The 72,089-nt window shown below is 40.0% G+C and overlaps 1 protein-coding gene across 1 annotated transcript; it reads right to left on the bottom strand.

Annotated features, from left to right (window-relative positions):
* Nucleotides 1-27,229: 27,229 nt before the first annotated feature.
* LOC131428912 (uncharacterized) lies at nucleotides 27,230-28,162 on the bottom strand. The gene has a single exon (XM_058592971.1). The coding sequence runs from the start codon at nucleotides 28,160-28,162 to the stop codon at nucleotides 27,230-27,232; it is 933 nt and encodes a 310-aa protein (XP_058448954.1).
* Between the last annotated feature and the right edge of the window lie 43,927 nt (nucleotides 28,163-72,089).

The following is a 72,089-nucleotide window of genomic DNA, read 5'->3' as shown; positions in this document are numbered from 1 at the left end:
GAGTCTCAAGGCAACATCGGGAAGATTATTAATAAGAATATTAAAAATTCCATCATTACCAGGAGCCTTCATGTTTTTAAGTTTCCTAATAATTGATTTAATTTCATCAAAATTCGTCTCAATAATGTCATCTTGTGATAACACTTGGGTTGAAATATGATCATATTTCAGTGAGAATTCATTTTCAATAGTACTCACAACGTTCAAATTGAAATTGTGGACAGTCTCTCGAACTGCCGAGCAAGTTTTTGAGCTTTTTTGCCATTTGTAAGAAGTATTTGATTTCCTTCCTTGAGAGCAGGAATTGGTTTCTGATGTTTCTTAAGAACCTTAGAAAATTTCCTGAAAGGTTTAGAATATGGTTTAATTTGTTCAACTTCTTTAGCGAAATTTTCATTTCGCAAAAGAGTAAATCTATGTTTAATTTCTTTTTGTAAATCCTTAACTATGTTTTTCATAGCAGGATCACGAGAACGTTGATATTGTCGTCGACGAACATTCTTCAACCGAATGAGCAGTTGAAGATTATCATCGATGATAGGAGAATTTAATTTAGTTTGAGCTTTGGGAACTGAAAGATTTCTAGCTTCGATAATGTAATGATTCAAATTATCAATTGCTGTGTCGATGTCCGCAGAATTTTCTAAAATAGTTTCATGATCCACATGATTTTCAATGTGAGATCCAACCAATTAGCTTTATGAGAGTTGAATATAGAACTAGTTTGATTAATTATAGCTTCGTTGGAAAATCTGAATGTTACTGGAAGATGATCTGAGTCAAAGTCAGCATGTGTAATCGGTTCACTACAAATGTGACTTTGATCTGTTTGAACCAGATCAATTGTAGACGAGCTTTTCACGGAAGAGAAACAAGTCGGATTACTGGGATGAAGAACTGTGAAGTAACCAGCTGAGAGTTGATTATGAAGTATTTTACCATTACTGTTATTTTGCCTACAATTCCACTGGACATGCTTAGCATTTAAGTCCCCTATTACGAAAAATTTCGATCGATATCTTGTTAGTTTTTGCAAATCGCCTTTAAAGAAATTTAATTGTTCGCCGGTGCATTGGAATGGCAAATATGCTCCAGCGATGAAATAAATTCCATGAATGGTTTCAACTTCGATTCCCAAGCTTTCAATAACTTTAGTATTGAAAGAAGGTAAAATTCGATGTTTAATTTGCCGTTGGACAAGAATGGCAACTCCACCACACATTCCAGTAAACCTGTCCAATCGATGAACCACATAATGTGAATTACTTTTCAATTTGACATTCGGTTTAAGAAAAGTGTCTGTCACAATGGCAATATGAATTTTGTGAACTTTGAGAAAATTATAAAATTCATCTTCACTCGATTTCAAAGATCGAGCATTCCAATTTAAAATATTCAAATAATTATTTAACATCACTGTTAAATTTTAAATTCATTATAATATTATTTGCGAATTGCCATCCGATTTGAAAAGCTTCAAAAAGCGATGAAGTCGAATTCATTCGGATGATCATTTGAAAAAGTTGGTCTTGTAGGTAGATCATTTTATTTTCAGTTTTATCGCCTAAATCAACTTCATTTAAAGAAGCGAATGGCATTGAAGGAATATTTGTAGGTAGACTGCCATTAGAAGAAGATGATATGGCCGATCTACCTATTAATACATTGTTTTCGTTAGAAGATGAACTGCAAGGCGGTCCTGTGTTTTGATCAGGCGCGTATACAGGGGGGGGTTTTAGGGGTTCAAACCCCCCCCGAAACAAAAAATTACAACCGATGGGAAACATTGTGATATAAATTGTACATGTGTTGATTTATCACCATGTTCTAAAACCCCCCCCCGAAAATTTTCTCTGGCTACGCGCCTGGTTTTGATTATTTACATTAGAAGAATTAAGTGGTAGATTTCTACCTGCATAACTGACATTAGAAGAACATGATGACGAGGTCGATCTACCTGTCAATAAAGAATCGATTTGTTTTGTTGCCTACTGTTAATGACTATCGATTTGTGTAATTTTGAGACCAGTTTAGACCCATGAAATTCAGGAATTACGTATGGGAACATAGGGCATAGTATTGGTATACAATTTTTGATACCCATGAAATTCAGGAATTACGTATGGGACCATAGGACCTTTCATTTGAACCTAAGTTTGTGAAAATCGGTCGCGCTATCTATGAGAAAAGTTAGAACACATATTTTCATTTTTTGCACATTTTACCACATTTTTATAGTTGCCTACTGATAATGACTATCGATATGTGTAGTTTTGAGAGCAGTTTAGAAATTTTTTTACGTGTTTTGTTTCACCGGTTTAAGTGACGGTGTACCATATTGAACGAACTTTACCATATAACTCTGGAACTGGAAGTCGGATCCGGATGAAATTCATTAATTCTGTATTGGACCGGAAGACCTTTCATTTGGAACTAAGTTTGTGGAAATCTGTCAAACCATCGCTGAGAAAAGTGAGTGAGATCTATTTTGGTACATATGATCACTATTTCCGGTACTTCCGGAACCGAATACCGGGAACCAGGATAGCCCGAAATCGATTTGTTTAGTTGCCTACTGTTAATGACTATCGATTCGTGTAGTTTTGGAACCAGTTCAGAAATATTTTTACGTGTTTCGATGTACAATATTGAACACACTTTACCCTATAATTCCGCAACCGGAAGTCGGATCTGGATGAAATTCAGGAATTTCATATGTGACCGGAAGACCTTTCATTTGAATCTAAGTATATGGAAATCGGTCAAACCATCGCTGAGAAAAGTGAGTGAGGTCTATTTTGGTATATATGACCACTATTTCCGGTACTTCCTGAACCGAATACCGGGAACCAGGATAGCCGGAATCGGTTTGTTTAGTTGCCTACTGTTAATGACTATCGATTTGTGTAGTTTTGAGACCAGTTTAGAATTTTTTTCACGTTATTTGTTTCGCCGGTTTAAGTGACGGTGCACAATATGAACACACTTTACAATTTTCATCACATTTTTTTACGGAATTATTATTACTACTGGCAGTAATCCCAATATCAGTCAAAGATCAATTCTTAACAATGCCCAAAGAATCGAGTACCTAAACAAAGAGAAGCCCTAATACGAATCACCAACACAGAAGAACGAGCCATTAGGAATGAGAACGACACGGTACCCAGAGTCCGAGACTAGCAACCGTTCGATCACTCCACAGATAAAGTAACAATAGAAGCATACCATGGAACAGGATGGCGTCAGAGGAGCACACACACACGAGGACCACCGTAAGGTTAGGAAATTTAATTTTCGTATAGCCAAAATGAAAACAAAACAAAAACCTGTTTTAATTCACCTAGTGGTGTAATGATGCCTTTCTCATGTACATATAATATTGTGGTATTCTATTTTTTTTTTTGTAAAATATCGTTTATTTCGCTTAGGATAACTATTTACAACTCATCTTTAATCAATCTCATAATTTTCATTCTTCTAGATTCAAAACGAACTCTAGCTCTGTTAGGTCGATATCATTCATTTGATTTAGAATGAAGTTGACGTATTTTGTAACTAATTTAAATATTTCGTATTTCATTGTGGTTTGCGTGTTATTTAGTGTAGGCCGCAGCAGATCAGTGAAAGTTAACCTTCGCCAGCCTTCCAGGATTGTAGTTATTCTTCGCTGCAGATATGACCAAGCTGCAGTCACACGCGGACACTCACAGAATTTGTGAGTAAGCGTTTCGATGCTTCCTGTACAGTGTAGACAGTTTGAGTTATCCGCTCTTCCGATCATATGCAAGAGTTTGCGATGCGCTGTTTTCTCATTAACCAAGAGATACAGATCGCTGCGTTGGTTCGACGATAGTTGTCTCGTAGAAATGTTTTTCCAAATATTCCTCCAGTTCAATTCTGGATGGTTACGTTCTACTCTTGGAAGTTTCGTTTATTCCAAGTAAAAACGATGAATTTCACCACGGGGAAGCACAGGAATTTTCTGATGCAAGATTTTGAGACAAGGAAAGTCGGCGGATATCGGGATGTTTTGGTTTAAAAGAAAGCGATAAAAAGGAAGAAAATCCATTTCCTTCAGATGGCGATTTATAAGAAGCACGTTGCTTTCGAAGGACGGCAGCTGTAGCTTTAGTCCACCTTGGGTTTTGTCTCAGACTAACTGATGCATTGGAATACGTCCTGGTGTTCCGCGAAATAGAAACGACCCCATTGCCGATGTTATTCGTGCGGAGTGCATGTTTTGTTAGGAGATAATTGACGATAGATACCATACCCTCGCCGTGATGAACGAATTCAATAGTATCACTTTCTGTTGAAGATTGAGAGTGCGCGTGTTGTGTATCCACATCATTTGTATCACTTTGTATCACATCTCCCGCACCGAGTTAGCGAAAATAACACCGAGTACCTTTATCGTCTCGGCGGTTTGCAGTCCCGGCACCGACATCGCATTTCCAATCATGAAACCGACTTCCATACCAACTGTTTTTTGACGATTCAATTTTGCTCCAGATACTGTTTCGAAGCAGTTGAACAGTTGAAAACATCGTTCGATCGTTTCTGTTGTTGTGACCAACACGGTGATATCGTCTGCATATCCCACGCATATATCTTCTCCACAGACGCGTTCCAGTCGTTCTACGAGGGGGTTGAGGTAGATAACGAAGAGAAGCATCGACGTCGGGTCTCCTTGTCGCAAAGATCGTTCGATTTGGAATGGTTGTGATAGACGTCCATTCACGAGAAGTCGGGACGTAGACGTGGTTTGCACTCGAGAGAGCCAACTAGCGAATCTCGGATTGATTCCCATAGAGAGTAGGGTGCGACACAGAAACGAATGAGAGACACGATCGAAAGCATGATCGAGATCAAACGAAATCAGTTTTCCTAACTGCTTTCTCGTGATCAGCTGCGCTAACTGATCTTTTGCGAAAGAGTTGCCTGGAAGATGGTTCTGCTACCGTTTGAGCATTTTTGTGCGTCACTCAAAACCCGATGATTTCGGAGAACGAGCTCTAATCGTGTTTTCATCGCACGACTCAATATTTTATAGTCAACATTTAGTAGGCTGATCGGGCGATAGCCTCTCACTGTCTCATCGCTACCTCTCTTTTTCACTAAAACTATTACCCCTTCGGTAAATGTCGGTGGTAGATCACCAGTTAATGCTTCGTTTATTACGAAGAACAGCTCTCGGTATATCACATCGAACACTCTCTGGTAAAATTCGATGGGTAGACCATCAAACCCTGAGGCCTTTCGTTTCGGGGATGTGCGGATGGCATTTTTGATTTCCTCGACTGTGATCTCGGTAGTTAGAGCAGCATTGTGTTCGTCTCCTGGAGGTATCGTTCTCTCGCATACGAATTCCTTTCCCTCAACCTGCCCCGCGGCTTCCGCTGTATAAAGGTCCTGGAAGTATTGAAGCACGTGCTGTTCGATCTCTCGGGGGTCATGCATGTTATCGCCTTGCTCACTCTGCAGCTCGGTGATGATTGTTTTCTTACGCCGTCTTTTTCCCAGCTGGAAGATAGATAGACATTCTCCGCCTACGAAAGTCTGGTTGATACTACTAAAATTTCGTGCATGTTCTCTTTGCATTGATAGCATTTGTGCTTTGAGATGGTTGATAGTAGCTAACATAGAAGAATTATGGTAGTACCCATCATACGCGGCGCGTAGTTGAGTGTAGAGTCGTTGGTAGTCGGCGTTGAAAATGCGTCAGACTTCGTTAGTTTTCCAACGAAAAAATTTAAGAATATTTTTTTTCGCGCATTTTGTCCACCATTCCATCCAACTAGGAAAATTTGGTCGTTGACGTGTCCAATACTGCCACCGACACCGAAATTCCTCTAGGTTATCGATGGTTAGCAGATGCGGCCGTAGCGACCAGTACCCTCTTCCTGGTTCGTGACCATGACGCGCAGTCAGCGCTTTCTGGTCGGTAAAAGAGCAAAAGTGCGTAGCGGCGCTTCGCACGTTTTCGCATAACCCCCTGCTTACATAGATACGATCGAGTCTAGATGCCGAATTGTGTGTAATGTATGTGGGTGCAGGTGTTGACGGATGGAGTTTTAACCACAGATCATGCAGCTGTAACTGTTGAACAGTAGTCTGGAGTGCCGGACTCGAATTGGGTGCCGTTGCGTCGCTAGGACGTATGACACAATTGAAGTCACCAGCGAGGATGACATGCTGGGTGTTGTGACGTAAGTAGTAGGAAAATGTTTCGTTGAAGAAACGTTATCTTTAGACTCGAACCGATGATCCTGAAGGCGCATAAATGTTGCAGATGGTTGTATCCTGCACCCTTACTGTAATTAGACGACCATCCATACTCTTCTCTACGTGAGAGAACTGTATGTGGTATCTGAGCGCGATTGCCGTTCCCCTTCTTGCATAATCCACGTTACAAATGATGTTGAAACCAGGAAGCGAGAGCTGCTCACTCTCTATTTCTTGAAGAAATACGATATCAAGCTGCAGCATTCGGACAAATGTCCGAAGTGACTCTAGCTTCGTGGCGTTCGTCGCGCTGCGACACTAAACAGCTCGACGATGAGCATAAGAAAAATTTAAACAGTTTACCCTGTATAGCTCGCCTCGTTTGTAACTTCCGCGTCGACATAGACGTCTGTTCAGCTCGGAGGATGAGAACTCACTGTAATTCAAATTTTTTCTCTTCGATTTTTGAAAGAAACCAAGAGATAATAACATACAGAATAAAACAGTGCTTTGATTGCGTAGGTCATCCTTAAGAAAACGAAGTGGATTCACTATTATATGCAACTCCGGCACCGGAACCCGAGAACCGGTATAATCAAAGTCGGTTCGTACGGCCACCATCTAACATGACACACAAACTCTACTAGTACCCACTCTAAATTTACATTTAAGTTTGTTGCATCCGAAAATATTTTAAGTGACGGTGTACAATGTTGAACACACTTTACCCTATAACTCCGGAACTGGAAGTCGGATCCGGATGGAATTCAGGAATTCCATATGGGACCGAAAGACCTTTCATTTGAATCTAAGTTTTTGGAAATCGGCCAAACCATCACTGAGAAAAGTGATTTTGGTATATATGACCAGGATAGCCGGAATCGGTTTGTTTAGTTGCCTACTGATAATGACTATCGATTTGTGTAGTTTTGAGACCAGTTTAAAAATTTTTTTAAGTTTTTTGTTTCACCGGTTTAAGTGATGGTGTACAATATTGAACTAACTTTACCCTATAACTCTGGAACAGGAAGTCGGATCCGGATGAAATTCATAAATTCCGTATGGGACCAGAAGACCTTTCATTTGAATCTAAGTTTGTGGAAATCGGTCAAACCATCGCTGAAAAAAGTGAGTGAGATCTTTTTTGGTATATATGACCACTATTTCCGGTACTTCCGGAACCGGATACCGGGAACCAGGATATCCGGAATCGGTTTGTTTAGTTGCCTACTGTTAATGACTATCGATTTGTGTAGTTTTAAAACCAGTTTAGAAATTCTTTTACGTTTTTTGTTTCGCCGGTTTAAGTGACGGTGTACAATATTGAACGAACTTTACCCTATAAATCTGGAAATGGAAGTCGGATCCGGATGAAATTCATTAATTCCGTATGGGACCGGAAAACCTTTCATTGGAATTTAAGTTTGTGGAAATCGGTCAAACCATCGCTGAGAAAAGTGAGTGAGATCTATTTTGGTATATATGACCACTATTTCCGGTTCTTCCGGGAACCAGGATAGCCGGAATCGGTTTGTTTAGTTGCCTACTGTTAATGACTATCGATTTGTGTAGTTTTGAAACCAGTTTATGTGACGGTGTACAATATTGAACACACTTTACCCTATAATTTTTTTTTCGAGTGTATCATACCAAGCTATTACAAGTCGTTCGATTCCGCTCTACAAATTTTCAAGTTTTTATATCGTTATCAAGCCGCGAACACCCTACTTTTCGTCGTGTGAAGTGATATTAAGAAATTCCAATATTTTAGTGTATTTATATCGGCTCTACACAACGATTTCGTAATATAAATCGCTAATCATTATTCATCGGAATTCCTGTTTCGCTTTGTTCGACCTAGTATATAGAAGCCATTAGTACTCACGACACTCTCGCGTACTCACGTATCTGTCAATAGCCTGTGTCGAATATAAACATGACAAGAAGTAAAGGCGATGCTGAGCCCTGTTTCAGTTTGTCTGGATCGAGAAACAGTAAAAAAACTTGTGAACCCTGTTCTAACAGTTTTCATCTTAAGTGATCCAATGTGAACAATTCGCTCTTCAAGTACATTCGTGACTCTCCTGGAGTATGTTGGATTTGCCCTAAATGCCGTGTGTCCTCAAATAGAAACAGTTCGACACAAGATACGATGAATTTGGTTCTTCAGCATACTACTTCTATATTGAAATTAGTCAGCGCTTTAACAGATTACGGCAGATTTTTTGCCGTATGTTTTTTCAACCTGGTGCCAATGCTTGCTGCATCAACCAATCTGGTCTTCGGGATCGATTGGATCCCTCCGTAAACAACGGTACAACATTCCACGAACGCCTCGACAACTTACAGTTGGATTTAACAAATCTCTTCTAGTCTATATTCGACGACAACAACAAACGTTCTCGTACTAGCAGCACTAGCCGGCCATCTATTACACAGCCAGATAAAGTGGCCAAAGTCGATGCTCCGATACCTGCTTCCGACACCTTTGCACCGTTAACCGTTAGTTTGCAAAACAGTTCGACACAACCTAACATCACTTCTATACAAGGGAAAGCTGTCTTAACGCCAATGATGATCACCGATAGTAGTGAAATTCCTGTCATATCAAGCGTTGTGAGTTCAGAAACTTGCCTTCCGTCATCGTCTTCCTCTACCGTCCCAACTAGCGCGATCAACTGTACTCCCGCCGCTTTCATCATGGAAGAATCAACATCACTTGCTGCATCGCACCTCACCAGTTCAATTACTACAGGAACGTCCAGCTCACAACAATCACACCTGTCTCAACATTCAGCAACTAATAACAGACAAGCTACCATCTCAGTTTTATCAAACATCCCTTATACTGGCCCCCCTCCGACAGTCTCCCCAGCTTACACTATAGTTAATTCCATAGGCAGTTCCATCCCTCAAAGACAAACCAAAATTAATCATTCAGATGATAATACAAATGCAATCACACCTCTCTTAGTAGCTCCCCCCAGCCAACAAATGCCTGATACAGGTAAATGGTTCTACTTAACACGGTTCATGCCAAATGAAACCGAAAAGAATATTATCAACTATGTGAATTCTAGAATTAAGTGCAGCAGAAGTTTAGTTAGTTGGTTAAACAGTAATACACTCTCCAAGCAAATCTTCGGTAACTCATTCTCTGTATACAGACAAGATCGTACTGAGCAGAACAGCCATAAAAATACCGGTGGTGGTGTTTTGATCGCTTGTCGCTCACACTTTAAATCCCATCAGTTATCTCTCTCGAATTGTTCCGGCGTTGAACAGCTTTGGGTTGCCCTTAGGTTTACATACTACTCGCTATATATTGGCGTTATTTATCTCCCGCCTGATCGCATCAATGATCTATCATTGTTCGAACAACAACTGAGCTCACTCTCGCAAGTTGAAAATCAAATGGCTCTTCACAACAAAATTATCGTTGTGGGTGACTATAATTTCCCCGCCATTAAATGGTCTCGCTCCTCTTCTAATTATTTATTCCCCGATATAGCCCATTCTTCTAAAATCCCTTCCTCCCTTATGCTTTTGGACAGCTATAATACTGCTGGATTAGTTCAGTTAAACCATAATCACAATAGTAACAATCGTTTGCTTGATCTCTGTTTCGTTAGTCAAGAACTCAGAAACACTTGCTCTGTTATTCTTGCTCCATCTCCGCTTGTTAAAACCTGCCATCACCATCCCCCACTCCATATTTCCATTCATGGATGTCCGCTTGTTGTATTCAACGAAGTTTCTGAAGTATCTGCTGTTTCTCTCTGGACGCAGATCATTTCCGATGCTATAGAGCAATTTGTACATAAGAAATTACAACAAAAATCTAGTTATCTACCCTGGTCAAACCAAACTCTTAAACGTTTTAAACGAGCCAAACGAACTGCTTTAAAAAAGTACAGTAAACATCCATCTGTATACCTAAGGTCTTATTACCTGTTTCATAAAAATCGTTACAAACGATTAAATAAAGCGCTCCACTACGCCTATCACCGTCGCATCCAGAACAATTTTAGAACTCACCCAAAAAAATTTTGGAACCACGTAAATGATCAGAGAAAAGAAACTGGTTTGCCTAATCATATGTCTCTTGGCAACCTACAAGCATCAACCATGTCCAAAAATGTGTGATCTGTTTTGCAAACAATTCAGCAGCGTCTTTTGCGAAGAATCATTGTCTAATCATCACATTCTTGAAACTGCGAATAATGTCCCAATACGCTCCCCTATTGGATCATGTCCTGTTGTCACAATGGATACAATGAAAACGGCATGCACCAAGCTGCAAAAATAAACAAGTGCTGGGCCTGATGGCATTTCGTCTATAGTTCTCAAAAAGTATTCGGAAAGTTTATTAGCTCCATTGGTGATATTATTTAATACATCCATACGCTCTGGAATTTTTCCCGAATCATGGAAGAAATCATTCATCTTTCCCGTATTTAAAAAAGGCGGGTGAGTAATGTCAAAGACATAACTGGATGTCGTGAATACGAAAAAACTGACACGCTTCCATTACTTTTCCGAATAGTAGTTAGTTGATTGTCTTTATGAATTGTGGAAGCTTTCCTCTTTTTCACTAATAGAATTTGAAGCGATACACCTACATTAAAGTACAGATTAGTTACATTAAACAGCTACTATTCTACAACTATATATTCCAATTTTGAAACAATTCCTTTTGAATTTGCTAATATAGGAGGCTAGGTACGACATATTTGTAGTTTATTTTTATTGGAGCTATGAAGTTCGAAGATATCTGATTCTTCTCGAAATTTCAGTACGAGACAATTGCAATGGGCTGGTCTGAAATGTATCGACGATCTTCGGTATGCAAGAGTGATTCTAATAATTATAATGATAGTAATAATAATAATAATACAGACTAACCTGTATATATGGCAACCCTGTTTCGCATGGCATATTTTCACACGACCCCATACTAATATAAAGATGTGTTCAACATTCGCTTTCGCATTGCCGCTCGTACTTGAATGTGTTAGTGACGGTACAAATCTGTCATCTTTTCGGTGCCATCGTGCTGACGGTGTCTCGTACGTTCAGAATAGCTGCTTTAACTTAAATGACACTATTTCTCACATCACATTTCATTTTATACCTGCTAGTGGTAGCGATGGACGGACGTCCCCTTTGTAAGAATTCTTTTCCTATACGCAGAACGGGAAACAGTGAAACGATATATAAGAGAGAGTTAACAGAGCGGCAGCCAGTAATACTGAATTGGCTGTCGAGCTGTTAACAGCATCTTGTGGAATTTTTACGCAGAAACACGCACACTGGAGGAACAGTTTAGGGCAAGGCAAAGTCCCGCTCAAACCGTGCTGGTCCGCAGTTCCCAGTTGGCAGAATCCATCGTCTGTTCCGGAAGGGAAACCTCGCCGAGCGTGTCGGTGCCAGTGCATCGGTCTATCTGGCGGCAGTGATGGAGTACTTGGTTGCCGAAGTGTTGGAATTGGCCGGTAACGCTGCCCGTGACAACAAGAAAACGAAAATCATCCCTCGCCATCTGCAGCTGTCCATTCGTAACGACGAGGAGTTGAAAACCCCGTCCTTTTCAGGACGACCACATCACTGTGATAAAGAAATATTTAGATTGCTTCAAGTTTAGCCAGTTCTGATACGCCTGGAAAGTAGAATGCACAAATTAAGTGGAAACCTTTGTTCTAACAATTTGTATAAAGTATACTAGTATAAAGATGTTTCTAAATCAAAAATTTCTTTTTCGTATTGCGAAACAGCGTTACTGTCGTAATTGAATGTGTTAGATATCACGACCAAAAAGCGCCCCATACTAAAGAATTCACGACAAAAAATACATATTGATCTGTACGTGGCAACTCTTTTTTTTTTTTTTTTTTTTTTTTTTTACAAGGTGAAATGCATTTACGCACGGAGTGTGGGACTCTCCACAGGACTACCCAACTGTTGATTGGAACTACCCATTAAAACACCTTGGATCTCCAACCCTACCTCCCCGGCACCACCGCTAGGTATTACTTCGGGGTGGAAGGCTATTGGTGCTCACAGCACCCTCCCCAGATTTATGCCGAATGGAGATCAGCATCCTGCTCTCAAGGGATCGACCAGTTGGATGAAGAGGTCGGTCCAGTGATGCCGGCTGGAGGGTAACTTCCGGTTCACTGGCGCCTCGACGACCCAAAACTGATGCTACGTCGCGGAACTACTCGACTAGTCTCCGCCAAAAGATCTAGTCTACACCGACGGAGGGTTCCCCGACGAGGGAAGTCCTCCCGAACCGACGCTTACGGTACGCGTCTACGACCCGACCGAAAGGATGCCTAAGTCGATCCAATGATTCCGGTTGGAGCGTGACTTCCGGTTCACTGGCGCTCAGACGATCCTATCGGTACCACGCGATGATCTACTCATCTAGTCCCCGACAAAGGATCTAGACTACTCCGACGGAGAGTTCCCCGGCGAAGGAGAATCTCCCGACACCGAGTCTCTTACACCACACGGGACACCCGATGGAGTGTCGAGGTCGGTCACGCGATTCCGGTTGGAGCATGGCTTCCGGTTCGCTGGCGCCTCGACGACTCGAATCGGTGTTGTGGCGGCTACTCGACTAGCCCCCGCCGAAGGATCTAGCCTACACCGACGGAGAGTTCCCCGACGAAGGAGGCCCTCCCGAAACCGACGCCTTCGATACCCGTCAACGCCCGACCGAGAGGATGCCTGGGTCGATCCAGTGATTCCGGTTGGAGGAAAGCTTCCGGTTCACTGGCGCCCCGACGATCCTAACAGTTTTACGTACTACTCGTCTAGTCCCCGTCGATGGATCTAGACTACTCCGACGAAGAGCTTCCCGACGAAGAAGGTTCTCCCGGACCGACGTTTATTCGCTGATCCCTCTTGAGCCTGCTACGGTACACGGCTGACCTGTTGTTGATCCGCACTCCATTTCCGCTGCAATATTCCCGCAATTTGGGATGCCGCGGTCGACACTGCGTTCCAGTTCTCTACGCAGTGGCACATTCTCTGGATCAGGTTTTCCGGTGTGGTGTCCCTGCCGCATGCCTCCAGTAGCTCACTCCTTTGAGCCGCGAAACGGGAACATGCGAACAAGACGTGTTCAGCCGTCTCGATCTCGTCTGGGCAGCCAGGACATACAGGGGATGTCGCGTGGCCGAACCTGTGGAGGTACCATCTGAAGCACCCGTGGCCTGTGAGGAATTGCGTCAGGCCGAAGTTCACTTCTCCGTGAGGTCTATCTAACCAGCTCGAGACCCTAGGTATGAGCCGATGTGTCCACCTGCCCTTGGTTGAGCTGTCCCACTCTTGTTGCCATCTGCGTAGAGAAGCGGCTTTGGAGGCCCTACGGGCGTTCCTGTCTCCTCGCATGCTGTAGCGCTCCGCGTCTTCCTTCACTATCAGACTGATAGGCATCATGCTTGCAACCACGCAGGCCGCATCCCTCGATACAGTGCGGTATGCACTGATTACGCGAAGACACATCAGTCTATGCGTACTCTCCAGCATCTGTGCGTTGCGTTCCACATTCAGTGCCGACGCCCATACCGGGCTGCCGTACCTGAGGATCGAAACTGCCACTCCTGCCAGTAACCTTCGTTTACTGGAGCGCACAGGCGAGCTGTTGGCCATCAAACGAGAGAGCGCCGCGATCGCTGTTGATGCGCGCTTGCAGGCGTATTCAACGTGCTTGCTGAAACTGAGTTTGTCGTCAAGCATCACACCCAATTGCTTCAGTGATCTCTTGGAGGGGATCACGCAATCTCCGGCATGTACCAGCGCCTCCTGTTCCGATTTGCGGTTGTTTACCACCGTCATTTCTGTTTTGTGGTGCGCGAGTTGCAGTTTCCTGCTACGCAGCCAGTCCTCCACCAAGCAGATTGAGTGTGATGCACTCAGTTCGACCTCTTCGATGGATTCGCCGTAGACTGTCAGCGTGACGTCGTCCGCGAACCCGACTATCTTGACACCCGGAGGGAGCCTCAACCTCAGTACTCCATCGTACATTATATTCCACAGGATCGGGCCCAAGATAGATCCCTGTGGTACTCCAGCCGTGATTGGAGTGCTACGTGTGCCTTCGTCGGTCTCATAGAGCAATACTCGGTTCTGGAAGTAGCTTTCCAGAATCTTGTACAGCCCTTCCGGTACTCCTAGTCGAAGTAGGGAATCAGCAATGTCTGCCCAGCAAGCACTATTGAACGCGTTCTTGACGTCTAGCGTTACTACCGCACAGTAGCGGATCCCTCGTCGTTTGCGCTGTATAGCTACCTCCGCCGTGGTTACCACCGATGTTATGGCGTCCACCGTCGACCTGCCTCTGCGGAACCCGTACTGTTGACCGGACAGTCCTCCTGCCTCTTCTATGAAGGGGGCTAGCCTGTTGAGGATGATTTTCTCAAGGAGCTTACCCACAGTGTCTATCAGACAGATTGGTCTATACGCGGCAACTCTTTCGCACGGCATATTTGTATACTAGTATAAAGATGTATTCAACATCATCACTTCCACTTTCGCATTGCCGTTCGTAATTGAATGTGTTAGTGACGGTGCAAATTAATCCAACTTCTCGTGTGTGCCTTGTTTCGGCAACAGTTGCTCGGAAAATGGTAGGAAAGCGACAAAATTCAACTAGTTCTTTATGGTTATCTTTAGCACTTAAAAGTGCTATTTGAATGGGCCTGCTTGCTGGACTTCTTGGCTGCCTTTCTACGGGTTTTCGCTGTCATCTGTACGCAGAACGGAAAGCAGTGAGACGACAGGTCCTCGATGTTGCTCTCGTGTGTCTTGTTTCGGGAACAGATGCTCAGCAAACGGTAGGCAAAATGAACCACTCAACTTTTATATGGACGCTCTTGTATAGATGCAGACATCTCGGGTTCTGATTGGCTGGTGCTGTCATGGGTTAAATCAAACAGGTTTTTCAATAGTGTACTATTGAAAACCTTTAATGTTGTTGCAATACACGTTCAAGTTGAAAATTTTCGATTTTATTGGTAGTTAGATTATATAAATCCTTCTACAGATCACTGAGCTATGAGCTTTCAAAATACGAGAAAGGCAAACGCGCCTTATGAATTATCCTCTTTGACACCCGTTTGTACCAAACATTTAAGAAAAGTATAATTTTGAACTATTTGAGATTATGTCACACAACTGAGAATTTTATCATAAAATTGTGATCATATTTCCGATGGCATGTTGCAAGAATTATGTTGATTCATTAGATACAACAGGAGATATTCACGATCAAAAACTTATCACTCTCTCAGAGGGTAAATTTTGAAAAGGCGCCCCATAGTAAAGTAAGTCGTATTCACGACAAAAGGCAATAAATGTGAAATATCGAACTACAGAGGAATTGCCGCTTTGTGTGCTGTATCTAAACTCTTTGAATTAGTCGTTTTGGAATTCATCATACACAATTGCTCCAATTATATATCTTCAACTCAGCACGGTTTCATGCCAAAACAATCTACATCTACGAATCTTGTGTGTTATACTTCCTATGTCATTCAGTCGTTACAGGCGCGACAGCAGGTTGACGCTATATATACTGACTTCTCCACTGCTTTTGATAAAATAAATCACCAAATAGCTATTGCTAAACTCGGAAGACTTGGATTCAGCGGTCCTTTTTTGAACTGGCTGCAGTCTTATTTTATTAACCGTATTATGCTAGTTAAAATCGGCAACTGCACAGCCGCACCCTTCCTAACTAACTCGGGGGTACCTCAGGGTAGTCATCTCGGACCCTTTTTATTTTTGCTGTATCTGAATGATTTGAACCTTGCACTGCAATGTAAAAAACTATCATTCGCCGACGATTTTAAATTGTGTCATCCTATTAAAGACCTGGAAGATGCCAGATTCCTGCAGAAACAGTTAGATATCTTCTCCAGTTGGTGCGACCTCAATAGAATGGTTCTGAATGCTTCAAAATGTTCCGTAATTTCTTTCTCAAGTAAACGCACATTAGTTGTATTCGACTATACCATTTCCCAGACTATTCTCAAGCGAGAATCGACTTTCAAGGACTTAGGAGTTCTGTTGGATTCAAAACTTAATTTTAAGAATCACGTAGAGTATACGATCTCTAAGGCTTCCCAAATGCTAGGATTCATATTTCGCATTACAAAGAGCTTTAGTAACATATATTGTCTTAGGGGCTGTCCATAAAAGACGTCACGCCGCAAAGGGGAGGGGGGTATTTCATATAACGTGACCTTTTGTGACAGGGGGAAGGGGGGAGGATTTTGGAATGTGACGTCCAATATTTTCAATGAGCGCATTTTTTAAATACCTAATTATATTACTGCTTTGCCCTATTTCCTGAGAAAATCTCCACAATAAACGTTTAAATTCTATAGGAAAACGTGTATTTGTTGATGTAAAAGCTTCTTCTTGTAAATTCGGAAATGAGTGATGCAGGAAATCATTTCTGTTGTGATTAGCAAAAGTGCACGGAGGAGCGAGTAAATTAGCGCAATTAATAAATTTTGCCTAATATGAGTAAAAAAGGAAAAGATGCCTTCAAACGGTTTAATATAAGCTATGCACTGACAATTTTTTCAGTAATTTGATTTTCTAGCATTGATAACAGTATATTATAAGAATTTCTCTTATCTGATTCTGATGCAGTTTATTCAATTGTACTCCATTTGAAAAAGGGCGGGAGATCAACGATTTCAGACGTAGATCATGTCATGTCTTATCTTGATCATATGTGATTTTCCTCCACCAACATCAAAGCTAATCGAATAATCCAATGATTGAATTTACATAAATCAAGAATCATTTTAGTTCAAAATCACTACTCACTGTGTAACGAAAGATCAGTACCGATATTGATCGATGTGATTTAAAATTCACTGATCAACTGATCATGAAAAGATTCTCCGGCAGTGATCTCGTTTCGATGAGGTTTTGGTCTTTATTTTCTCAGCCCTGTATGCTACACTGAGGAAATATTATTCTTTACCTAAAACAATAATATATCTGTGTACCCCTAGAAGGAATAAAACAGATGATTTAAATGTTTCATCAATTCCAACCAAATACTTTCGTTTATTTATATAATTGATATTAATAAAATAATTACGAAGATTTTTTAGTTTTGGGGATATTTTTTAATCTAATGACAGCATGTAATAAATCGATTTTTCCCTCATATTTGTATGGTTTGTCATACATATTGAGATAAATTTTATTTATTTCGAATTCGTGACATGTGACATAGGGGAGGTGGGGGGTTTTTGCTTCTGTGACAATTTGTGACAAAGGGGGGGTGGGGAGTCAAAAATCGTCAAAAAAAGCGTGACGTCTTTTATGGACAGCCCCTTAAAGCACTATATTGTGCACTGGTTCGCTCTATACTCGAATATGCTGCAGTCGTCTGGGCTCCCTATTATCAACTCGACATCCAACGCATAGAAGCTATTCAGCATAAATTTATTCGGTTTGTCCTTCGCAGTCTTCCTTGGCGGGATCCCAACAACCTTCTCAGCTATAGTGAGCGCTGTAAACTTATCGATTTAGACTTGTTATCCGTACGTCGAGACATCTGTAGAGCTATTTTCGTGGCGGATTTGTTACAATCTCAAACTGATTGCCCCGAATTGTTACATAAACTGAGCCTAGCTATTAATTTTCGCAATCTCCGATCTCATCCATTTCTCAGAATTCAATCTGCTCGCACTAATTACGGCTATAACGAACCGTTTTCTAGTATGTGTCGTCTATTTAATCGATGTTCTCACTTGTTCGATTTTCACCTCACCATCTCGCAACACCGTGAAAAAATCGTTTCTGAATTACTTCTCTACTTCTTGAGTATTGAGGTTAGTAACGGGGATAGTTTTAATTATCAGTAATAAGTATATGACATGGTATCTGCTGGATTATTGTGATCTTTAACACTCCGCCTCTTCACAACCTCCACTGGAAACTAACTAGATTCGCTCGTCTAAATTAACTCGGTGGTCATTCACCATCCATTTTTCGATCACTAACCAGATCTTCATGCCGATTCTAATCCCGTCGTTTTCTCTGTCTTTCACCATCTTATTGGTCAATAATTAGATCTACATGCCGATTTTAACACCGTCGTTAGCCCACTCTCGCTTACCACCCCACCCCCTCATCAACCCTTATATAACATTTACTTTTTTCTTCTCTCACCTTTTAAGCAAGAGCGCTAATACCGCCCTGCAATGTTTAGTGTCATCAACTAGTTATAGATAGGGTAATGGATTTAGTTTTAATTGTTAGTGTTAAGCCCAAATGTATCTGTTGGATCATTGTAATCTGTTTATACAAATGATGAGGAGGTTTTATGCCTGCTGGAGAGAGAGAGAAAGAGAGAGAGAGAGAGAGAGAGAGAGAGAGAGAGAGAGAGAGAGAGAGAGAGAGAGAGAGAGAGAGAGAGAGAGAGAGAGAGAGAGAGAGAGAGAGATTACCAAATTTCATCTCCATCGGGCTTTTCTCTGCTCCAAAAGAAATAAATAAATAAAATAAATGAATATAACTCTGGAACTGGAAGTCGGATCCGGATGAAATTCAACTTTTTTCGGTTCAGTGTAAACGAAGTCAATAGTAGTTCTAATTATCGCTCTGTGGATTATCATTTTTATATAGTGTAAAACTATCGCAAAATTTTAAAATTTTATCGCGTTTAGTGAGTTTAGGTGCACCTCACTTCTGTAATATTCAGGATTTGTTTCGACAAAACGTTTGAAGCTGAATTTATCGCATAGAATATTCGTCTGAAACTAAAGTAGCTGCCATCTGAGTTATATACATTGAAGCCGTTCAGAACTCACGAGTACCTCAAGCACTCACGGCTCTGACATCTGATCACAACTCTCATCACAATGACAAGAAACAAGTGTGACGCTGATGTTTGTTTTAGTTCTTCTAGTTCGCGAGGCACCAAAATAGCATGCCGTTCTTGCTCTAAAAATTTACAAGTGAAATGCGCAAACTTGAGTATCTCGGCAGTTAAATTTTTTCGTGATTGCCCGGGAGTATACTGGTTGTGTCCCCAGTGCCGGGAACTATCTTATCGTAACGAGACTACTGATGAAACACTGCAGCTTATTCTTCAACGCACTACCTCGGCTCTAAAGTTAATTGGCTCTTTAGTGGATACTATGCAAGTTTTTTGTCGCATGTACACCAACACTTGTGCTAGACCTAGTTGCGTCCATCGTTCCGGACTACAGGATTATGCTGATCGCTCTGCCAACGATGGTGCTCGTTGTTTTTGAGCGACTAGACGACTTACATCTCGATTTGACTAACCTCTTCGAATCGATACTCGAGGACAACAATAAAAGGCCTCGCACCAGCAGCACGGGAAGACCATCTTTACCCCAAGCTGAGAAAATTCGGAGAATTGATGTTCCAATAGCAAATCAATCTATCTCAAAACCTACAGCTTCACTTGTTTCAGACATGATTACCAACGACAAATCTGCAAGTCCATCCCGTACCGTTGATGTAAACAATGTAGACACTGCCGTCATACCAGTGTCAGTTTCTATCGCTCATACCGTTCTTTCATCACCGTCATACATTGTCACCACCAATACCTGCAACACTGTCACTGCTCCGCCACCACCGCAAACCACTACAGTTTTACCTGCACCGCCCGTTAGCAGCACAGGCTCTCTACCAGACACTCTTCTAAACATAAACAATTATGCTGCTCCGCCACTGCCACCAACCACTACAGTACCACCGCCAACACCTCTTAAATCTTGCATCGTGAACAGCAGTTCACTTGATTTCAAGAACCACGTCGATTACGTAATTTCAAAGGCTTCCAAACTCTTAGGTTTTATGTTTCGAATTGCTAAAAGTTTTTGTAACATACACTGCTTAAAAGCCCTTTATTGTGCACTGGTCCGGTCAATCCTCGAATATGCATCTATTGTTTGGTCACCTCATTACCAAACTGACATCGATTGTGTTGAAGCTATTCAACGTAAATTCATTAGATTCGCTCTTCGCAATCTACCATGGAGTGATCCATTTAACCTTCCAAGCTACGTGGATCGCTGCCGCCTTATTGACTTGGATCTGCTGTCTGTTCGAAGGAATGTTCACAAGGCCGTTTTCATAGCGGACTTAATTCAATCGCGTATCGATTGTGCTGATCTCTTACGGTTGGTCAATTTCAACATTCATCTTCGCAGTCTTCGTTCACATCCGTTTCTTAGAATTCCCGCTGCTAGAACCAACTACGGGTATAATGAGCCTTTTTCTAGTATGTGTCGTTTATTTAATAGATGCTCCGATGGTTTTGATTTTCATCTATCCCGAAATGCAATAAAGCGATTGTAATTGTAATTCAGTTTAATCGAAGTCTTATATTGTACCACATGTAAACTAACTAATTCGCTCGCCTAAATTAACCCGGTCGTTCTTTCCTCTTTTTTCTGTCTTCCACCATCTATTTTGTTTTATCATTAATTTGATCTACATGCCGATTCTAACCCGGTCGTTTTTTCTGTCATCTTACATCGTTTTGATAACTAATTAGATCTACATGCTGTTTTTATCCCCGTCGTTTTTTCTGTCATCCAACATCTTTTTGATAACTAATTAGATCTACATGCTGATTCTAACCCCGTTGTTCGTTTGCGTTCGTTTAGCATCCCCTCCGCGAACCCTTGTATACCATTTATCTCTTCCCCTCTCTCTCACCTTTTTAGCAAGAGCACTTTTACTAATCTGTTTCGCGTGGTGTCTTCAACTAGTTATAGTGTTATAAATTTTGTTTTAACTGTTAGTTTTAATTCTAGTGTTAAGCCTAATGTATCTGTTGGATCATTGTAATCTGTTGATATAAATAATGAGGAGGATTTATGCCTGCTGGAGAAAGAGATTGACAAATCTCATCTCCAACGGGCTTTTCCCTGCTCACAAATAAACAAAAAATAAACAAATTAATTCCGTATGGGACCGGAAGACCTTTCATTTGAATCTATGTTTGTGGAAATCGGTCAAGCCATCGCTGAGAAAAGTGAGTGAGATCTATTTTGGTATATATGACACTATTTCCGATACTTCCGGAACCGGATAACGGGAACCAGCATAGCCGAAATCGGTTTGATTAGTTGTCTACTGTTAATGACTATCGATTTGTGTAGTTTTGAGACCAGTTTAGATTTGTTTTTTATGTTTTATGTTTCGCCGGTTTAAGTGACGGTGTACAATATTGAACACAATTTACCCTATAACTCTTGAACTGGAAGTCGGACCCGGATGAAATTTATTAATTAGGTATGGGACCGGAAGACCTTTCATTTGAATCTAAGTTTGTGGAAATCGGTTAAACAATCGCTGAGAAAAGTAAGTGAGATCTATTTTGGTATATATGACCACTATTTCCGGTACTTCCGGAACCGGATACAGGGAACCAGGATAGCCGAAATTGGTTTGTTTAGTTGCCTACTGTTAATGACTATCGATTTGTGTAGTTTTGAGACCAGTTTAGATTTGTTTTTTATGTTTTATGTTTCGCCGGTTTAAATGACGGTGTACAATATTGAACACACTTTACCCTATAACTCCGGAACCGGAGGTCGGATCTGGATTAAATTCAAGAATTTCATACGAGACCGGAATACCTTTCATTTGAATCTCAGTTTGTGGAAATCGGTCTAACCATCACTTAGAAAAGTGAGTGAGATCTATTTTGGTATATATGACCACTATTTCCGGTACTTCCGGAACCGGATACCGGGAACCAGGATAGCCGATATCGGTTTGATTAGTTGCCAACTGTTAATGACTATCGATTTGTGTAGTTTTGAGACCAGTTTAGATTTGTTTTTTATGTTTTATGTTTCGCCGGTTTAAGTGACGGTGTACAATATTGAACACACTTTACCCTATAACTCCGGAACCGGAGGTCGGATCCGGATGAAATTCAGGAATTCCATATGAGACCGGAAGACCTTTCATTTAAATCTAAGTTTGTGGAAATCGGTCAAACAATCGCTAAGAAAAGTAAGTGAGATCTATTCTGGTATATATGAAAACTATTTCCGGTACTTCCGGAACCGGATACCGGGAACCAGGATAGCCGGAATCGGTTTGTTTAGTTGCCTACTGTTAATCACTATCGATTTGTGTAGTTTTGAAAAATGTTTAGAAATTTTTTTTACGTATTTTGTTTCGCCGGTTTAAGTGACGGTGTACAATTTTGAACGAACTTTACCCTATAACTCTGGAACTGGAAGTCGGATCCGGATGAAATTCATTAATTCCGTATGGGTCCGCAATACCTTTCATTTGAATTTAAGGATGTGGAAATCGGTCAAACCATCGCTGAGAAAAGTGAGTTAGATCTATTTTGGTATATATGACCACTATTTCCGGTACTTCCGGAACCGGATACCGGGAACCAGGATAGCCGAAATCGGTTTGTTTATTTGCCTACTGTTAATGACTATCGATTTGTGTAGTTTTGAGACCGGTTTAGAATTTTTTTACGTATTTTGTTTCGCCGGAATCGGTTTGTTTAGTTGCCTACTGTTACTGACTATCGATTTGTGTAGTTTTGAGACCAGTTTAAAAATTTTTATTTGGTTTATGTTTCGCTGGTTTAAGTGACGGTGTAAAATATTGAACACACTTTACCCTAGAACTCTGGAACTGGAAGCCGGATCCGGATGAAATTCATTAATTCCGTATGGAACTGGAAGACCTTTCATTTGAATCTAAGTTTGTGGAAATCGGTCAAACCATCGCTGAGAAAAGTGAGTGCGATCCATTTTGGTATATATGACCACTATTTCCGGTACTTCCGGAACCGGATACCGGGAACCAGGATAGCCGAAATCGGTTTGTTTATTTGCCTACTGTTAATGACTATCGATTTGTGTAGTTTTGAGACCGGTTTAGAATTTTTTTACGTATTTTGTTTCGCCGGAATCGGTTTGTTTAGTTGCCTACTGTTACTGACTATCGATTTGTGTAGTTTTGAGACCAGTTTAAAAATTTTTATTTGGTTTATGTTTCGCTGGTTTAAGTGACGGTGTAAAATATTGAACACACTTTACCCTAGAACTCTGGAACTGGAAGCCGGATCCGGATGAAATTCATTAATTCCGTATGGAACTGGAAGACCTTTCATTTGAATCTAAGTTTGTGGAAATCGGTCAAACCATCGCTGAGAAAAGTGAGTGCGATCCATTTTGGTATATATGACCACTATTTCCGGTACTTCCGGACCCGGATTTTGGGAACCAGGATAGCCGGAGTCGGTTTGTTTAGTTGCCTACTGTTAATGACTATCGATTTGTGTAGTTTTTAAAATAGTTTGTAAATTTTTTACGTTTTTTGTTTCGCCGGTTTAAGTGACGGTGTACAATATTGAACACACTGTACCCTATAATTCCGGATCCGGAAGTCGGATCCGAATGAAATTCAGGAATTAATTATGGGACCGGAAGACCTTCCAATTGAATCTAAGGTTGTGGATATCGATCAAACCATCACTGAGAAAATTGAGTGAGATCCATTTTGGTATATATAACCACTATTTCCGGTACTTCCGGAACCGGATACCGAGAACCAGGATAGCCGGAATCGGTTTGTTTAGTTGTCTACTATTAATGACTATCAATTTATGTAGTTTTGAGACCAGTTTAGAAATTTTTTTATGTCTTTTGTTTCGCCGGTTAAAGTGACGGTGTACAATATTGAACGAACTTTACCCTATAACTCAGGAAGTGGAAGTCGGATCCGGATGAAATTCATTAATTTTGTATGGGACCGGAAAACCTTTCCTTTGAATCTAAGTTTGTCAAAATCGGTCTAGCCATAACTGAGAAAAGTGAGTGAGATCTATTTTGGTATATATGACCACTATTTCCGGTACTTCCGGAACCGGATACCGGGAACAAGGATACCCGGAATCGGTTTGTTTAGTTGCCTACTGTTAATGACTATCGATTTGTGTAGTTTTGAGACCAGTTTAGAATATTTTTAAAGTGTTTTGTTTCGCCGGTTTAAGTGTCGGTGTACAATATTGAACACACTTTACCTTATAACTCCGGAACCGGAAGTCGGATCCGGATGAAATTCAGGATTTCCATATGGGACCGGAAGACCTTTCATTTGAATCTAAGTTTGTGGAAATCGGTCGAGCCATCACTGAGAAAAGTGAGTGAGATCCATTTTGGTATATATGACCACTATTTCCGGTACTTCCGGAATCGGATACCGGGAACCAGGATAGCCGGAACAACGTTTTCAGTAACGATCGGGAGCTCCATACATCTGATAAAAATTCGGGGGGAGGTGTTCTTATTGCTTCTTTAGCAGAATTTGACGCCGAAATGATAACCACTACGAAATTAAAAGAATTTGAACACGTATGGGTAAGAATTCATTTAGCAGGTGAAACACATATTTTTGTTTCAGTATATTTTGCTCCTAACAATGCCCAAAAAGCACCATATGAAAAGTTTCTGCATGTTGCTGATGAAATCATGACTAAGCTTCCATCGGAAGTTAAAGTTCATATATATGGAGACTTTAATCAGCTCAATATCGACTTTATTCCAGACGCAGAAAATGATAGCATTTTACTTCCTCTCGTTATATTATTACATATTCGACAAAATATCCGGTTTAGGTCTTAATCAAATTAATCATGTAAAAAATCAGCAAAACTGTTACTTAGATTTTTATTTACTAATATTCACGATGATTTCTGTGTAATAGAATCACCAGCTTCATTGTGGAAAAATGAAGCTTTTCATGCAGCAATCGAATTCTCAATATTTATACATCAGATTAATAGACCCGACGACTACGAGTATGAGGACTTTTTTGATTATCACTCAGCAAATTATGATAGTATTAGTCGTAAGCTACGAGAAATAGATTGGCAAGAACTCCTTAGAAACGAAGGAAATGTCGAAATTTCTGTCGATATATTCTACGCACGGCTGTACGACATAATAAATGAACATGTCCCATTAAAGAAAATTAGGCGACAAAATAATTCAAAGTATCCTGTTTGGTATAACGAGCATATTAGAAACCTAAGAAATTATACACGAAAACATTGGTAATAACTCACAAAAAATTTGTAATCTTTTCGCTAAATTTTTTCAACAAATCTACACGAAGTTTTCTGAAGATGACCGCGATCGTGAATATTTTAATTTCTTTCCAGAGTTTACTGAAGATATTAATGTAAATCAAATCGAAGTGCTAGACATAATAGATGCCCTAAACAAATTGGATGTCTCTAAAAGTACTGGACCTGATGGGATTCCACCCAAATTTATGAAAAAAATAGCATTAGATCTTGCAACCCCTTTGTGCTGGCTATTTAATAATTCGCTTCAGTCTGGAGTTTTTCCAGATACGTGGAAAAACTGTTTCCTTATACCAATTTTCAAAATTGGGAAAAAAGCAGACATATGCAACTATCGGGGGATCTCTATTCTTTCTTGCATTCCGAAGCTCTTTGAAGCGATCGTTAATGACAAACTGTTTAGTCAAATAAAAAATAGAATTACTCACATGCAACATGGATTTTTCAAAGGACATTCCACTAATACTAATTTACTTGAATTCGTTCACTATACCCTGACCGCTATGGACAAGGGAAATTACATTGAAGCTCTTTATACAGATTTCAGTAAAGCATTCGATCGTGTTGACATACCCATGCTTATGTTCAAATTACAGAAATTGGGAATCTTACCAGGTCTTCTTAAATGGTTGGAATCTTATCTAACAAATCGTCAACAAATTGTAAAATTTAAGGGTAAAAAGTCGAGCCCCACTCACGTAAGTTCAGGGGTCCCCAAGGGATCTCATTCAGGTCCTCTTTTATTTATCTTGTTTGTTAACGACATTTCCTTTCTTTAAAAACAAATAAAAATTCTAATATACGCAGACGATATAAAATTATTTTTAGAAATAGAGAAAAGTGAGGATGCCAAAGTTTATCAAGAAGAAATTCTTTCTTTTCATACATGATGTAACAAAAGTCTTCTTCAACTAAATGTGAAAAAATGCAGTAGAATAACATTCAGTAAAAAACGTGTAGCACAGGGAGAACAGCAGAAGAACTTACGGTTTTTATTACAGAGCGACGATAGTGTACCGTTTCTGCAGTTTTATGCACTTCTACGTGGGACTGACGGACTTCGGAGATTCGACGATGATCCGGTGCAGTAATTCCCGAAAAGCTTATTTTATTGACTTCACTCTCACTTTTTGCATTAAAACTACTATATTATATTTAACTTAGCTAACTTTTACATTTATAATTAATTTAACTAAATTTGATGTGACGGGTTAAATTCGCGCACTCTGCCTTACATACTGTTCTATACACTTCACTCGCTGGGTTGACGTCTTCCTTGATCAGCTGACGAATAAGAGAATTTTATGTGGTCGGCGACCCTTTTTATAATGGTGTGTCCGGAAACACAGGTTGTCCATCATGGCTGTCCTATCTTATGTTTCGGTGAGACGATCGATGAACGTGAGATGGCGAATGAGATATTGAGATCTTCTCTCTGCGACGACAATCAGATGGCGCGCGGATGTAACATTTTCGGCATGCACGAACATACTGCCCCCGTCAGAAAGTGTGGACTCGCCAATACACTTTTTGATGAAGTGAATGTAATCCTTTGTATGTTTATGGTGTTGAAACGTTTCTCGTGTGATGGTTTGTTGATGACCGTCAATCCGGAGCATGAAATGAGCCAAAATAGAAGACCCGGTAGATGGTTTTTTTTGGAAAGTAAGATGTTAGACTGGTTCTTACCTTGTCTCAACATTATGTGAGCCCTAATCATATTGAATTTCAGCAGCTGATTGTAGAAACGGCTAAGTAAATCTCCGCTGCATATGATGCGATCCGATGCAATTGTGAGGAAGATTTGAAGACGAATGGTGCATCATAAATGATGTTGTGGTTTGTTTACATCTAGGTTGATTTGGCACAGGTAAGTGATTCATTTCTTTCTAGTGGCGACGAGATAGGCAGCAGACATATTTTTGATACAGGTCGAGTGTAACGACCGGTAGGTGTTAGTAATGTCACTACGCGTGTTGTTCCGTCGTCACCAGGATGAAGTTGAATTATTCGTCCAGTTTTCCAGCTCATCGGTGGGGCATTTTCGTCCTTAATTATTACCAACTGATTTTCTTGTAGGTGCACAGGCGGATTGTACCATTTTGTACGGGTTTGTAATGTTGATGAATATTCAAGATGCCATCGTTTCCACAGTTGTTGGTATAATTTTTGCGTTTGTTGCCATTGTCGTAATCGGTTGAAGGGAATATCAATCACATTATTGTCCGGGACAGCCTTGAGCGCGGTGCCAACTAAAAAATGTCCTGGGGTAAGTACTTCATAATCGTTTGCGTCATCGGACATTGGCACAATCGGTCTGGAGTTGAGACAGCATTCGATTTGTGTCAGCAGTGTTTCCATAGAATCGTAGGCAAGTGTATGAGTGCCAAGAACTCGAACGAAATGTTTTTGCGCTGATGATATTGTGGCTTCCCATAGGCCACCGAAATGCGATGCTTTTGGTGGATTGAAATGCCACTGAATTCCATTGTCAGCACATTCTTGAGCGATTTGTTGATTATGCCCTTTGGTTTTAACTAGTTGACGAAGTTCGTTGGCTGCTCCGATAAAGTTTCGACCGTTGTCGCTGTATATTTCTGAGCACAAACCACGACGTGAGACAAATCTACGTAGCGCTTCGATGAATTTTGCGGTGCTTAAATCGCCAACAAGTTCAAGGTGCACAGCCTTCGTTGCAAAACACACAAAAACTGCTACATATGCCTTGGTAGGTGCAGCTCGTCGATGCGGTGGTTTTAGCTGAATAGGTCCCCAATAATCCATGCCGGTAACTGTGAATGGTCGAGTTGCAGTTACTCGTGATGCAGGTAATTCAGCCATAAATTGCTCTACAAGCTTGGGACGAGCTCGGAAGCAAACTACGCATTGATGAACAATTCGACGTACAAGTGTTCTGCCCCCGGTGATCCAATATCGTAAGCGAAGTAGGTTGAGCAGAAGTTGAGGCGCTGCGTGCAGATGTTTTTCGTGATGGTAGCGCACGAGTAAAACTGAGAATTGATGCGATGCTGGGAGAAGAATTTGATGTTTGCTGTCATATTGCTGACTTGATTTTCCAAGTCTGCCACCGATTCGAATGAGTTGATCTGCATCTATGAACGGGTGAAACCAACGTATACGAGATTTGGAGGACACTGGTTGCGCATGCTGAAGGGCTTCATACTCGTTACCAAATGTTTGCTGCTGAATCAGTCGGATAATCGCCGTTTCTGCTTCTTTGTACTCTTTTGCCGTTATTTTTTCAGCTTCTGCCGCTCTCGTTGAATTCCTCCGACAGTTTTGCAAAAATCGACGACAATATGCTAGTACTCGAATCATACGCTGGAAATTAGAGAAGTTTTCTATAAACTGCATGCACCTGACTTGATACTTACTCTTGGAAGTCAAACAGTTAAAAAATGCGAAAGAATTAAGGACTTAGTAATAATACTAGATTCTAAAATGACTTTTGTTGACCATTATAATACAATCATAAACAGAGCCAATAACATGCTAGGATTCATAAAACGATTTTGTTACTGTTTTCACGATCCGTATACAATTAAAACATTATACATTGCCTATGTTCGGTCAGTACTAGAATACTGTAGCTTAGTTTGGTCACCTTACTTAATCACATGGGAAGATCGAATAGAATCAGTTCAAAAACAATTTTTGTTATTTGCACTTCGTAAATTAGGTTGGACAAGACTTCCTCTTCCGTCATATAAAGCCCGCTGTATGCTGATAAGTATTCAAACATTAAAAGAACGCAGAGAATTTTCAATGGTCTCATTTGTAAATGACATTGTCTCGAATCGCATAGATTCCAGTCAACTCCTGTCCAAACTAAATTTTTATGTGCCGTGATCTTTGCAGAAATAAACAATTTTGAAACAGCTAAACCTCACGTACCTTCCAAGGACGAAACAACTCTCGATCCAAAGCTACGGGACCAACTCAGAATCGATCACCTGAACTACGAGGAAAAACAAAAACTACTGTTAAGCATAACGAAATACCAAAATGTGTTCTATCTCGAAGGCAATGATCTAACATTTACAAACGCGGTCAAGCATCGAATAGAAACAACCGACGAGATCCCAGTCCTCGCAAAAAGCTACAGGTACCCTTACTGCCACAAGCAAGAGGTACAAAAGCAAATCTCGAAGATGCTCGAGCAAGGAATTATCCGCCCGAGTAGCTCACCATGGTGCTCGCCGATCTGGATAGTTTCCAAAAAGCCCGACGACTCTGGAGAGCAAAATAGGCGATTGGTAGTGAGCTACCGAAAACTTAATGAAAAAACCCCAGCTGACAAATATTCGTTACCTAATATAACCGAAATATTAGATAAACTCGGTAGATGTGAATATTTTACAACATTGGCCCTTGCTTCTGGCTTCCACCAAATCGAGGTTCACCCAAAAGACGTCCCTAAAACGGCATTTTCCGTCGAACATGGGTTATACGAATACCTTCGCATGCCATTCGGTCTCAAAAATGCTCCCGCCACTATCCAGCGCGTAATGGATAACGTGCTGAGAGATTTGATCGGCAAATATTGTCTAGTATACATGGACGACATAACTGTCTTTTGAACATATCTGCAAGAGCATATCGAAAATCTTTCTTGGTCATATCGTGACAAATGACGGCGTTCTGCCAAACCTAGACAAAATTACAGCCATACAAAACTAGCCCGTACCTAGAAACCAAAAAGAACTAAAAAGCTTCCTCGGAATCCTAGGGTACTACAGACGTTTTGTACGCGACTTCGCGAAAATAACCAAGCCACTGACGTCACAGCCACGTAAGGGCGAGGCAGTAGAACACACCTCCTTATTCTTGAAACATTCGAAACATGCAAAATCTTCTCACCTATAGCGACATCTTACAGTACCCAGATTTTGAGAAATCATTTGTTTTAACCACCGACGCAAGTAACTTTGCCCTAGGAGCCGTGCTCTCCCAAGGACCTATAGGCAAAGATAAACCTGTCGCTTTTGCGTCCAGGACCCTGACAAAATCAGAAGAGGGGTACTCCGCGATAGAAAAGGAGTTGCTGGCGATCGTGTGGGCAACCCAATACTTCCGACCATATTTGTTTGGTATTCACAGATCACCAACCTTTGACGTACGCATTAAATTTAAAAACACCCAATTCAAAGCTCGTTAAATGGCGGCTGCAGCTGACCGAATACGATTTCGATATTAAACATCGCCCCGGCAAGCAGAACGTTGTCGCTAACGCGTTATCAAGAATCGAAATCAACATAAATGAAGACAGTTCGGATGGCGACACCGTCCACTCGGCAGATACCAATGACTCGGAGTTTATCCCGTGTATGGAGCTACCGCTAAATGTCTTCCATAACCACATAATACTAAAAATAGATGACCAAGATTACGAAGTATTCGAAGAAGTCTTTCCCAGAATGTACAGGAGAATATTAACTAAACCCTCATTCGGAGTCCCAGCTTTAATACGTATCTTCCGCGAATACATGAACCCCGGAAAGGTGAACTGTATTCACTGCCCCGAACGTCTCATTCCATCTCTGCAAATAGTCTACAAAAACTATTTCAGCAGGTGTAAAACATTCAAGGTGAAAGTCACCCAAAAAATCTTCATTGATTTGAAAACCGCCGAAGAGCAAGACCGCCTCATAGAAGAAACCCACGAAGTCTCTCATAGAGGCATCCAAGAAAACAAATTGGAGATAGCGAGAAGATTTTTCTTTCCCAGAATGAAACCCAAAATAATAAAATTCCTTATAATGTGCGATACATGCAATAAAAGTAAATACGAACGGAAACCATACAAAGTAAAGCTCGGCGAATCACCAATCCCTAAACAACCCCTTGACATATTCCACATGGACATTTTCATAGCACAACCGAATTCGTTCCCGACGTCCTGCCTTTAAATCCATAGAAATTAGAGGTATATTATCTGACCTCAATATTCAACAATACTTTACACCTTCCAATCACAGCCAAACAAACGGAATCGTCGAGAGATTCCACTCGACGTTGAGCGAAATTTTCAGATCAAATACACATAAATTTGATAAACTGCCCAACAAAGAAATATTCCTGATATCTTGCACATTATCCAACAATACCATACACACAGCGACAAATTTAAAACCGCGAGAAGTTTTTTACGGTATTAAGGACGGACAAGAAAGACCGTTAGACGCCATTGCCATCACAGAACTAAGAGACAAGCTATACGACGAGACGACACTCAAACTGGCCAAAAATCAAAAACAACAGAACAAATATCACAACGCCAAGAGGGAAGAACCACCAATCCTTAAAGCCGACGAACAAGTTTTCAATCGGATCCAAGGGATCAAAACGAAACAAAAGGATCAGTTCGAACCCGTACGAGTCTCTCTTGAGAAGAATCAGACTTACAAAGACGACCGATGCAAACTACACAAAACCTAACTCCGTAGAATTCGAAAATAATATCATTCCACTAATTCGTTTATCCTTTATTCCCCAGGTACTCAGCCTCAACTCTACGACCGCAGAAACCTCTCGAACATAGTAAATAAATTTCTAATACACTTTATAATTACATATGAAGCTCCACACCGTACTAGTAATCACCTTATATCTCTCTCATAATCCAAGCCATGTCTTCCGTTCTATTCAAATTTCCAACCTACATCTCAACCCAGGACTAGTAACTATTCAAAATGGCTACAGCTTCCTAAAAATAGGCGAACACAAATTATTTCACGTAATCGATCTCGACAGCCATACTCCTATTCTTGAGAAACTACTATTTAGCATAAAAGATATAGAAGTTTTAGGAAATTTCACAGAAATGACCGAACTGCTGCGGATAAAGTTACGCAAACCTCAGAATCTTCTCAAAGAAATGTTACCAAGAAGATCTAAAAGAGGATTGTTTGACTTTATTGGCAGCGGAATAAAAAAAATCACGGGAAACCTAGATAACGATGACCTCGTCCGTATGTCGCAAGACCTCGAACGCCTCCAGAGTAGCAAAACACTATTAATAATTATTACCCAACACCCAATGACAGCCAAGAACGAAATCGACACGAGAAGAAATTTCTCCTTAGTAAGGCAAATACTAAATGTAAATGTCAATATTGATCTTCTATCAAACCACCTATTACTAGAACCACTACCAGTAGGACAGAAAATACTGAAGCTTCGTTATATCCAACTGTCAGCGAGTGCAAAACAATTACCTTTTTTTAATAACTATTTATTAAATATGAATTAAAAATACATTATTAAGATTACATTACAATTTTCAACCCTATTATATATATATATATATATATATATATATATATATATATATATATATATATATATATATATATATATATATATATATATATATATATATATATATATATATATATATATATATATATATATATATATATATATATATATATATATATATATATATGATTTGGTTTTTACCAAATTAACCTACTTGTAAAATTCGAAACCCACTTGTGTTGTGTAATGGGGAAAAGGAAGTTATATACTAACTTACTAATACAGAGAGCGAATTGATTCAATTGAAGATTGCATCGATTTTTGTCGGAATTTGCTTATAATATTATGTGACATTACGTCTAATGGTTCTATATTTGTGAGTCTGTGAAACTCATTTGTACTAAACCAGGGAGGACGCTTCAAAATCATTTTCATTTTTCCTGGTGGAACAACAAGTTGACCCAATTGGTACTGCATAAAGCATAGCTGGCCTGAAAATTTGTTTATAAATTAACAATTTGTTTTGTCGTGAATAAGACTAACTTTAATATGGGGCGCCTTTTTCAAAATTTATCCTCTGAGAGAGTGATAAGTTTTTGGTCGTGAATATCTCCTGTTGTATCTAATGAATCAACATAATTCCTGCGACATGCCATCGGAAATATGATCACAATTCTATGATAAAATTTTCAGTTGTGTGACATAATCTCAAATAGTTCAAAATTAAACTTTTCTTAAATGTTTGGTACAAACGAGTGTCCAAGAGGATAATTCATAAGGCGCGTTTGCCTTTCTCGTATTTTGAAAGCTCATAGCTCAGTGATCTGTAGAAGGATTTATATAATCTAACTACCAATAGAATCGAAAATTTTCAACTTGAACGTGTATTGCAACAACATTGAAGTTTTTCAATAGTACACTATTGAAAACCTGTTTGATTTAACCCATGACAGCACCAGCCAATCAGAACGCGAGATGTCTGCATCTATACAAGAGCATTCATATAAAAGTTGAGTGGTTCATTTTGCCTACCATTTGCTGAGCATCTGTTCGCGAAACAAGACACACGAGAGCAACATCGAGGACCTGTCGTCTCACTGTTTCCCGTTCTGCGTACAAGAAAAGGGATTTTGGCAAAGGGCTCTCCGTGCACCGCTGCCAGTAGCAGGTATAACATGAAATGTGATGTGAAAAATAGCGTCATTTAAGTTAAAGCAGCTACTCTGAACGTACAAGACACCGTCAGCACGATGGCACCGAAAACCGGTAAAAAGGCAGCCAAAAAGTCCAGCAAGATAGTTGAATTATAAGAGATTTATAAGAATTATAAGAGAAAGATAGTAAGATAGTTGAATTTTATCACTTTCCTACCTTTTTCCGAGAAACTGTTGCCGATACAAGACACACACGAGAAGTTTAAATAATTTGCACCGTCACAAACACATTCAATTACGAATGGCAATGCGAAAGTGGAAATGATGATGTTGAATACATCTTTATACTAGTATACAAATATGCCATGCGAAACAGAGTTGCCATGGGGCAGCAGGGACTATGTCTAAGGGCCTGACGACCCCTCCCCCGGCAACTGCGAGTTGTAGGGCTTGCCTAGGATGTGGTGGGGTTTGCAGTGGGCTCTGCTAATCCTCTACAAAAAGCTGCATTTATCCGCAAGCAAGTCCTACTAAAGCGATCGTGTGCCGCTCAAAGTGCACAAGTCCAGCGGGAGTGCCGACTCGGCACGTTAGGACTAACGCCAGTGAGGTCCTAACTATGGCATACTGGCTACCATACCATCCATGGATACGATACGGTAGATCGGAATATAGAGAGAAAGTAGGGCTGACAGCTGCGGTATTCTACGCCTTCAGTAAAGCCAGGTGGAACCGGCTTGAAATGGCGAGTAGGCTAATGCCGCAGCTGCCTTCCGTCCCATAAAACCGTGGCAGGCCTTATGGCACGCCGTCTCACTTTCAGCCACCTGGTTAGGATGACTGGGTGGAAGTAGGTTCAGATGCCCTTTTCCTGATTTGCGCTGATCCGGCTCTGAGCGTAAAGCCAATCCTCGTATGGCCTCACTGCACTGCATAGGTAACCATGGGATCATGATAGCGACTACTTTCGGCTGGGTTTGACGGTAGCCATAAGGGGGACCCATATAAAATGAATTTTACACCATCAACATCGGCGTCGAGCAAGGAGATAAACCCTTTCGCAAGAGGGGGTTTGAGGAGGTATCCATCCAGAACGGGTGCGAGAGAGGAGAGCGAGGCGATAGCTGAGGGGACGAGCGACTGCAATGCCCACGGCAAACCAGTGGAAAAGCCTGAGTCCCGGGAGCAAGTGAAGGAAGTGGTCAAGCCGAGTATGACAGCGGTCATAGATCAACTCGACGCGATTATTGAATTCACGAAGGAGAAATCCAACATTAGCAAGGAGCTGAAGGTGAACTTACTGAAGCTACGTAAGGCCGTGGACGTAGCTAAAAGGGACCAAGAGGCGTTGTTAGTGCGGCTAGAGGGTGGCGAGAAGTCGGAGAAGTGTTCTCAGACAGAGCCCTTCACCTTTGATACCGACAAAAAACAGGAGACGGTCGACTTTGCGCTCCGGCTCACGATTGAGCGGAATAAACAGCGCCAGAAACGCGCCAGCGATTCTCCTGGAAGTAAACGCCTGACTCCCAAGGCCAAAAGGAGTAAAGACCATGGCGGAAACGATGGGGCGAAGGAACGTGGTGAGGGGCTCAACCCAAACCTCGGCACTCGACCCCAGGATCCGAGCCATGTAAGCGAACCCGGCGAGAATCCATGGGTGAAGGTTGCCAAGAAGAAAAGGGTCCAAAAAGATGCTGGGCCCATTCCCGCGAGGAGGGCTAGGGACAAAGGAGAGGTTTTGTTTGTTAAGGCTGACAAAGAAAAGTACGCCGATGTGCTCAAGGCCATGCGGAGCGAGGCAAAGCTAGCCGAGCTCGGCAAAGAGGTTCGCAGCATCCGTCGTACGAACACGGGAGAGATGCTGCTCGCGCTTAAAAAGGGAGCTCAGGTGGGCGGAACGGAGCTTGTTGCGCTTGCCCAACAAGTCCTGGGCGATATGGCCGAAGTTAGAGCCCTGCGCAACGAGGTTGCACTCCAGTGTAAACGGTTGGATGAAATCGCCACCGCAAAAGAACTTGCCATGGTCATCAAGGAGCAAGGAGGTGTGGATGTCTCATGGGAATCCATCCGCATGAGGAAAGGACCACAGGGCACCCAGATAGCTACATTTAAACTATCGGCCACGGATGCTAATAAGGTCCTCAAAGTGGGCAGGCTAAAGGTCGGATGGTCGGTATGCCCAGTGACCGCTTACCAACCGCCGGCGGTTGACATGTGCTTCAGGTGTTTCGAACCTGGCCACAAGTCGTGGAACTGCAAAGGCCCAGACCGGAGCAACCTCTGCAAGCGTTGCGGCGGCGAGAGGCACAAGGCCTATGCATGCGAAAGAACGCCACGTTGCATGCTATGCGCGAGCAAGAAGAAGGCTACAAACCACGTCGTGGACGGATCTACTTGCTCAACAAATGGAGGGAATAAAACAACATGCAAGTAGTACAGCTAAACCTAAATCACTGTGCAGCTGGCCAGCAATTGCTGCACCAGTCAGTGAAGGAATGGGGCATTGATGTCACGATTCTCTCGGATCCCTATCACACACCGGTAGATAACGGGAACTGGGTGTCTGACGAATCCAAAACGGTGGTGATCTTGACGACTGGTCGATACCCAGTGCAAGAGGTGGTGAAAACACAAGCGGAGGGAGTAGCCATAGCTAAAGTAAACGGAGTTTACTATTGTAGCTGCTACGCTCCACCGAGATGGTCAATAGACCAGTTCACTCGGATGGTCGACATGTTGACCGCAGACCTGGTAGGTCGGAAGCCGGTGGTGATAGCCGGAGGCTTCAACGCCTGGGCAACGGCTTGGGGCAGCCACTTCATCAATAGGAGAGGACAGACGTTACTGGAGGCCCTCGCCAAGTTGGACGTCGTGTTAGCGATTAAAAGTACCTTCCAGCGAAACGGAGTCGAGTAGTTTATCGACCTGACTTTATGTAGTCCCTGCTTAGCTGGAGATCTTAATTGGAAAGTTGATGGTGGCTACACCCATAGCGACCATCTAGCCATTCGCTACACAATCGGCCAATTGGCGAGAAGCACAAGGAGGAGTAATACTCCCAAAACTCTAGCGTGGAAGGTGGCTAACTTCGACGGGGAAACGTTTTCGTTTATTTATTTGTCGTCAATCAAAAGTAGACCATAAGGATAATTACAATAATCGTCTTAAATTAGTAAACTATTCTAAATAGATCACTAAATAATGTATAATTTATTATGAGTTAAATAATTATAATTGGCTTACCGAATAGAACTGAAATATTGCTTTAGTTTGTTTTTTGACATAGTGAAATCGACTGCTTCTGAATGCTTGTTGTATACAGCCATCAATTGATTTATTGGCCCATTTTTTGCATAGTTTGTTCGCTGGTGGTTTGTAATAAAAATATTTCGATTTCTTAAAGGCCGAGATGATATGTAAAAATTTAGTTTGGACAGGAGTTGACTGGAATCTACGCGATTCGAGACAATGTCATTTACAAATGAGACCATTGAAAATTCTCTGCGTTCTTTTAATGTTTGAATACTGATCAGCATACAGCGAGCTTTATAGGATGGAAGAGGAAGTCTTGTCCAACCTAATTTACGAAGTGCAAATAACAAAAATTGTTTTTGAACTGATTCAATTCGATCTTCCCATGTGATTAAGCAAGGTGACCAAACTAAGCTACAGTATTCTAGTACTGACCGAACATAGGCAATGTATAATGTTTTAATTGTATACGGATCGTGAAAACAGTAACAAAATCGTTTTATGAATCCTAGCATGTTATTGGCTCTGTTTATGATTGTATTATAATGGTCAACAAAAGTCATTTTAGAATCTAGTATTATTCCTAAGTCCCTAATTCTTTCGCATTTTTGAACTGTTTGACTTCCAAGAGTAAGTATCAAGTCAGGTGTATTTCGTTTTTTACTGAATGTTATTCTACTGCATTTTTTCACATTTAGTTGAAGAAGACTTTTGTTACACCATGTATAAAAAGAAAGAATTTCTTCTTGATAAACCTTGGCATCCTCACTTTTCTCTATTTCTAAAAATAGTTTTATATCGTCTGCGTATATTAGAATTTTTATTTTTTTTAAAAGAAAGGAAATGTCGTTTACAAACAAGATAAATAAAAGAGGACCTAAATGAGATCCCTGGGGGACCCCGGAACTGACGTGAATGAGGCTCGACTTTTTACCCTTAAATTTGACAATTTGTTGACGATTTGTTAGATAAGATTCCAACCATTTAAGAAGACCTGGTAAGATTCCCAATTTCTGTAATTTGAACATAAGCATGGGTATGTCAACCCGATCGAATGCTTTGCTGAAATCTGTATAAAGAGCTTCAATGTAATTTCCCTTGTCCATAGCGGTCAGGGTATAGTGGACGAATTCAAGCAAATTAGTAGTAGTGGAACGTCCTTTGAAAAATCCATGTTGCATGTGAGTAATTCTATTTTTTATTTGACTAAACAATTTGTCATTAACGATCGCTTCAAAGAGCTTCGGAATGCAAGAAAGAATAGCAATCCCGCGATAGTTGCATATGTCTGCTTTTTCCCATTTTTTAAAATTGGTATAAGGAAAGAGTTTTTCCACGTATCTGGAAAAACTCCAGACTGAAGCGAATTATTAAAAAGCCAGCACAAAGGGGTTGCAAGATCTAATGCTAATTTTTTCATAAATATGGGTGGAATCCCATCAGGTCCGGCACTATTAGAGACATCCAATTTGTTTAGGGCATCTATTATGTCTAGCACTTCGATTTGATTTACATTAATATCTTCAGTAAACTCTGGAAAGAAATTAAAATATTCACGATCGCGGTCATTTTCAGAAAACTTCTTATAGATTTGTTGAAAAAATTTAGCGAAAAGATTGCGCTGCCCTTGAATTGGCGGAGCACAACGCGAACCTGAGAGGGGACGAGTTGGTCGCTATCTTGTCACGGGCGTGTGACGCGACCATGACTAGAAAGGCTCAACCGAGGACCAACAGACCACCGGTCTACTGGTGGAACGAGCAAATTGCACGCCTTTGCGCATCCTGTCTCAGAGCTAGAAGAAGGATGCAAAGAGCTCGATCAGCTGAGATGAGGATGGAGAGGAACACGGTGTTCAAAACGGCGAAGTTAGCACTAAACAAGGCCATCAGCGCAAGCAAAAGAGCCTGTTTCGAGCCAACTCCAACCCATGGAGCGATGCCTACAGGATGGTAATGACCAAAACGAGAGGGGCGCTAGCACCCCCTGAACGTAGTCCGGCGAGGTTGAAGGAAATCATAACGGTTCTCTTTCCCCACCACGACACGTCCCCCTGGCAGCCAGCTCCGCTACCAGCGAATGAAGTAGAAAAGGTGACGAACGAGGAGTTGCTCACTGCGGCGAGATCGCTCGATACAAAGAAAGCCCCGGGGCCAGACGGTATCCCGAACGTGGCTCTAAAGGCGGCTATAATGACAAAACCGGACATGTTCAAGGAGGACATACAGAGATGTCTGGACGAGCGTATGTTCCCAGACATTTGGAAAAGGCAAAGGTTGGTACTATTACCGAAACCTGGGAAACCCCCAGGATATCCATAGGCGTATAGACCAATCTGTCTGATCGACACTGTGGGTAAGCTCCTTGAGAAAATCATCCTCAACAGGCTAGCCCCCTTCATATAGTAGGCAGGAGGACTGTCCAGCCAACAGTACGGGTTCCGCAGAGGCAGGTCGACGGCAGACGCCATAACACCGGTGATAACCACGGCGGAGGTAGCTATACAGCGCAAACGACGAGGAATCCGCTACTGTGCGGTAGTAACGCTAGTCGCTAAAATCGCGTTCAATAGTGCTTGCTGGGCAGACATTGCTGATTCCCTACTTCGACTAGGAGTACCGAGAGGGCTGTACAAGATTCTGGAAAGCTACTTCCAGAACCGAGTATTGCTCTACGAGACCGACGAAGGCACACGTAGCACTCCAATCACGGCTGGAGTACCACAGGGATCTATCTTGGGCCCGATCCTGTGGAATATAATGTACGATGGAGTACTGAGGTTGAGGCTCCCTCCGGGTGTCAAGATAGTCGGGTTCGCGGACGACGTCACGCTGATAGTCTACGGCGAATCCATCGAAGAGGTCGAACTGAGTGCATCACACTCAATCTGCTTGGTGGAGGACTGGCTGCGTAGCAGGAAACTGCAACTCGCGCACCACAAAACAGAGGTGATGGTGGTAAACAACCGCAAATCGGAACAGGAGGCGCTGGTACATGCCGGAGATTGCGTGATCACCTCCAAGAGATCACTGATGCAATTGGGTGTGATGCTTGACGACAAACTCAGTTTCAGCAAGCACGTTGAATACGCCTGCAAGCGCGCATCAACGATTTACTGTGCGCTCCAGTAATCGAAGGTTTCTGGCAGGAGTGGCAGTTTTGATCCTCAGGTACGGCAGCCCGGTATGGGCGTCGGCACTAAGTGTGGAACGCAACGCAAAGATGCTGGAGAGTACGCATAGACTGATGTATCTTCGCGTAATCAGTGCATACCGCACTGTATCGAGGGATGCGGCCTGCGTGGTTGCAAGTATGATGCCTATCGGTCTGATAGTGAAGGAAGACGCGGAGCGCTACAGCATGCGAGGAGACAGGATCGCCCGTAGGGCCTCCAAAGCCGCTTCTCTACGCAGATGGCAACAAGAGTGGGACAGCTCAACCAAGGGCAGGTGGACACATAGGCTCATACCTAGGGTCTCGAGTTGGTTAGATAAACCTCACGGAGAAGTGAACTTCGGCCTGACGCAATTCCTCACAGGCCACGGGTGCTTCAGATGGTACCTCAACAGGTTCGGCCACGCGACATCCCTGCTGCACAGACGAGATCGAGACGGCTGAACACGTCTTGTTCGCATGTTTTCGTTTCGCGGCTCAAAGGAGTGAGCTACTGGAGGCATGCGGCATGGACACCACACCGGAAAACCTGATCCAGAGAATGTGCCACTGCGTAGAGAACTGGAACCCAGTGTCGACCGCGGCTTCCCAAATTGCGGGCATATTGCAGCGGAAATGGAGTGCGGATCAACAACAGGCAGCCGCGTGCAACCGTAGTAGGCTCAAGAGGGATCAGAGAATAAACAACGGTCCGGGAGAACCTTCTTCGCCGGGAAGCTCTTCGTCGGAGTAGTATAGATCCATCATCGGGGACTAGACGAGTAGTACGTAAAACTGCTAGGATCGTCAGGACCACTGGACCGACCCAGGCATCCTCTCGGTCGGGCGTTGACGGGAATCGAAAGCGTCGGTTTCGGGAGGGCCTCCTTCGTCGGGGAACTCTCCGTCGATGTAGGCTAGATCCTTCGGCGGGGGCTAGTCGAATAGCCGCCACAACAGCGAACCGGAAGACATGCTCCAACCGGAATCGCGGGACCGACCTCAGCACTCCATCGGGTGTCCCGTGTGGTTTAAGAGACTCGGTGTCGGGAGATTCTCCTTCGCCCGGGAACTCTCCGCCGGAGTAGTCTAGATCCTTTGTCGGGAACTAGATGAGTAGATCGTCGCGTAGTACCGATAGGATCGTCTGAGCGCCAGTGAACCGGAAGTCACGCTCCAACCGGAATCATTGGATCGACTTAGGCATCCTTTCGATCGGGTCGTAGACGCGTACCGTAAGCGTCGGTTCGGGAGGACATCCCTCGTCGGGGAACCCTCTGTCGGTGTAGACTAGATCTTTTGGCGGAGACTAGTCGAGTAGCTCCGCGACGTAGCATCAGTTTTGGGTCATCGAGGCGCCAGTGAACCGGAAGTTACCCTCCAGCCGGCATCACTGGACCGACCTCGTCATCCAACTGGTCGATCCCTCGAGAGCAGGATGCTGATTCCCATTCTGCATAAATCTGGGGAGGGTGCTGTGAGCACCAATAGCCTTCCACCCCGAAGTAATACCTAGCGGTGGTGCCGGGGAGGTAGGGTTGGAGATCCAAGGTGTTTTAGTGGGTAGTTCCAAACAACAGTTGGGTAGTCCTGTGGAGAGTTCCACACTCCGTGCGTAAATGCATTTCGCCTTGTAAAAAAAAACAGAGTTGCCACGTATACAGATCAATATGTATTTTTGTCGCGAATTCTTTAGTATGAGGCGCTTTTTGATCGTGATATCTAACACATTCAATTACGACAGTAACGCTGTCTCGCAATATGATAACGAAAATTTTGATTTAGAAGCATCTTTATACTAGTATACTTTATACAAATTGTTAGAACAAAGGTTTCCACTTAATTTGCGCATTCTACTTTCAAGGCGTATCAGAACTGGCTAAACTTGAAGCAATCATAAATATTTCTTTAACACAGTGATGTGGTCGTCCTGAAAATGACGGGGTTTTCAACTCCTCGTCGCTACGGATGGCCAGCTGCAGATGGCGAGGGAGGATTTTCGTTTTTTATTGTCACGGGCAGCGTTACCGGCTAATTCCAACACTTCGGCAGCCAAGTTCTCCATCACTGCCGCCAGATAGGCTGGTGCATTGGCGCCGACACGCTCGGCGAGGTTTCCCTTCCGGTACAGACGATGGATTTTGCCAACTGGGAACTGCAGACCAGCACGGTTTGAGCGGGACTTTGTCTTGCCCTTAACTGTTCCTCCTGTGTGCGTGTTTCTGTGTAAAAAATCCACAAGATGCTGTTAACAGCTCGACAGTCAATTCAGTATTCCTGGCTGCTGCTCTACTAACTCTCTCTTTATATCGTTTCACTATTTCCCGTTCTGCGAACAGGAACAGAGGGAACGTCCGTACACCGTTGCCAGTAGCAGATATATTTACCCGGTGAACGACCAAAATGGTTGAAGCCGGGGTAAAATAAATGATATATATAAAAAAGCAGGTATAAAATGAAATGTGATGTGAAAAATAGCGTCATTTATGTTAAATCAGCTACTCTGAACGTACGAGACACCGTCAGCTAGATGGCACCGGAAACCAGTAGAAAGGCAGATTTGTACCGTCACTAACACAATCAATTACGAACGGCAATGCGAAAGCGAATATGATGATGTTGAACACATCATTATACTAGTATGGGGTCGTGTGAAAATATGCCATATATACAGGTGAATCAGTATTTCTTTTAATAATAATTTATGGGAATATGAATAAAAATTAAATTATTAAGATTTAAATTGGGTGTTCAGCCACAAGTGGTGACTTTTCAGCCCTATTATATATATGATTTGGTTATTACCATGAGGACATTCTTTGCTACCGCAATTCTGAGATTTTTGTGTAGGGAAAATTCTAAACCTACTTGTATTGTGTAATGAGGAAAAGGAGCTTATATACTAACTTACTAGCTAATACAGATAGCGAATTTGCTTATAATATTATGTGACATTACATCTAATGGTTCTATATCTGTGAGTCTGTGAAACTCATTTGTACTAAACCAGGGAGGACGCTTCAAAATCATTTTCAGAATTTTATTCTGAATCCTTTGAAGCGTTTTCTTACTGGTGAAACAACAACTTGTCCAAATTGGTACTGCATAAAGCATGGCTGGTCTGAAAATTCGTTTATAATTTAACAATTTGTTTTTTAGACAGAGCTTAGAATTTCTGATTATAAGAGGATATAAACATTTAATATATTTATTACACTTTGCCTGGATTCCTTCAATGTGATCCTTGAAAGTGAGTTTTTTGTCATACGTTAAACCTAAGTATTTAGCTTGATCAGACCATGTCAATTCCAAGCCATTCAATTTGAGAATGTGATTATTGTTTGCTTTAAGAAAAGAAGCTCTTGGCTTATGAGGAAAAATAATTAATTGCGTTTTAGCTGCATTTGGTTTAATTTTCCATTTTGACAGATAATCACTGAAAATATTTAAACTTCTTTGTAGGCGACTGCAGATTACTCTTGGATTTCTACCTGTGGCTAACAGACTTGTGTCGTCAAAGAATAGCGATTTTTGACAAAAACCGGGTAGATTTGGAAGATCAGAAGCGAAAATGTTATACAAGATTGGAGCTACGCTCGAACCCTGCGGAACACCGGCTCGTACGGGTAGCAATTCAGATTTACAATTCTGATAGCTAACCTGAAGAGTACGATCAGCTGAATAATTTTGAATCATTTTGATCAAATAAATAGGAAACTGGAAATCAGACATTTTTGCTATTAAACCTTTGTGCCAAACACCCTCAACTATGTTTTTCATAGCAGGATCACGAGAACGTTGATATTGTCGTCGACGAACATTCTTCAACCGAATGAGCAGTTGAAGATTGTCGATGATAGGAGAATTTAATTTAGTTTGAGCTTTGGGAACTGAAAGATTTCAAGCTTCGATAATATAATGATTCAAATTATCAGTTACTGTGTCGATGTCCGCAGAATTTTCTAAAATAGTTTCATTATCCACATAATTTTCAATGTGAGATCTGTAATCCTACCAATTAGCTCTATGATAGTTGAATATAGAACTAATTGAATTAATTAAAGCTTCGATGGAAAGTCTGAATGGTACATGAAGATGATCTGAGTCAAAGTCAGCATGTGTAATCGGTTCACTACAAATGTGACTTTGATCCGTTAGAACCATATTAATTGTAGACGGGGTTTTCACGGAAGAGAAACAAGTCGGATTACTGGAATGAAGATCTGTGAAGTAACCAGCTGAGAGTTGATTATGAAGTATTTTACCATAACTGTTATTTTGCCTACAATTCCACTGGACAAGCCTAGCATTTAAGTCCCCTATTACGAAAAATTTCGGTTGATATTCCAATTTAAAATATTCAAATAATTATTTAACATCACTGTTAAATTTGAAATTCATTATAATATTATTTGCATATTGCCTTCCGATTTGAAATGCTACAAAAAGTGATGAAGTCGAATTCATTCGGATGATCATTTGAAAAGTTGATCTTGTAGGTAGATCATTTTATTTTCAGTTATGTTACTGAGTACAGAAGGAAATGTCGACGTCGAATTGAACAAATTCTATCACATTATAAACAAAATATTAGCCGAAATTTTGCCTATGAAAAGAAGAAGAAAAAATCATAACGACAAATTACCTGTATGGTTCAATTCACAACTAAAACATTTGAAAAATAGGAAACAAAAAGCACACAAAACTTACAAACAAGAAAAAAGTGACTTGTACTAATATTTAAATCTGGTGCAAAATCTAACATTCGGAACTACCGTGGAATAGCCATTATCTCATGCATTCCAAAATTATTTGGAAAAATTGTAAACGAAAAACTTTTTCATCAACTTAAAAATGTAATAACAAACAAATAACATGGCTTTTTAAAGGCCGCTCAACTACAACAAATCTCTTAGAATTTATAACATTCACTCTGAATGCAATGGACGCCAGCAACTACGTAGACCGTATTGACATACCATTACTTCTACACAAACTACAAAAAACATACTCTTCTTGAATAGCTCAAATCTATAATAACTTTCAGGACCCATACACAATAAAATTATTATACACTACATATGTCAGACCTATTTTGGAATATTGCATCCTAGTATGGAATCCATACAATATTATTCACGAAGAACGCATCGAATCTATTCAAAAACAACTTCTTTTATATACACTTCGTAAAACCTCTACCATCATATGAAGCACTCTGCATGCTCATCAATATTCAAACACTTAAGGTGAAATGTAGCGTCATAGAATGTGCGCAAAATTTTATCCGCTTCAGTTGAACGAACCGTCGCACAAAGCATACCAAGAAAAACGGACACATAGAAACAAGAACTTTTTTCAATGATTGAGCGCAGTGAGCTTACCTCTCGTTATACTGGCTTGTAAAAAAGACTGGACGTAATGGATTTTTAAATCCTTCACACTTTGAATATATGCTAATTCAATCGTTATTGTTAGTGATTACTCTTACACTAGAGCTATAAATCATGAGTAATTATGAATGACTAACATTAGGTTATATGTATATGTATTGACCAACTTACTAACCATGTATATGCCTGTTGTTTTTCAATGTTTATCACATTGTTTGTATCACGATAATACTTGATTTGTATTTCATTCAGTAGCTTGTCAATGATGATGTTATAGTTTTGCTAAAAAAGATTGCTACGATCTAAAATAATACCTATTATACGATATCACACAGCCAGGCTTTATTGCTCCAGCAACATCAATGCATTGAACTCAACACAAAACCCAATACTGCATAAATGCGCGTCATTATTTAATATGTAATTTTTGCTCACGATATAATGCCACCGTGCCCACCGTGCATTTCTCACACCACTTCAATACGAAACAGCAGCGCACAAGCAATAAAAAAATGCGGAAAAGTTTATGAAAACTTTTTCAAACTTCGGTTGTTTTAGCTAAAATTTTATAATTTTGAATTGCATTTTCAGATTCTTTGTGAAATTCTGCTACAAACACTTCTTTTCAATTCTAAAATCATCCCCGTGGAACGGAACAGTTACCGTTTATACATTTCAACAACCAATTACGGCTCGGCAAAACAAAATTTCAAAATTCTAAGAACACTTAGTTATGATAAATTTGATTTCGAAAACTGAAGTGTTTTTGGTTTTTCGAAAATCGGTCTAGTTTTTTGATAATTGATCAAAAAACGCGATATTCGCATTCCGCTACATTTCACCTTAAAGAAAGCCGCGACCTTGCATTGCTGTATTTGATCAGCGACATTGTTTCTCAACGCATTCAATCACCTTCTTTATTATCGCAATTAAATTTCTATATACCTAGCCGTCAACTACGTTCCAGGAAATTATTTTTAGAAAAACATGCTAGAACAAATTATGCAAAATACAGTCCAGTCAATCGAATAATGCGCCATTACAATCAATACTGCGAACATCTTGACCTTACTATGTCAAAAAATTAAATAAAATCTCAGCTTTGTCGTAGAAATAATGCGTAGTATGTAAGTGAACATTGTAAACAATTTATATGTAGTCTACATTTGCTTGACGAAATAAATAAATAAATTGTAAATCTGAATTGCTACCCGTAGGAGCAGGTGTTCCGCAGGGTTCGAGCGTAGCTCCAATCTTGTATAATATTTTCACTTCTGATCTTCCAAATCTACCCGTTGGTTGTCAGGAATCGCTATTCTGTGACGACACAAGTCTGTTAGTCACAGGTAGAAATCTGCAGTGATCTGCAGTCGCCTACAAAGAAGCTCAAGTATTTGCAGTGATTATCTATCAACATGGAAAATTAAACCAAATGCAGCAATAACGCAATTTATTATCTTTCCTCATAAGCCAAGAGCTTCTTTTCTTAAAGCAAACAATAATCACATTCTCAAATTGAATGGCTTGGAATTGACATGGTCTGATCAAGCAAAATACTTAGGTTTAACGTATGACAAAAAACTCATTTTCAAGGATCGCATTGAAGGAATCCAGACAAAGTGTAATAAATATATTAAATGTTTATATCGTATCATAAACAGGATTTCAAAGGATTCAGTATAAAATTCTGAAAATGATTTTGAAGCGTCCTCCTTGGTTTAGTACAAATGAATTACACAGACTCACAAATATAGAACCATTAGATGTACACGCTGCCAAAACAAAACCCAACGGTTGACTTAAATTCACCTAACATGAAGTAATCAAGCATGTTTTTAATTGTTGGGTGAAAAGTACTGTATCGATTGAGTAGTTTTCACTCAACAGTATAGTTTACTTCAATAAGTTGCTGTTGGGTGAAAAAATTTTGTGTGTTGCATCGCTGAAACTATCGGTCAGATTTGAAGTGAGTGAAATTATTTTGTAAAATTGCCGGTTTTGGGAGAATAATTCAATGATTGTCATCAATCGCAGTGTGAGTAGCTTTGTATAATTTCTTTTTAAAACAATAATTACACCGCAATATCATTTCAGGCGATGGAAGATATTGAGATGAGTTCGATCGCTCAACGGTGCAGTTCCAGCAGCTCAATAGAGCAGCCTTGGAAGTTCAATGATATAGTCTGTAGATTTAATACTGTTGCAGCTCCAATTGCAAAGTACAATGAGTATGAATTCCCATAAGTGTGCGAACTGATTTCATTTTATTACTCATTCTGAATTTTGTAAATGTTACGGTAACAAACCATCTGAGCATAATTACATTGTTGAAATATGTAAAAAGATAAATATTAAATAAATAAAGTAATCATAGTTGACTTTATTGTTTGCGTTTTATTTTCCAAACCATCGAACGAAAACTGAAATCAAATTACCCAAGTTGATTTTTATATCACTTGCGTAGTTTCTACCTAATCAGTACTATTGATGCTTTTACTCAAAAATAAGTAAAACCCATTTTACCCAAAATTGGCTTCCTGCACACAACCCCTCTATTGAGTGAAAAGTACTTAAAATTAGGTAATTTTTCGGCAGCGTGTAATGTCACATAATATTATAAGTAAATTCCGACAAAAATCGATGCAATCTTCAATTGAATCGATTCGCTCTCTGTATAAGTTAGTAAGTTAGTATATATGTTCCTTTTCCGCATTACACAATACAAGTAGGTTTAGAATTTTCCCAACACACAAATCACAGAATTGCGGAAGCAAATGATGTCTTCATGGTAATAACCAAATCATGTGTATAATAGGACCGGAAAGTCACCACTTGTGGCTTAACACCCACTTTAAATCTTAATAATTTGATTTTAACTCATATTCCAATAAAGTTACTTTCAAAAAAATCTAACTCGATTGAACTTTTTTAGGCCTTTTCAAAGTTAGTTTTAGTTATTGAATTATGGCACAACCCCCTTAAAACAATTTTTCTTATCATAACTTGTTTCGAGTTATTTTTATGCATACTTTGTTTGGAATAATTGTAGAAAATATAAAATCCCATAATTTTGTAGAAGGTATGGATAGGTTTATTCTTTTCTGGAAAAGTTATACATCACTTTACCTCTTTTAAGTAGGAAACCTTGTACCGAAGCAAAATATGCAACTTAATGCCGCGAATTTATAGGAAAATAGAAATTTATAGGAAAATAGGAATAATCCAATTTAATTTCCAATGAGAATATCTTGATTATTATTCGTGTGACTCATTTTCACTATGGCCTTGCTGAAACCATGAATGGTTAAGAAGCGGAGAGCGTCTGCTATTGATGTAACTCACTTTTTCAGTGAGCGTATCTCGTCTTAAAATCGTGTTGCTTCGCGATAACTCAATTTATTTACACGTCTAAACATGGAATATCTCCGTAAAGGTTTGTACTTTTACAATACTTCATCATATTTTGTTTAGAAAACATTTTTCCATTTTTTAAATATGTGTTGAACTTTTGCTAATTTTTCGGATGTTCAATAATTAAAACTAACCTTGAAAAGGCCTAAAAAAATTGCATCGAGTTTTACTTAGATTTTTTCTAATATTGTTAATTGTCAAAAAGTACACCAAATAAAAATCGTAACAATTTGCTTAAGTTGCGCATGCAAGCATGAACTTGTTTATGCGTGTTTACGCGCGTCCAGACTGGTAGTCGATGGTTTCACTTTTCCTCGGAAATAGGAAAGAAATTTATTTGCATATATGCATAGTATGTATAGTAAAAATCTAAATACATTATTATCTTTTTATACACTATATTCATTTGAAAGCTGGAAAGGAATTGTCACTGGAAGCAATTGATACAGGGAGAAGAAACTGGGCATGTTAACACAACAATAATCACATTTCTCGGTTAATGTTTCAAAAGGGCGTATAAGCAAGCGACGGTTTCTCTTTGTTTACTTTCTCTTCTATTATTTACCAAGCAGTATCCACGTTTATCACTCAACTCTTTGCATGAAATGATACCCGAAACTTTCGACTTTCAAACAGGCTTTTTTGGCAGAATTCCGGCCAAAATGGCTCGAAGACATAGCCAACCGTCTGGGGGGACTGTTAGTATCGATACTTTTGGTTTCAATACTTACAGTATCGCATCAGATTGAAGTCAATTCCCACTACAACGGAACATTTTTTGTTCTTCGGTTTCGACGAAGCGCCAGGCTTGCGCATATATTGGTATAACGTGGACTAGCCGTCGCGTCGTTGAAATTCGTTCTTGACAATCTCGCTTCGTTCCACAGGTGCACTAAAAGAGGGTGCAATGAGAGAGAACTATTAACAAAACACGCACATAATGCCATACTATCAGAGGATTGAGTAATTTCAATTTTTCACACTCGTTGTGCTCTCTTTCAGTGCGCCTGTGGTGCAACGCGAGATTGTCGAGAAACGAGTTTTAACGACGGCTAATCAGAGATGTCGGATCTACGGAAATCTCCGTAGATCTATGGATTTGAAAATATTCTACGGATGTACGGCTCTGTAGATAAAATTTACGGAAATTGGAATATTTCTACGGAAATTATTATTTTGATACAGAAAACTACAAAAACTGTTTACCTGATGACCAGAAATAAGTCATTACCTCTTTTGTCCCCTGGAGCTTCCGAGAAGAATATCAATCTACGGAAATGACACTACAGCTATCTGACATCGCTGCGGATAGTCCACGTCATACCAATGCATGCGTCAGCCTGGTGGTTCATCGAATCAGAAAAGTAAAAAATAACGTTCCGTTCCGTCCGTCCTCGGTCACGTCATAATAGCAATACGAATTTCCTTTTAGTTAAATTTTTTGAGAAAATAAATGAAATTATCATGGCTCCAACACAACGTGGCGTGCGGAAATTCTTCGACGTGGACCAAAAGACGCGAAGGCGAAGCAATGTACGTACACTGGTGGCACAACAAATTTATGGAAACACCTTTCTGTACACCATAAAATAACGCCACAGTCGACAAAAATAACATCTTCCACACTAGCGACAGATTTCAATGTAAGTCACTTGCGTTAATATTTTATATATTTTGCATCGTAATATTTTTAATGCTCGCCGAATAGTTTTGATTCTTATGACTTGATCGTTGTAAAAAACTTCTACGGATATTTTAAATCCGTCTTCAGATAACAGTGATACTTCAAGGCTGACGTCAAGATGTACTTCCGCGGTACCGAATACGAACACATTCACGCAACCAACTTTGGATATACTCATAGCAAAAGGCAAAGCAAAAGGCAAGTGAAGGTTCATTTGAAAACCTTGAAACTTTTAGCCATAAAGAAAATTATTCACATTATATTGCAAAAGGAGATCAGCGAGCAGCGCAGTTGGAGAGTGCTCTACTTTTAATGATCTGAAAGGATAATTTAAGTCTTTCTACTCTCGAAAAAGATGGATTCAAACAATTCTGCCATTTTTTAAATGCTTTTTGGGTGCCTCCGCAACTTTAGGTGTCTGTCATCTCACGCAGTCACATACGGCCATCTATTTGCAGCAGAAGACACAGAAGTTTCTGGCAAATCGATATTTATAAAGTTACATCGGCTATCACGTATAACGGGGCCAATATTGTCTTGGCAGTGAAGAATGTTTTTGGGTCATCTAAACACATCGCCTGCTTTGACCGCACCCTAAATCTTATTCCCTCAAAGACCTTGAGCACAAAACATCAAAACGGCACTCCTAACGTTCCAGGCCTCCCTGAACTGATTATCAAAGTGAAAGCTATCGTGACTCTTAGTCATACGAGTGGAAATTTTTCGGACGAGATCAAACGAATTCAACAATACGAAGTCTTAGCTGAAGGTTCATTACTGCTGCTTATACAAGACATTATCACGAGGTGGGGATCAACATTTGTCATGTGCGACCGATTTTTGAAGATGCAAGACATTACATTTGTCGCTGCACTCAAGTTTCCAATAGTAATAATGCTGAGTGGTTTGGAAATCGCAACCTTGAAATGCATCAGAAATCTTCTAAGGCCATTTCATCAGGTGACGACAGAAATGGGCACCGAAAAATGTACAACAACTAGTAAAATTATCCCAATCACACACTTGATGTTGAAGGCCAGTAGTTTTTCTAATTGTACAACATCACTTCTGGATAACTATCGTGCAGTATATTTTTCAAAGAAATTAGCAGCAAAGTAATCAGCAAAAGACGATGAGCTTGCTGACCGAGCTAAAAATTTCATAATTCAAGAAATGCACAAAAAATTCGACAACCTTGAGGGAAACACATTCCTGGCCAAGGCTACTCTTTTGGATACGAGATTCAAAAAATAGATTTCAATACGAAAAGTATGCATGTTTATAATGCCATTGAAAGTTTGAAGCGGAAGATGACGAGGTTACCGATAACAGCAAATGAAAATTTCCAAGAAACTGTGAACACTCAACCAGCGAGAAAGCATGACGATCTGTGGAACGACCGAGAATCGATTGTATCAGCAGCCACGCAGACAATTTCTGAAAATGTAGAAAGTGTTGTTGAAGCTGAAATAAAGGCATTTATTGTTGAACCACTTACAGGAAGGTCATCAAATCCACTGAAAACATGGGATTAAATAGCGTACAAGTACCCGCAGCTGTACCAGGTAGCTCAAGTATACGTTCCAGCTGTTGCAACTTCGATCCCAGCGTTTATCTTCCCTGGCTGGTCGAATTTTAAGCGATGAAACGAACCAACTTGCACCTGGGCATTTCCAAAAAAAATTTCCATTTACAAATCCCTACGTTGAGAAAAAATTCTTTATTTTCTAAGAGTAAAGGTTTAGAGGTTAACGATTTTATTTTGAAATGATTGCTGCGCAAGTATCAATTGATACTTACAGGTATCGATATTTTATTGCCTTTTGATACCATGTATCGATACCAAAAACTTCGGTATCGCGATACCATAGGTATCGATACTTTTCCTTCCGATCACCATCCTTACCTTATAGTTAAAGTCAATCATGAAAATAGTCATAATAAACCATCATATCTATTTTCACATATTCTTCTAAAGGTATTTTATTTAAATCTGATGTTGAATTATTTGACCTAATATCTATAATACAGATAGTAAATAGGTGTATTCAATTATGTCAGTTTACTTTTATGCTGCAGATTATTTTTTAATAGTACATACATTTAAACTTTGTTTCTCACTACTGTGTGAATCAAATTGTCTGGTAATTCTTGCTCACGTATTTCTCGATTCAAGATGGCGTAGAGTCAAGAAAACGAAAATATTTTTCTGAATAAGTTGAAACTTCTAAAACGGCGGAGCATCTAAAAACGTCCGAGCTTTCAGGTGCGGCCAACGAAAGTTTTCTCAATAATTTGTAATGTAATTGTCTCAAGATGGTGTATTTAATGTTTATTCGTGGTCATTTTCAGTAAGCAATTACGATTATTTCGACATTGGTAACCTTAGTATCACTTCTGATTTGACAGAAACTTCCTTTTATCCTTCCGCTGAACGAAAATGGTTGTGTATATGCTTGAGGAACGCGTGAAAATAGTGCCGTTTTACTTTGAAAACCATGGTAATGTTGTGGAATTTGTGCCAAAAAATCATCTTCTCGGATGAAGCACATTTTCATCTCGGCGGGTATGATAATAAGCAAAATTGTCGCATCTGAGGGATGGAAAACCCGCACGTTATCATGGAGAAGCCGATGCATCCTCAGAGAGTGACGGTTTGGTGCGGATTTTGGTCTGGTGGCATCATTGGGCCATTTTTCTTCGAAAATGAGGCAGGAGCCGCCACCACGGTCAATGGCGAGCGCTACCGCGCCATGATTAGCGATTGGTTCTTTTCGTTACTTGAAGAGGAACACTTGGACACCATTTGGTCCCAACAAGACGGCGCTCCGTGCCACACAGCCAACGCTACGATCGATCTTCTGCGCACAGTCTTCGAAAATCGAATTATCAGTCGAAATTCGGATGTTTATTAACCGCCTCGGAGCTGTGATTTGACGCCGTTAAACTACTATCTCCGTGCCACACAGCCAACGCTACGATCGATTTTCTGCGCACAGTCTTCGAAAATCGAATTATCAGTCGAAATTCGGATGTTTATTAACCGCCTCGGAGCTGTGATTTGACGCCGTTAAACTACTATCTCCGTGCCACACAGCCAACGCTACGATCGATTTTCTGCGCACAGTCTTCGAAAATCGAATTATCAGTCGAAATTCGGATGTTTATTAACCGCCTCGGAGCTGTGATTTGACGCCGTTAAACTATTATCTTTGGGTGGCTGTCAAAGATAAGTGTTATGTGGATAAGCCAGAGACAATTCAAGCCTTGAAGGACAACATTCGTGCAGCCATAGCTGAAATAAAGCAGCATGCAATCGAAAATTTACTAGAAAACTGGACCGACCGTATGGCGTACTGCAAGGCCAGCAGAGGCAGCCATTTGAATGAAATAACATTCCACAATTCACTGGAAGGATTGTACTTTAATATGAAAAAAGTACAGGTGTGTAATGTCAGAGACATAACTGGATGTCACGAATACGAATGAAACGGACACTCTTTCTTTATACTTCCGAATATCAATTAGTTGATCGATTGTTGTGAATTGTGTAAGTTTTGCCGTTTTACACTACTAGAATTTGAAACGATACACCTGAACTACATTGGTGGTTCTGAAGAGAACCATTTATGAAGGCGTTCGTGATGGAGAGTGACGAATTGAGTTCAAATTCCGATGGAAACCATTGACAGCCGATACTGATATGTGTTCTGTTGAAGTCTCCTGATTCTTTCGCTTGCGGTAACAAGCTTTGTATTTCGCTTGGAGATTCCTCGATCGCACCGTAATCGACACGATGACAACAACAACCAAATTCGAAATGAATGGCTTCTGAGTCGGTGCTATGCATTTTAAATGGCAAATCAGCAGAAATTTCTACAAACTGCAACTGGTTTAAAAATGGGTCGTATAGAGTACAGTGAAGTAAAATTTCGCATAATTCTTTGGGAGTATTATTATGGTTCGTAAATGAACCGATTTAAAGAATTCTGGAATTAGGAACTGACAAGAACTAAATTCAGACTCAGAATTCAGTTGGAATGTGCACTCTCCGTCGCTACAGGTTGATGACATCGCTCCCTCGACGACCGGAAAGCGAATGAGAGTTGCGACCTGAGCGTTTGAGGTTTTAACCACGCAAAAGGTGCACTCTTCATCGCTGCTGGTTGATTAAATCATTCCCACGACGTCTAATTCCATTCAACGCACAAGAAGAAATGATCGATTTTCGACCACGGTTCCCCTTTTATACGCATTCAGATAAAGATATGTGCCTGACTACCTCAAAATCGTCGTCCTTGCGCGAAAAAGCAAAGTAAATGTAAAGAGTTTTCCGCGTTGTTTTCAAAGTTTTAGAAAACTTAACTTTTGAGTTGTTTGTGGTTATCTCACAATGTTCAAAATATTATCCTAAATTCCTGATCATATTTTTGATGAAATGGTGAAAGAATTATGTTGCTGCCGTTATTACAAGTCTAGATATTCACGATTAAGTTCTGCCCATTCTTCCATATGGCTAATTTTGAAAAGGCACCCCGTAGTAAAGTAAGTCGTATTCAGGGCAAAAAAAAAATTGAAATCGGATCAACCGTTTGTGTTTTATTGCATGTTTAAAAAAAAGTTACATGGCGGACGCTGTAGAAAGAGACGAAGTGGAAGCATTATTACCCAGCCCTTGGCGTATAACTCAGATCAGTCATGTACCCAGAGGGGGGTCGCGAGGGGCCCTGGCCCCTCCCGAAATCAAAATCATATAATTATTTAGAAAGTCTCAGAATGTGTTACAGAAATAACAAGACACTAAACGTAATGAAATGTAATACAATATCAGTTCGAGTGGAAAAGTTTGAAGTGTATGTTAAAAACAGCCGTAAAAGGCACAACGAAAATTAGGTACATAAGCAATTTTCAGTAACATTATTTTTTTTCCTTTGGGCCCCTTCCGAAATGATATCCTGGGTACGGGCCTGACTCAGATAAACTTATTTTCCTTTTCTGAATTCCATTCCTGTAACAATTTCGTTAGCAAAGAAACGAACGACCCAAATTCTATCATTCTTGATTGAAATTGTTTTTAAAGTCACGTATTATTAAATATTACATGTGTTTGGAAATTAACCTAAGTGTAATCATATAAAACTTGCATAGACTGGTTGATTTAACAATAAATATATTCTATTCGAACATAAATATGGTAACATTCATTACCTAATTTTTTGATTAGTTAGTGAAAAATATTTTTCCCATTATTTTCATTTAAATGCCATCTAAGACTTTCTAGTAGATACTTAGGTAATAGAGATAGATTCTACGTAGACAAATTCAAAAGAAATCATTTTGAAATAAAGCGAATGTATCTCAAAAACTTTTGTTTTACATTATTTATATCTTCAGCAAAAATACTTCAAACGTTTTTTTCTTTAAAAAGGAGATAGAAAAAAAATTGTGGAAAATAATTATTTTTATTCGATATTGGTACTACCCTTTTAAAACAATTAAGGTGCTACTTTCAAAAGAAGCGTTGTATAATTTTGTAAAACTTCTTCAAAGACACGTTAGCTCTTAAAATCAGTGAAAGTCAGTACAGACTTTCGACCGTCTTTTTTAAATTTTGGACCACTGTGCGGTCCTACGAATTCCTTAGCTATTGGTGATAGACAACAGCAAAGGATTCGGGAGAGTACCTTGTAGGCGGCGTTCAGCAATGTGATAGCGCGGTAATTGCAACAATCTAGCTTATCACCCATTTTGTAGACAGGACATACCACTCCTTCCATCAGTAGAATCTCCTCGTCCCGAAGCCTAGAAATCATCCAGTGCAGAGCTCTAGCCAGTGCCTCACCTCCATGTTTGAGCAGCTCGTCTGGTAACAGGTCATTGCCCGCGGCTGTTGTGCCTCAGCTGGCTGATCTCCTCACTTATCTCCAACAGATCAAGTGCTAGGAATCTGTCGCCGGCAGATTAATTCCAGTGTCGTTCTCTGTATCTTGTGCTTCGTCATTGAGACGCTCGTCATAGTACTGCTTCCACCAGTCGATCACCTCATGTTCGTTCGTGAGAAGATAACCACTGGTATCTTTGCACAATTCGGCCTGTGGCTTTTAGCATCTACCTTAGCTGTTCACATTTTCACATTTTCCTCCGGAAAACCGTGTTCGGTCTGTTCCGCGCCTGTCTGTATCGTTCCTTGTTCGCTCTCGTGCGGTGATGCAGCATCCTCGCCCTTGCTGCGTTCTTCTCTTCGACCAACTGCTGACATTCGCCGTCAAATCAGTCTTCGATTCGATAACCTCGTACCTAGCATGGTTGCAGCAGTGCTACTCACGGCATATATTATATTCCTCCAGCCGTCTTCAAGAGTCACCGCGCTAAGCTGCTCCTCCGTTGGAAGCACTAGCTCCAGTTCTTGCGTTTATACTTCTACAGAACGAACGCTACGTAGCTGCTCGAGATTGAGTCCCGGCGTTACTATGCCACGAATGTTGTGCACCGTCGATAGTTTTGAGCGCATACAAACTGCGACAAGGTAATGGTCAGAATCAATGTTGGCACTGCGGTAGGTGTCGACATTGATGACGTCGGAGAAGAATCGCCCGTCGATGAAAACGTGGTCGATTTGATTTTTCATATGCTAATCAGGTTATCTCCAGGTGGCTTTGTGGGTACCTTTGCGAAAGAAGAAGGTGCTTCGAGCTACCATTCCTCGGGAGGCTGTAAAGTTTACGCATCGTTGGCCGTTGTCGTTTGTTGAAGTCCTATCTGAGCATTAATGTCGCACATCCTATCACTGATTTCCTGTCACCCAATCACGCGCTGGCGCATCTTGCCCAACACTACAAATCCCGTTCCTAGAACGCTGGTTGTGCCACAACTCTGGTAGAAGGTAGCCGCTCGATGTCCACTTTTCCACACCTTTTGTCCCGTCCAACAGTTCCTGCAGTGCTACGACATCGAAGCCACGGATTTGGAGCTCATCAAGCAGCATTCGGTCGTATCCTGGGAAGCCAAGCGATTTGCAGTTCCATGTGCCAAGCTTCCAATCGTAGTCTTTAGTTCGTCGCGTAGGTCTTTATCGATTATTCCGAGTCGTATTTCTTCATTGATTATTCGTAACTTCCTTTTTCCGGGCGGCTTGTTACGCCTGCACCAACATCCTGTCTCGCCGGAGGGCCATTGTGTCAGCACTGTTTAGAGTCCCATACTAATACAAGGACGGTTATCAACCGCTCCTAACATGGAGAACAGGCGCCGTTTCGAGCCAGCCGAACGTGGGGAACAGACGTTCGGGTAGACTCGCTCTCTGTAAAAAGACAGTGCCCCCCCCCCCCCCCTTCCCTGCCAGCATACGACCTAGGTCCCACCGGGGTTGGTTACCCGATCTTTCCTATGGTTACGCCGACACCGCGGGGAGGTAGAGATAGGAGGCTAAGAACCACATTGGGGCCTGAATTGCGCATTGTCCAGTCGCTTACCAGCTTTAAAATTGATAGTTTTGCAAAAACTACTCTCTGCAAAAAAGAACCAACGAAAGCTCTCAAATTCACTAATTTTTAATTTTTTTGTGTGCATAACTCTCTCTCCATGCCATCAGAAATATGATCAGCAATCTATGGTTCAATTATCAACAGTGTGGAATAACTATAAATAAATCAAAAAGTTAGTTTTTTTTATTTAATAATATAATTTATTAGGCACACTGCCTAAGTTCTAATATGCCGAGGGCTAAAAATTTAGTTTTCTCAAATCGTTGGATACAATGAGCAAAACTCATCCCGCTAGCTTGCCTTTTTCACACTCGGACGAAGGTTCGGAGGTAGTCAGGCACATATCTGCCCCGATGTTCTGTATGAGAAAGCGGAATATAGAAAGGTAATGCAGTCACCCGTACTCTGAACGACGATTTAAATTTTTGTTGTGTCCGAAAATATGAAGTGAATTTTTGTAGGGCCATAAGACCATTTTACCCTAAGATTTAGAATAACGGCTTTGAGTCCAGTTAACTTTACCCTATAACTCCGGAACCGGAAGTCGGAACCGAGTGAAATTCAAGAATTCCGTATGGGACCGCGAGACCTTTCATTTGAATCTAAGTTTGTGAAAATCGGTCAAACCATCGCATCGCGATCCATTTTGGAATATATGACCACTATTTCCGATGCTTCCGGAATCAGCGACCGATAACCAGAATAGCCGAAATCGGTTTGTTTAGTTCACTACTGATAATGTCTATCGATTTGGGTAGTTTTAAGACCAGTTTAGAATTTTTCTATAAGTTTTTTGTTTCGCCGGTTTAAGTGACGGTGTACAATATTGAACACACTTTACCCTATAACTTCGGAACCGGAAGTCGGACTCGGATGAAATTCAAGAATTCCATATGGAACCACGAGACCTTTCACTTGAATCTAAGTTCGTCAAAATCTGTTCTGCCATCACCAAAAGAACCTAGTGAGATTATTTGACACATACACACACATACATACACACACATACATACACACACATACATACACACACATACATACACACATACATACACACATACATACACACATACATACAAACACATACATACACACACAGAGACATTGCTCAGCTGGATGAATTTAGTCGAATGGTATATGACACTTGGCACTCCGGGTCAATTTATACTAGTCGGTTTTCCAAGTGATATAATCTTTGTATATGAGAAAGGCAAAAACGAAAAAAATCTCTAAACTGGTCTCAAAACTACACAAATCGATAGCCATTATTAGTAGGCAACTAAACAAACTGATTCCGGCTATCCTGGTTCCCGACCTCCAGTTCCGGGAGTACCGGAAATAGTGGTAATATATTCCAAAATATATCTCACTTACTTTTCTCAGCGATGGTTTGACCGATTCCCACAAACTAAGATTCAAATGAAAGGGCCTACGGTTCCATATGAAATTCCTGAGTTTCATCAAGATTCGACTTCCGGCTCTGGAGTTATAGGGTAAAGTGCGTTCAATATTGTACACCGTCACTTAAACCGGCGAAACAAAACACGTTAACAATTTTCTAAACTGGTCTCAAAACTACACAAATCGGTAGCCAACATCAGTAGGCAACTAAACAAACCGATTCCGACTATCCTTCCCGGTATCCTGTACCGGAAGTACCAGAAATAGTGGTCATATATTCCAATATGGATCTCACTCACTTTTCTCAACGATGGTCTGACCGATTTCCACAAACTTAGGTTCAAATGAAAGGTCTTACGGTCCCATACGGAAGTCCTGAATTTCATCCGGTTCCGACTTCCGGTTATTTATTTATTCTTCCTTCATCTGACCAGATATAGTCTACATGAAGCATTGGAAGGGGAAAAGCCCATCTGAAGGTCCAAACAGAAACTATCTTCAATTTAGCATAAAAACCCCTTCTTTTTTCCAATTTCTATGGTTGGCTGAATTGACAGTATAATCACATCACAAACAGTTTCATAAAACATAATTGATTTAGTGATCTGTATAGGGTGGTAATTCTGTAGGGTTACGCCATGGCAGAGATCTAAGAGCATAACGAATGAACCTAGCTTGAACTGGTTCAATTCGGTTAATCCAGACATCTACGTAAGGACTCCAAACTACAGATGAAGTTTTTAGGACTGATCGCACAAGCGTGAAGTACAGTGATCGAAGACAATATGGATCTGTGAACTCTTTTGCTATTTTGAATATAAATCCAAGATTTCGTTTGACTTGAGCAATAATATGACAGTAGTGGTCTCTGAAGGACATTTGTGTATCTAGTAGCACACCAAGATATCTGTTTTTACTCTCTCGAGACATTCTCCGGAAACAGTGTAGCTTTAAAGAACAGGCTTTTTCTTGCGTGTGAAGGTAACTACAGAACATTTGGATACACTTAGCGTCAATCGATTACGCGTACACCAAAACATCGAGCTGTTTTGGCAAAACAGTGCAGTCCTCTTCGGATCGTATGATGAGGTAGAGTTTTAGATCATCTGCATAAATAAGCTTACATCCTAGTGGCAGGATAAAGCAAATATCATTAAATATAAAGAAAACAGCAAAGGTCCTAGGTTGCTACCCTGAGGTATGCCTGACAAGTTGGAGGAATTATCTTACTCGTTATTTCCAAGTTTGACAGAGAGAGTTCGACCAACATAATACGATCTGATACATTCAGTGAACGTTTTGGAAGCACCCAGTTTTTGAATTTTCGCAAGTAAAATAGCGTGATACACGCGATCAAATGCTGCTTTGAGATCAGTATAAATCGTGTCCACCTGTGCCCCATCTTCCATACTTGGAATGCAATGCGATGTAAACTGAGCTAGGTTCCATGTTGATCTGTCGATATGTATGTTTTAATTTCACTGAACAGAATCTCGAATAATTGAGATCCGCCGCAGAGTTATGTAATTCCTCGATAGTTTTCTAAATTCTTCTTATTTCCTTTTTAAATACGGGAGACTTATATGATTTTTTCCAGCATTGCGGAAATATTGTTTATTACATAAGAGCAGGAATGCCATCTAGACCAGACGATGATGATGACTTCAACTTATTCAATGCAGTGAGTATATCAGCGTTAATGAACTGGATGTTATTAAGGCTTAGTACATCACAAGGAACATTTCTTAGACCGGACTCGACCTGTGCTGAAGTAGACGGAACAGTCTCAAAAACACTTGAAAAGTGTATAGCAAACATCTTGCAGATTCCACATGGCATACTTGAACTTTCATTCCCAAGAGTCATCATGGAAGGAAGACCGTTCTCCTTTCGTTTGTTATTCACAAAAGACCAGAAACGTTATGGGTTTTATTAAAGGTTGGCTTGAATCTGTAGAACATGCCTTGAATAAATGAAGTGATGATACGCCTTATAATTGTTGCTGGCATGATTGAATTCCCGTTTGGTAGTAGTATTACGTCCAATTGTATAGTGCCGAAGTGCAGCTGCTCTTAAACGTTTTAGTTGAGGAAGGTGTCGATTTGACCAAGGTGGTTTTAGTCGAGGACGTGGAGCAGGTACATGTAGACTAAACAAATAGTTGACCACAAATGTAAATCTTTCCTCCGCTTCATTGACGTCTTTTGCATTGTCCAAGAGTAATGCCCAATCGATTGTCTCCAATGAACTATTAAGTTTAAGAAAATCGGTTTTAAAAAAATCAAATTCTACATCTTCGACCACATCATTGAAACAGATTTTTTAGTGACATGTTAATTCAGTCAACAGAGGAGGATGATGGCAATCTATACCAACAAGCTTGATTCACGTGACAGTTCGCTAACGATTCCTCGTTAATGAACAAAAGATCCGAAGTGCGATTCAATCTATTAGTCACTGTGCAAATTTGAATCATGTTCAATAAAGACATCTCGTCTAACAGAGTGCTACTAGATCCCGACACGACTGAGGATGACGGATTGGCAGACGCAAATCCATAGGAAGTGTCTTTCCACACAATACCAGGTTGATTGTAATCACCAAATATTAAATGAGAGGTTGATGGGTCAAGCGAGCTTGCAACATTCATCGCGGAGTGATTAAACGATATAATAATTCATCGCGGAGTCAATATGCCGTTGTACTACGCTTACATTAATTGCCAAATCTGGCGGACTATATACAACACCGACGCATACGTTGAAATCTCGACTACCTTTGTTCACCCAGAGCTGTTCGAGAGTAATGTTACAATTTTTGTTTGCTTTGAACATTAACCTATTAGTTACAGCGATGAGTACACCACCACCTCTTGTTTTACCGGAAATTTTGGATCGCGATCGTTCCGATAAACTGTGTATCAAGGACCAAACAACTGCAGTGAGGAGATGTTATCATTCAGCCATGTCTCGGACAGTCATATTCTGCATCATAAACAGCAACGAAGAGGTCGTCGATTTTTGTGCGTTCTGGTAATGGATTCTGGGTTGTGCAGTAGTTGAATCATCGTCGGGTATCTGCAATCCAAATTTGTTTTGAGGAGGTGTAGTATCCAGACATATTCCCTCCCTGCCTTTACCTGGAGAAAAAATCATGGCGACATCAGGACTGGAATGACAGTCGATATGCAAGTGATGGGAACAGAATCGGAGACATATTTTTCAAACGTTGACTGCAAACAGTAGTTGACAACTGAGTCGAAAGCATCTGTTTCAATTGATGGCTGCAAACGGTAGCAATTTTGAGGAGGAGCAGTATAATGTGTAGCTTCGAGAAGTCATAAATACATACACTCTCATTAGTTTTACTGGAGAAAAATTCATGGCGGTATCAGGATCTAGAGGAGAAATCATGGCGGATGAATCATTTGGGATAACGGTTGACGGTGAGAGACGGTAACTGAATCGGAAGCATCTTTTTCACACTGTTGACGGAGACGGAGTCGGAAGCATCTATTTCAATCAATGGCTGCAAACAGGAGTTGTTTCGAGGAGGATCAGTATCATGTGAAGCTTCGAGAGGACATATACCCTCGCTAGTTTTACCTGGAGAAAAAATCAAATCGATAACAGGAGCTAGAGAGTAAGGCATAGCGGTATTGGAATCTGGAGATGACTTCATGGCGGCATCAAGTGTTTGCTATTCAGCGCGGTTAATATATTGGCTTCTCCGTTCAAAAAGTTTCTTATACACTGGGCATTCCAAACTGTATGCTTCATGTTTTGTGTCCACGTTTAATTTCTGGTTTTTGTTCAACTGAGTACAATTAGCGCAGCACAGTGTTGTTGATTCACAAACAGCCGAATCATGTTCACCAGCACATTTAGAACAGATTTGAGGATGATTGCACTCATTGCTCTTGTGTCCATAGGCACAACATTTAAAACAACGTACAATCCCGAAGCATTCAAACACTCTACATCTTTCCCAACCATTGGTCACACGACCTAACTTCAGCATGGAGTCATTAGCATCAGCGTTCACCTCGATTATAAAATTGTATGTCGTGATGTCGTTACGCACTGATTTGAAACATGTAATTAATTTCAAATCAGTCAAGTTAACTGCTTCATTCTGTTCCATTACACATTCCTTAAGATCACTTTCAGAGAGCCTATCAGCCACACCAACAATTTCCAGTCTCTGTTTCATCGGTTTTCCAAGTTTTTCTTTAACGACAGTATCTGTTGGTTCTACAGCTTCAGCACATTTCACACCAAGAATGATATTACCATTATTACCTTCGCGAACAGTTTGAACTATATTCGAAACACGACCAATATTATCACTGACATCGCTCTTCGTTTTCTTGGCAGTTTTATTAACTACTTTCGGGCGAACAACGATGACGCATTCATTTTTATGCGATTGTTTTGAAGGCACACAAGGCCACCGTGTATTATCGAATGACGGTGAACAAGAGCCATCACTGGGAGATTTTGCTAGATTAGCCGTATCATTATCGTTAGTTCTAGGCCGAGATTTCGAGATCTTAGATTTTGACTACGACCTCTCGGAGTGACATCTTTCCTGTTGCGAGTTATTACCACTTCAGCAAATGATTTCCGTTCTGTATTTCCAGATAATTCCCACAACAAGTCACTTTTTTCTTTGTCCATCCGTCCAACCGAACGGACGTGTTCACGGGACTCGTGTCGCAGTATATTGCGCGCGAATATTTTTTTTATTTTATTTAAACTTTTTTATTTCGACGCAAACGTGCAAGTAGGCACTCTTTTTAAAATAGTAATCATTTTTTAACATACCGTCGCGTAAACATGGAGAAGTGCGGAATTAGTAATTGTACTGTCTACGACAATCGCTATCTCTGGAAGTGTCACGGAAAGTGCAATCAAAAATTTCATGCAGCCTGCGTGGGAACACAGAGAAACCACGAAGAATTATCACTGTGTACTGACATGTATTGAATGGCGAACATGGTAACTTGTGCGTCTTTAGTGCTGAGTCAAATTGTGATAAATTTTGTGTGAAATAGGTGGCTTTTTGTGAAATTTTTTTCAACTAAGCAAGTGACTAATTGTGCTTTAAACAGATAAGTAGAAAGTGTTTTGTAAATACTTCTATTTTGTGCTGTAAATTGTGTCAATAATCACCGTGCGGCGATCGCTCAAACAAAGCGGCGCCGTACCGTGGTATATTGAATGCATTGTCTATTATTTTTGCATGGTTCACTTTGCTTTAATTTCTACCCCAGCTGTGTGTCGGGCCGGTTTGGTTTGTGCATGAATGATGGGTGAATGTGTGAAGTGTAATGAAAAAATAACCATATCGGATATCAGAATTGCATGTTCAGTTTGTGAGAATGGCTATCACCAGCGCTGTACTGGGCTTACGAGAGCCATGGCCGGTTGGGTTTCAGATACACCGGCGCTTTTGTTTAAATGTGTTGATTGCTTGGAAGGTGCCGCGATGGCTAATGTGATGCCAAAGGATGATGTTCTTTCACTCATTAGTGATATGAAAAAGGAGATGGAAAAAGTCAAATCCATCACTGATTCGTTTGCTGGTGTGCGGGAGAGCATCGAGGCACACATTAATAACGCGACAGAAAAGGGAATCGATAGACTGATCAGATCTTGAAATGATGCTCTAAAGAGCAAAATGGCCTGCTTAGAAAACAGTGTGGGCAGAAAGTTGGACGATTTGAAAAGTTTGTTGATTTTGAATAATCAGCAAAATAATAATGATATGGTTGTAATGAATAGAAAGAAAATTGTTGCAAATAGAAAGACTCATTCGGAGTCGGATGGTAATCCTAGACGAAAGAGAAAAGTTATTTCAAATACTGATGATGAACCGCTTGTTAAGAATATTGTTAATGAAGATAACGACGAAGTATTTGATAGAAATAACAAAAAGTCATATGCGGACGTTCTATCTGGGAAATTTTCTGGAAAAAGAACTAATAGCAATAGAAATCGTAAGACTCGCTCGGTTATTATGATCAAACCTGTCGAGTCTTCGCAAACGAGCGATGACACGAGAAAGGTTTTGAAGGGTAGGTTAGATCCAAGAACACATAAAATTAGTAATTTTAAAAATGGTAAAGATGGCTCGATTATTGTTGAGTGCGCAGCAGGAGAGGACATTCAATCAGTGAAAGAAAACATTGAAAGCAATTTAGGAACTGAATACAATGCTGTTATACCCAAGCCCGGGAAACCAAAACTGAAAATAGTGGGGATGAGTGATCGATATTCCTCTGATGTATTTATTGACCTTTTGAAAAGTCAGAATCAGGAAATTTCGATCGAAGATGTAAAAGTTGTTGCTGACTTTGAGCATCCACGCTTCAAATATAACAAATATAGTGTTACTAGCTGACCCGTCGAACTTCGTCTCGTCTGAAATTATGTTTTTGAATCTATCTTTTCGAACAGCAGAACTGTCAAACGTTATTATTTTACTGATTACTTGGCCTACAATAAACGAATTACGACAAATTCACATTTAACATATCAACCTCGACCCGAAGGTCATCAAAAATTATTGTGAACATGTTAAAAGCTTTTGTTACGCAAAAATGAAACAAATGCACCGATCGACATCTCATCCTTTGAGTCAGTGCATTGAACAGAGATGGTAGATCTCTCTCAAACTAATGATTTCGACATGAAGCGTGGAGCAGAACTGATCAGGATGAATACATTAAATTGATGATTCTTCAAATTTCCAAAAGCTGCCTTCGCGACTTGTTCGTTATTGCAAGTTAAGGCTTAATTGTAGACTGAAGACGTTTAAAAAATTTAATAGTAAACCCTTTGGATTATCGGATAAAATTGTTTGGAGCGATTTTCCACCAACTGCTTCACCGTTAGTCTGATGATATTACTTAGTCGTGTTTGATGAATATTCGTAGCATGACAATTGCAGGATTAATTTTCAATTAACAATTTACCGATAAAATTAAACATTCTTCTGTCCATTCTTGTGTCCATTAACTTTTACATGAACACTGAATTCGTTTAATGATTGTATTAATAGTTGTCTCATTAGTCGAGTCACCACCAGGCTTCCCAGCAGTACTGCTTTTCAATGACATCCGCCACGAGATAGCATGAACTGTCTGAGCGCAAAGTCGAAAGCTCAGTCTACAATATGTGTGAAGCATACGCCGAACTGTAATGGCAACAGCGCTCGCATGCCTAAATGAATGCTGTCACTGGGACAGTTTGTACTCGCCAGATTGATGAGAGTATTCTATCCGGAGAGTAGTCAAACAGAACGGGCTGTTTGTATCCTGTTTCTTTATGTTAGCTCATTCGCATGAACTGTTACGGCGACATCCTTTGAAAATCGAAGACATCCTTTGATTTTTAGGGAATTACTGTTACGAAGGGCTGTCGCAGGCCGGCTGTCTCATCAATTTCTCTTGAAGCAATAAACCGGCTGTTTCTGGAGACGTGCTGTGGTGCGCTCGCACTATTTCGATTGCCTCAATGAAACGGTACTAGTACATACGATTGCGTTGTTGGGATTACCTTTGCAGGAAACATTAGGGTTTCATTACACATTACCATTGTGAAATAAAGAAATTGTTTTAGATTTATATATACTGTCGGCGAAGGCAAAGCATTTTAATAACTATATTAAAAGATAAGCACTGAGTTTTGTGTAACGGCTCATATATATGAATTTCTAAAGTATTCATCCTTAGTGCTTCCTTCTTATTCCTAAAGAAACAGATACACTTCCATTCATTAATAATACTCCGAAAATGTCTTATGCACCCTTATCTTGAATAATGACGTTTGATTTTTGGATCGAATCGTAGCTACTTTTCACAACTATTTAATTATTTAGTGTATTTAACGTTACTCCACCAATTGTCGGCAAACTTTGGTACCCGTGCCTCACCGATTTCGTTGAAACTATAGAATATGATACTCTGAACCCAAATAAGATGTTTGGTGCACTTTGAATAGTTTTGGACCATAAAATTGAATGAGCAACTTTTATGTTTATATGTGAACATGTGCTTTCAGATTTTCGATAAAAGTGTTTTAAAAAGAAAAATATAATGAAACCATTATTTTTCCCAAAAGCATCAATTTTTTTGGTTTACCCCAAACTTTGTTACAAATTTAGTATTCTCAATTGTTCTTTTTCACATAGGAATCAATCAACTAATAGCTTAAATTTATTTAAAATAGCTTAAATTTAGTTGTTCATTTAACATTCACATAGGTTTTGCCAGCAGTTGAAGGAATGAGAATATAAAAACGTTGAGTTCTTAATTTGTTACTACCTTTGAGAACCGATCTTCAATAAACTTCTTTTGTTTTCATAAATATCACTAAACTAGAAAAATAAGTTTATAAATTTTTTATATGGAATTCAGTGCCTATTAATATAGCTTCATTGCGGCTTAAATTGACTTTCCCTTTGCTCTCATTGCAAGTTTCTATGTACTCCCCGGACCTTGTAATTGAGGTTGAGGTGGTAGATCTTTTAGTACCATCTACACAAATACAGGGTCCGCAACCATGAAGTTGATTGGGGGAGCCCTCAGATGAAAAGTAGTTCAAAAGATGGCTGTTTATGTGAAGAAAAGTTCAGAAGAAATTTTCAAATCGCAAATCATTTAATTAAAAGCCTTCCATTTAGTTTCATCCATATCCAACTTCTTGTTTTGAAATTAAGGGATGATCAGTACCAAAACTGGGAATTTAAAAATTTAATTTTTGAATTTAAATAAATGAAAGACAAATTCGTGTCATATACTTCTGTTTCTCCTAGGATAACTAAAACAATGAGTTTCTTAGGGCCGGAAATGACTGTTACAATATTATTATTATTATTATTATTATTTTTATTCTTATTATTAATATTTTTATTATTATTAATATTATTATTATTATTATTATTATTATTATTATTATTATTATTATTATTATTATTATTTTTATTATGTCTTTTATTTATTCCCGGTTTCAAACTTAATTGTACACCGGAGATTTACACCTACATTTTTCAGAACATAATTTCTTTTCAGAAAGAAAACTGTTAAATATTTGCAATGAACTCGGCTCTCAGAATGTCTCACTATTTAGTTACAATATTTACAGTTCCAAACGTTTGATTTTTTTTTAAATGCAGACACAAGCTACTTAGCCAATTCGACTTTAGAAAATTTTCGACATTATTAGACTTGTAACTGCGGAAGTCGGATCCGAATTAAATTCAATAGTTCGCTTTGCTATTCACGAATAACTTTCCTTTTCCGTGAGAGCCGACTCAAACAGAAAACCAAAAATGTGTACGAAAATTGTAGCAAGCGCATATAAACTGGATGTGCTGTTTGAAATTTCAATGCACCGCATCTTCTTCTGCGTGCGGCTCGTGATTGCAACATCTACATTTCCAAAATTGGATTGAGCGTAAAAGCACATAAAGGAAATGATTGAGATACTTCCAGAAGTTTACATGAAATTGTCCTTTTAACTGTAGATATAAATTTGGGCCTCTGTTACTTTTATAGCAAGTTTTGTGGCAAACAACGACATTAAGTTAAAGAATTCAAAATATACTGAACACAAGCTTCTACTTGATGAAAGATACGCTTTAACCGAGTTTTAAATTTTACAATGTAAAGTGACAGTTTCAACGTGCGTAAAAGTCGCGAACTTCTGGTAGCTATGACCAAAATAATGTAATAGTTAATATGCTGTTTCTGGAAATAAGATAATTCTATGCATAACAGGAAGAAAATGATTCAGCAGATTATCAGCACAACCCTATATCATATAAGTAACCGTACAGTACCCGATATGTATTTTGGAATATATTCCAGGGTAATAGAAACACTATACTATTCATATATAGAAGAGAACTTGATATGTCTGGAAAGCTTGAGACCACATTACTCAAGAAAGACATTATTACATAACTTGGGGAATTAAAACTTTTTTTTCTAAATAAAACAAAATAAACATTCTAATCTGTTACGGGCAACCATGCTGCATTCCACGCTTGGAAACATATTTTTTGGAAGAACCGGAATTTTCCATTCAGTTTTTGCATTCAAAGCTTTGTTGTACGGTACCTGAAAATAAGATGTTTCTGAATGATTTTTGCCTTGCAAATTCCGACTCCAAATTTTTCACTCAAGGTTTTTATTCGAATGGTGGTTCAATGTATAACGAACTTAACGAGCCAGGTTTTATATGTTTCAGTCCTGACTTGAAAGGATTCTTAGTGTCCGTAGTATTGCAGCACTGGCCATGCAAAAGTCCCGTAGACTTACAAGTCGACTGCAAAGCTAACACTAACGAGTATCGAATATGGAATCTTTGATTTATATATATATATATATATATATATATATATATATATATATATATATATATATATATATATATATATATATATATATATATATATATATATATATATATATATATATATATATATATATATATATATATATATATATATATATATATATATATATATATATATATATATATATATATATATATATATCTTTCGCTACGAACATTTATTTACCGTTAACATATAAATCTAAAATCTGATTCAATTGGCTTATACACTCTTGTATAAGGAAAGATCGCGCCTTTACTACCCTGAAGGAAGAGATAAAGAGGATGAAAATAATGCTCCACGCACATCAGTACGCGTATACACTATGAATGTTACAGCCCACAAACCGACCGCAAACTGCCTGAAAGGAGCACGCCGAACTGTCTCAGCTATTGAAATACATTGCTCTTTAATTAATCGATCGATCGACTCATAGAAGATCGACCAAAATATAAAAATTAACTTTCATTAAAACCAAAGTCCGTTCTTCAATCCGTTTCGTATTAGTAATTTCGTATATTATTAATTATTAATTATATTGTTATCAATGCCCTACCAACGGTGATTGCTATGCGCAATGATCAACCGCTGCGCAAAGCAATCACCAAAGGCAAAACTAAAACCCACATGCTTGCCTCGAATCTTCATGGCAAACCAAGAGCAACAAATTTGAACCGCACCGGCTACTGTCGCAGACCTGGTCAAGGGAGAGTAATATTTTGCTCTCGACAGAAACAACGCAGTGACTGATACCCGAAGTTTAATGTCGCAATAGCGAGAACTTCATGCTTCTTCGGCTGTCGTGGACCACGACAAAATGTCTTCAGATGGAATGAACTGTCGAACGAAGTGAATGACGGCAACGTTGGCTGTACAGAACTATTTGTCTAAGGGCTGTCGTGATGAAACCTATCACAAGGCTGTCATGGAAAGAGTAGCATGACATCCTCAATAATAATGTCGCGCGGCGGTACATTTGGGAAGCCTGGTCACCACATCATTTTGCTTAGTACTCGATCTACAATTAACGAATGGTTGAGTTCGGTCCTGTGGAACAATATCAGACAAAATTATATGAGAAAATGTGCATTTTTTCTGTTCTTGCATGAGGAGTGATTATACCAGTATTCTTTTTATCGTTCAAGCCAATGAATAAAACGTTTCTCCTCCACATTTACATTTGGTAATTGGTCAAGTAATGCAATGTTCTGAAAATGGAATGATTTGGCTAAAGCAGCTTACAAATGTAATGAATAGCATCCTAAGCAGTCCGCTTTTAAGTAATCCATCCTTGAAAATGTACCCGAAGCGACTGAACGAACTGTATCTATATATCTCTATATTTTCCCTCATTATTTCAACAGCAGAATCCTATAATTGATTTTTATAATAAATCGTTCTATAATTTGATTTGTTCAACTCAAGCCCAACTGTTTACATTGTTCACAATGAATCTACTGGCAAACGATATCAGAATGTTTTATCCTGCTTACGATATAGCAAGAACAGTCATATGCGTTCCACGATTAAGTCATTTGGCAAACAATAATTTTGGTATCCTATTAAGCAAGTGGCTCGAAATGACCAATCGCATGGATCAAACATGCAAGTCTCCACCCAAAACTGCTCATTGCGCGCCAAACGATTTCCTAACGATCTAGTATTCTTTTCTTCAACAGCGAAATACTGAGCATTTTGTTGCGCGCCAAACATCAATCAATCTAGTAAGCATAGAAGATTTTTTCAATGGAAAATTCCATTGTCCATACAAAACAACTTTATGGATTTTTCACACTTTCCCGACAATTTTTCCTAATTTTTTTTATGTACGAACCCGGTGGGGGTAAAAACTGATCAAACAAAAAAAATCATCTCAATCCGTCCATCCGTTCCTACGTGATGCGATTACAAAGAATAATCTCTGCATTTATATATATATATATATATATATATATATATATATATATATATATATATATATATATATATATATATATATATATATATATATATATATATATATATATATATATATATATATATATATATATATATATATATATATATATATATATATATATATATATATATATA

Source organism: Malaya genurostris, chromosome 2 (genome assembly GCF_030247185.1).
Source record: "Malaya genurostris strain Urasoe2022 chromosome 2, Malgen_1.1, whole genome shotgun sequence".
NCBI classification, from domain to species: domain Eukaryota; kingdom Metazoa; phylum Arthropoda; class Insecta; order Diptera; family Culicidae; genus Malaya; species Malaya genurostris.
This window is presented reverse-complemented; position numbering and strand designations above follow the sequence as displayed.

Coding starts and splice junctions, on each gene's coding strand:
- LOC131428912 (XM_058592971.1), bottom strand. CDS start 28,162: ATGGATTATTGGGGACCTATTCAGCTAAAACCACCGCATCGACGAGCT.